Consider the following 72,089-nt stretch of genomic DNA (forward strand, 5'->3'; position numbering starts at 1 on the left):
TCAGAAAAACATTTTTCTAAATTTTGACATTGTACTTCAATCAATTTTTATATTTACATCATTCATGAAATTGATTGATTATGATAGTTAATTATAATCAATTACCGGTGATTTTGGCGTGAATATTTCCTCTATTTGTAATATCACCACATACATTTTCGCCGCTAGTAATTTCACTTTGTTATATACTTTGTTGCATGACATATTCGCCGCATTTTCATGTTTTTTGTTATAGATTAGAACTTTAATTTTTGTTTTTATTCTATCTTAGTGATTTTGAAAAAATTTGAAATAGTGAAAAATCAGAAGAATGTATGTTTTTAAGGACCAATAAGACCCAAAACTAGGATCATAAGTCTATTTTGAAATAAATTATTGACTTATTCATAGTTATGATCATATTTAATGCTTGAAGAAATGAAAAAAAGCTTAATGGATAGAAGGAATATAATGTTTGAACAACTAAGAACTACGAAGCTCCAATATAAAAACATTAAAAAAAGGTGACAAATATGTCGTTCAGCAAAATCTTGAAGAGGTTACATTAATAAAAACAAAAGGTATTAACTAAAATTAATGTTGGTGAAAATGAGTGCAGAAAAAACCACATTTCCACTATTTTAACCATTTCTACTCCTACAAATTTGGAATTACCTTGAACCATTATAATCCAATGACTCATTAATTAAAGACTATATGTAGGTATGATGTAATCCTTTATCTGGATTGGCAATATTTAAAGTCAAATAATAGAACTAAAAAATTTAAAATGTTATGAATCAGTTTCACTTTAATCCAGGTTATAGCTTTTTATACTACAAAATAACAATAGAATGTTTTCTTTAAAAATCTATAACTCAGGGTTTTTATTTTCAAGAAATTTGTAGATACAAAACTGTTTTTAGTTCATCAGGCCTAAAGTAAAGTTACAAATGGAAAGTAAATTTCTAAAAAAAAAAACCAATTTTCTCAAAATAGTCAATCAAATAGTGTATTTCTTATTAAATTTACCTATAACTATTATTTTACAAGAAAATAACAGGGTTATATAGCCAATTGTGTGAAAGATATAGTTTTAGAATTTTCCAAAAACTTTTGTCTGAATAATTTGAAATTGTATTTTTGTCCAAACATATAGGGATTTTAAAACTGTAAACTCTTAAGCAATCAAATATACTTATTATTCCTTAAAGGATTGAGATATACTTAGAATTTCCAAAAAGTGTGATATTTGAATGTTGTCTATTTTTAAAAATGTAATTTCAAACTTTTTTAAACTGATAAAGTTTCAAACCATGTATTGGCTATATAACCCTGTTATTTTCTTGTTGTAGCTTGTACAAATAAGGAGATAGTGCAATCCAAAAATAGGCATTGGGTGAATAAATAAGAAATGCACACTATGTGTGATGTGTAAATTTCCTTTAAGGGATTCCTTTTTAGCCAAAATTACTCTAAAGTTAACATAAATCAGCCGACATAAAATCATTACCATAATCTTCTTTTTTGAACTATGAGAAAGTTCAAAAAATTATGTAATCAGAGACATCAGTTGTTATTCAAACTGATTTTAACTTGAATATATCAAGAGCAAAGAGTTTTTATATTTTTTTATTGATGGTTTTTCTCTAATTTAAAAAAATAAGTAAAAAATGTGATCATTTGATGTGACTGAGACAATTCTCAACTCTCAAATTTTGCTTGAATATGCAACATTGTAAATCCCAGATGTTATGGATTCATTTTCACTTATTTCTGAGACGTTTAAATGGACTATTTAGTATTGGTATGCATGACCATATCCGTAACCATGTCCATAAGCATGGCCGTAGCCATATCCAGCATGAGGATAGTAGCCATAAGAAGGCTCAGCCTCAGCGGATCTCTTGCCGTAGTGATGACCATAACCATGTCCGTAAGCATGACCGTATCCGTGTCCGTAACCGTATCCAGCATAGGGGTAGTATCCGTAAGAAGGCTCAGCTTCAGCTGATCTCTTGCCGTAGTGGTGAGCATAACCGTAGCCATGTCCGTAGGCAGGAGCGTATCCGTGTCCGTAGGCAGGACCGTATCCGTAGGCAAGACCATAAGAAGGCTCAGCTTCAGGCTCAGCGGATCTCTTTCCATAATGGTGTCCAATGCCGTATCCGTGGTGAGCATACCCATGACCATAAGGAGCATAGCCGTATCTGTAGCTGGGTTCAGCAACAGCAGCTGCGGCGAAAAGAACTAGGGCAAGAGCCTAAGAGAGAATAAAAGATTATTGAGAATACATTATTTGTTTTGAAGAACAGACTTACAATGCACTTCATTTTGACTACTTTGCTTTGTATTTGAGCTAGAGATTGTAACAAAGTGAATGATACTTATTTTAAGAATCACTGGGGCTTTTATAGTCAAAAGGTAAGTTTGTCTATGGGTATGTAAGACTGGCGTCGCCCCTTTACAGATGTTGTCCCACCCTTCTGTCATAATGAATCTTACGTTCTTTAAAAATGAAGCGTACCTGATACTGTATTCTCATCAACTTTATGTGCAGTATATTAATTATTCATGTTTTAACAATTTTTATCATAAAAATAATGCTACAATTACATTTTAAAGTTACTTTAATTGACCTAGATATGTCATACTCTGACGTGAGGAAAAGTAATAAATAACAATCCAATTCAAATTGTTAAAATGGATTATCAAGGAAATTTATTTAGTGGATGCATTCCTAGAAATGAAAAATATATGAAAATGTTTGAGGTTCTTAAACTTAGTTGAGATACAATAAAAATCTTGAATGAACGGCCATTGAGCAACCTCTAAATATTCAAAATATGTCAAAATTATATAATGATGTTCAATGAATAGAAGAAACATTGTAGTCTTAAGCGATCAAAAACTTGATTAAATATCAACGGGTTCCACCGAATGACTTCAAAAATTGAAATTTTAAGTATTTCATTGATAAAAGAACAGACATTAATATGTTTTAAAATTAAACATTCATACAGTAGAAGATTAATATTTACAGAATATTGGCATTAGTATAAGAGCAAGTCCAGTCAAGATAACACTGCTCTTGTAAAACTAACACACACATAAATAAAATTAGAAACGTAACCTGAAATCCGAAGAGTATCTTAGAGTAGTGGAACCCAATAATTTTTTTTTGTTTAAATTTAATAATAAGGTTGTTGTATGTTTTCTGTTTATATAATTTCAACTGCCTATATCATGAGATCCTCTTTGTATTTCGCGCTAAAAATGGATTTGCTGTGATTGGCTAAAAAAATTCTTCCACATAAAATTTTGTTTAAAAAGAACGCCAAATTTATATAAGATCTTATTGCTGTCTCAGGCTTTTGAACTACTATAGTCACAATTAATTGGGAAAGTTCAAAAGTCAAACCCTGTAATCTGATTGAAGTCACATCAGTTGTGAAGTTCAAAAATCAGGCCGGAGTCATAGTTTTTTGATATGTGGCCAGCAATGATTACATCATGCCAACACATTTCCACGAGGCTGGACTTGAGACCAACACAGATGAGTATCTAAATATCCTGAAAAACTTATTGGTAATATCGATGGAGTAGATGTGTGGCGTGAAAAATGGTGTACAGGTACAGGAATCTGCTCCGTGCCATGCCTCCAAGGCAACTCAGTCATTTGTATCTAAGACGACTCTGTTTTCTGTGATAGCTGAAATCTAGTCTATCAATAGTCTAGAATTGAACATTCTCGATTTCATTCAATGGACATCTTTTAAGAACTGGTCAACAAGCGTTACTATAGCAGTTTTATCTCCTCTAATATTAGCATATCTTATCCTTGGACTGGACGATGAAATTTGATCATGTAATCAAGGGTACAGCATGGTTTAGCCCAAGGATAAGTAAGGTTATTGAAGCTAGAGGAGGTGACATCAAATAAATCAAAAAAACAAGATCACTGTCACCAACTTCACAAAACTTATAAAATTTTATCAATTAATAACCATTTTATAGATATTATAATTTACCAAGAATAAATTGTCAATTTATCAGCAAAACTCTTTAAACATATTTCGTCCAGCATCAGCACATTTGGCGACAGAGGGCTTAACCTTCAATCCCAAAAACTCTATTCAACAGTGAAGAATGGTCGTACAAGCATCATAATTTGGGCCTGTTTTACTGCCAATGGAACTGGAGAACTTCATAAAATTGATGGTACTATTCAATAGGAAGACTACATCGAGATTCTTTAAATGTGATTACATCAATCATCGAAGAAGGTATTGGTAGTTCCAGGAAAACAATGACCCGAACCCCACATCCAAAAAAGTTCAAGAATAGCTCAATAGGCATTAATTAAGGATCATAAGCTGGACAGCCCAAAATTCTGACCTTAACCATATTGAGAACCTATGGACTACATTGAAAAAAACATTGTGGAAAAGACATCCAACAAATATCGATGACTTTTGGAGATTCTGTCAAGTAGAGTGGGCCAAAATCGATCCCAGTGTTTTCCTCAATTTGGAAAAGACTTATCTCAAGGGTATTCAATGTTTGAACAAAGCCAGAGGCCAGTTCATAAAGTATTAAGTCATTTTGCTCTTTGGGTATGAAGCGCAAAAAAGGATATTTTGTTAACTTATCTTAAAAAACGAATAAATTATGACATTTTTTAAAGTTATTAGTAGTTTTTGATGGACTAGGGATATTGTAAATTAGTTTCAAGATCCACCATGAACAAGTAATGATGTTTTCTTGGCATTTTTGCAAGGGTACGAATGGTTTTGAGCTAAAACTTATATTCAGTACAAATTAAAAAATCGAATTAGAACGAGAATTAGCGACTTTCTCTTTTTATATTAAATATTAAAATTTCTAATAGAAAGGCACAAATTCGTCATTTGGAAGGGGGTACATCCCTTCCCCCTACGAAGCACCTAAATTAAAACAAACAATCATTTTTGATGCATTGTTTTGGAAACAACAAAATTAGCGTCGAACTCAGCTGAATAACTCACAAATTAAAGAACAGGCTGTCATAATATTTATATAGCTGTCTTTTGAAGGTTGGTACTAACTTAAAATGAGGTTAATATAAAATAATTGAACCATTTATCTGTGAAGCCTTGGACATTTCAACCCATTTGTTAATATGCACTTAAAGAGGAAATATCTTTTGTTATGAAGAATATCATACCTTCATTTTCTTTATCAACTTCTTCTGCATTCAATTTAACTTCAAATATATCATATAGCAAACTACACTGTGTCTTACTACTTTTCTTTTAAAAAGAAAAAAATGGTTGAAATTATTTGATGGTTAACATGTAATGAAGTATCTAATACATTGATCAGAATATGCAACAATCCATGCATCATATGTCAAACATCCCACTCGTTGTTATCCAATATAATTAATTGGGAAACGGTGTCTACAGTTTGATAATAAATTAAAGTTTACTTTACTATTATTTTTAAAGCAGAATGTTTTCCAACAATTATTTTTCCAGGAAAGTAGTAAAATACAATTTTGACCTTGGTTGCAGGGAAAATTATGAGAAATTGCATGTTTTTTCTGAGAGCATCAAAACTGAAAAATTGAAGAAATTAGTAATTAGAGGGAAAACATAGACGTTCCTTTTATGCAAATACAAACGAGAAGTAAAGCAAGGGTTAGAAAAAACCTACATTACCATTGAATAAAGCTGATATTATAAGTAATGTTTTACTTGATAATAATTTGATGGGAGAGTCCGTCAAATATGAATTGGGAATTTTTTTTTAAAGGACTCAACGTCCTTTTGAGAAAATGAAAAAATAGAAAATATTACAAATTCATTTTTTTTAAATTAAATTGTTCTCATTTTCTCATGATAATTTTTAAATATTTTTTTATTTTTTAGTCCCTATTTGTTATTTTCTTGTTTGTATAACAGTGGAGCTGTCGTTTTTCACTTATGTTATGGCTAAGTCTTGTCTTCATATACTTTTTGTCTTTAAATTAGTCAAATAGTCAATGGTAAAGAGACTAAAAATAAACAAGATTTAAACAAATCTGTATCAGAAAAACATTTTTCGAAATTTTGACATTGTACTTTAATCAATTTTTATATTTACATCATTCATTAAATTGATTGATTATGATAGTTAATTATGATCAATTACCGGTGATTTTGGCGTGAATATTTCCTCTATTTGTAATATCACCACATACATTTTCGCCGCTAGTAATTTCACTTTGTTATATACTTTGTTGCATGACATATTCGCCGCATTTTCATGTTTTTTGTTATAGATTAGAACTTTAATTTTTGTTTTTATTCTATCTTAGTGATAGATCTGAAGAAGAAAAAAATTTGAAATAGTGAAGAAATCAGAAGAATGTATGTTTTTAAGGACCAATAAGACCCAAAACTAGGATCATAAGTATATTTTGAAATAAATCATTGACTTATTCATAGTTATGATCATATTTAATGCTTGAAGAAATGAAAAAAAGCTTAATGGATAGAAGGAATATAATGTTTGAACAACTAAGAACTACGAAACTCCAATATAAAAACATTAAAAAGGTGACAAATATGTCGTTCAGCAAAATCTTGAAGAGGTTACATTAATAAAAACAAAAAGGTATTAACTAAAATTAATGTTGGTGAAAATGAGTGCAGTGGAATTACCTTGAACCATTATAATCCAATGACTCATTAATTAAAGACTATATGTAGGTATGATGTAATCCTTTATCTGGATTGGCAATATTTAAAGTCAAATAATAGAACTAAAAAATTTAAAATGTTATGAATCAGTTTCACTTTAATCCAGGTTATAGCTTTGTTATACTACAAAATAACACATAGAATGTTTTCTTTAAAAATCTATAACTCAAGTTTTTATTTTCAAGAAATTTGTAGATACAAAACTGTTTTTAGTTCATCAGGCCAAGAAAAACCACATTTTCCACTACTCCTACGAATAACAGGAAATGAATGTATTTCACAAAAAAAAAATAACTTAATTTTCATCAAAATAGTCAAAATTTACACATCACACATAGTGTGCATTTCTTATTTATTCACCCATTACCTATTTTTGGATTGCACTATCTCCTTATTTGTACAAGCTACAACAAGAAAATAACAGGGTTATATAGCCAAAACATGGTGTGAAATTCTTTAAAAAAGTTTGTAAAACTTTATCACCTTAAACTTTTGTCTAAGGAATAATAAATTGAAATTGTATTTTTATCCAAACATACACTTAGGGATGAAACACACATACAACCTAAAGTAAAGTTACTGGAGTAAACTCTAAAAACCACTAAGCAATCAAATATACTTATTAAATTTGCTATAATATTAATTTATAAAAAGGTTAGAGGATTGAGATATACTTAGAATATTCCAAAAAAGTGTGATATTTGAATGTTGTCTATTTTTAAAAATGTAATTTCAATTTATTATTCCTTAGACAAAGTTTAAACTGATAAAGTTCTACAAACTTTTTTAAAGAATTTCACACCATGTTTTGGCTATATAACCCTGTTATTTTCTTGTTGTAGCTTGTACAAATAAGGAGATAGTACAATCCAAAAATAGGCATTGGGTGAATAAATAAGAAATGCACACTATGTGTGAATGTAAATTTCCTTTAAGGGATTCCTTTTTAGCCAAAATTACTCTAAAGTTAACATAAATCAGCCGACATAAAATCATTACCATAATCTTCTTTTTTAAACTATGAGAAAGTTCAAAAATTATGTAATCAGAGACATCAGTTGTTATTCAAACTGATTTTAACTTGAATATATCAAGAGCAAAGAGTTTTTATATTTTTTTTATTGATGGTTTTTCTCTAATTTAAAAAATAAGTAAAAAATGTGATCATTTGATGTGACTGAGACAATTCTCAACTCTCAAATTTTGCTTGAATATGCAACATTGTAAATCCCAGATGTTATGGATTCATTTTCACTTATTTCTGAGACGGTTAAATGGACTATTTAGTAATGGTATGCATGACCATATCCGTAACCATGTCCATAAGCATGGCCGTAGCCATATCCAGCATGAGGATAGTAGCCATAAGAAGGCTCAGCCTCAGCGGATCTCTTGCCGTAGTGATGACCATAACCATGTCCGTAAGCATGACCGTATCCGTGTCCGTAACCGTATCCAGCATAGGGGTAGTATCCGTAAGAAGGCTCAGCTTCAGCTGATCTCTTGCCGTAGTGGTGAGCATAACCGTAGCCATGTCCGTAGGCAGGAGCGTATCCGTGTCCGTAGGCAGGACCGTATCCGTAGGCAAGACCATAAGAAGGCTCAGCTTCAGGCTCAGCGGATCTCTTTCCATAATGGTGTCCAATGCCGTATCCGTGGTGAGCATACCCATGACCATAAGGAGCATAGCCGTATCTGTAGCTGGGTTCAGCAACAGCAGCTGCGGCGAAAAGAACTAGGGCAAGAGCCTAAGAGAGAATAAAAGATTATTGAGAATACATTATTTGTTTTGAAGAACAGACTTACAATGCACTTCATTTTGACTACTTTGCTTTGTATTTGAGCTAGAGATTGTAACAAAGTGAATGATACTTATTTTAAGAATCACTGGGGCTTTTATAGTCAAAAGGTAAGTTTTCTATGGGTATGTAAGACTGGCGTCGCCCCTTTACAGATGTTGTCCCACCCTTCTGTCATAATGAATCTTACGTTCTTTAAAAATGAAGCGTACCTGATACTGTATTCTCATCAACTTTATGTGCAGTATATTAATTATTCATGTTTTAACAATTTTTATCATAAAAATAATGCTACAATTACATTTTAAAGTTACTTTAATTGACCTAGATATGTCATACTCTGACGTGAGGAAAAGTAATAAATAACAATCCAATTCAAATTGTTAAAATGGATTATCAAGGAAATTTATTTAGTGGATGCATTCCTAGAACTGAAAAATATATGAAAATGTTTGAGGTTCTTAAACTTAGTTGAGATACAATAAAAATCTTGAATGAACGGCCATTGAGCAACCTCTAAATATTCAAAATATGTCAAAATTATATAATGATGTTCAATGAATAGAAGAAACATTGTAGTCTTAAGCGATCAAAAACTTGATCAAATATCAACGGGTTCCACCGAATGACTTCAAAAATTGAAATTTTAAGTATTTCATTGATAAAAGAACAGACATTAATATGTTTTAAAATTAAACATTCATACAGTAGAAGATTAATATTTACAGAATATTGGCATTAGTATAAGAGCAAGTCCAGTCAAGATAACACTGGTCTTGTAAAACTAACACACACATAAATAAAATTAGAAACGTAACCTGAAATCCGAAGAGTATCTTAGAGTAGTGGAACCCAATAATTTTTTTTTTGTTTAAATTTAATAATAAGGTTGTTGTATGTTTTCTGTTTATATAATTTCAACTGCCTATATCATGAGATCCTCTTTGTATTTTGCGCTAAAAATGGATTTGCTGTGATTGGCTAAAAAATTCTTCCACATAAAATTTTGTTTAAAAGAAGCCAAATTTATATAAGATCTTATTGCTGTCTCAGGCTTTTGAACTACTATAATCACAATTAATTGGGAAAGTTCAAAAGTCAAACCCTGTAATCTGATTGAAGTCACATCAGTTGTGAAGTTCAAAAATCAGGCCGGAGTCATAGTTTTTTGATATGTGGCCAGCAATGATTACATCATGCCAACACATTTCCACGAGGCTGGACTTGAGACCAACACAGATGAGTATGTAAATATCCTGAAAAACTTATTGGTAATATCGATGGAGTAGATGTGTGGCGTGAAAAATGGTGTACAGGTACAGGAATCTGCTCCGTGCCATGCCTCCAAGGCAACCCAGTCATTTGTATCTAAGACGACTCTGTTTTCTGTGATAGCTGAAATCTAGTCTATCAATAGTCTAGAATTGAACATTCTCGATTTCATTCAATGGACATCTTTTAAGAACAGGTCAACAAGCGTTACTACAGCAGTTTTATCTCCTCTAATATTAGCATATCTTATCCTTGGACTGGATGATGAAATTTGATCATGTAATCAAGGGTACAGCATGGTTTAGACCAAGGATAAGTAAGGTTATTGAAGCTAGAGGAGGTGACATCAAATAAATCAAAAAAACAAGATCACTGTCACCAACTTCACAAAACTTATAAAATTTTATCAATTAATGATCATTCTATAGATATTATAATTTACCGAGAATAAATTGTCAATTTATCTGCATAATTTAATTTACAGATTTCGTCCAGATTTTTTGCAAAATTATCGTTATCGTTTTAGAATTTTTATAATTAAATAACAAAAAACTGTTTGACACTTAAGACATCAAAAAATAAAAGAAAAAAAAATCAGTTTAAATACAACTCCATTAACAAATATTCAATTCATGCGAAACTGGTATCCCCAGTGTGCAAAACAACTCAGGATATCATGTTTCCAACAATTTAAAAATACACTCCACCCTAATTGTTATGCATACACTCCTAGTTGGTAGGAGATGGGAGGTGTTAGTGAAATATGAGAGATATGATTCCTCAAATTCTTTTAAGGAATAATAAATCATAAAAAGTGAAATATGTTTGTTTATTCCACAAAGTTTTTCCTTCACATAATTTAACTCAAAGCTATTGATTGTTTTAATACATTTTGATTAAATAAGTTCAAAAATTTGGATTTTCTTGGAAGAATTTATTATCTATTATGTTATTATTTTGTTGGTAGTATTATGAATCCTTTAATAAACATAAGATAATCTGTTAAACCATTTAATTATACTCCCACTAGGAAATAATTATTGGTTAAACATATTTTAACACCATGGGAAAATAATTACTTTATAATTATAAAGACAATGCTATATTTTGTTCCTTGCAGCAATATATAGAAGACAATAAATCAATATATCTACTTAAAATTAATTTACTCAACTATCGTATACACTAAAATGATTATTTTCCTTTTTTTTTTAAAGATTATCAAACAAATCAAGTTAATAAAATTAAGCTTAAAACAATTGTGAACCAATTGTTTGTAATAAATGTAGAAATTAAAAGCTATTTTATATATTTACCAAACTTCTCTGTCAATACTTCGAAACCAATTAAGAAAGGTTTGTGGATTTCTTAGTGTCCTTTTTTTCTTTCTTTTTTAAATGGGTGATTTAATTTTCTATTTATTATTTAATTTCCCTTTGTGGTATGTTATTGTTCGTCGTTTCAAGCTTGATGTAGTGGCTGGATTATTTTTAAAATAAGTATTATCAAACAAATTAAAAAGATCATGTTTAGTATTTGCTATTTCTAATGAATAATATTGGTATATCTTTGTAATGAAATAAATATATAATGTTGAAAAAAAAAACAAATTGAATACCTTTATATTTATATATAAAAGTATTTTACGTCGAAAATTCAAGTATACTAAATTTTAATCCCTTAAATTTGTAGGGAGGAAAAATAAATCTAGTTTCAATGGGTTAATCCCTCCATTAATTTTCCTAAATATGAGGTGTATCTTAGAAATTTGAGCTTTATTAATATCTAAGAACTAGATAATATTTACAGTACAATCCGAAATGGAGTCCAAGAAAATCAAGTTAATTTATTTTGTTAGGATATAAAACTTTCAGGAAATAAAAAATAGACAATAAGTAGAAAAATATTAACTAATTTGACATTACAAGCTTCTTTCTTTATTCTCAACCTCGACTGTGTAAAGAAAAAGGAAAAATTTGAAGAAAAAAATAAAATCAAAACATTTGGTAGCTAGTAATGTATATTTTTCTTGTTGCCAACTTGTTGCAATTATTATTTAGAGAATAGTTATTAATTTTTATTTATATTGAGTTTATAAGTTTTTTCTATTTGTTTTAATAACAGAATATGAAATGACATAAATTTTAAAAGAATGGACGTGGTTGTTATAAATTAGCATAAAAATACAAATAATACGTTGAGTCAGCTGTTTATAATTATATTGGAGTGTAATTTATGAAAATTAATACAATAAACTGGAAGGAAAAAAATTATTGAATTATTTGTCTCCGATATATATGTTTTATTGCTTCTCTAAGGCTTACCTCATAAACAGTTTCCTTTATTATCCGTTGTCCAACTTTGTTGTTTTTGGCACTGCACACAGCTATAATTTCTACTACTTTAGCCACTTATAATAGAATTTATGAATGAACTCAGATAATTATTTAACTCGATTTCGAGGTCAGTAAAGTGGTTTTGATTGTTTGAGTATCCGAAAAACTTTGTTAGGCTACAATTTGTTTTTCTTGAAAATGAAAAATAAGGATAATAAATATCCTTATTTCTCACTTGAGAAGAGGATCTTTTGTGAAAATTTTGAAATTCAATACCGTAATTTTTGTTTTGCTTTCTAGAGTGCTGAAAATATTTTATTGCATCCGAAAAAAGGGTACTATTTAGTTTGTAAATTTTCATAAATTAACAACACCCCTACTTATACGCAGTATATGACAACTATGGATCAAAGAAAGGTTTATTTGTGGGATGAAATTTGTATAGCATATTACAAATTTATGGATATGACCTTTAGAAAAGTGTGTATTTTTTTTGTTTTTTTAATGTTCAAAAAATATGTTCCTTTAAGTCGATGTGTATCATTGGCTATTTTGAATCAGTTTGAGAAATAGTTAAATAATACATCACATATATTTTTTATCTCGTCGTTGCCATCGGCTTGAAAAGATCACATGGGTTACTTACTTTTTTTGTTTAAATGAGTTAGCATATGCGTACTTGCAAATTTTTTTATTTATCAGCTTAATTATTTAGCTGGGATACGCTACGGGCAGACAAATAGGTGATAGTAACAATTAATGCAATTACATTTATCCTTCCTATAAAACGTAGAGACGTAACTTCCATAAAATAGTGTTGATAAGGATATAAAAACAAGAATACATTTTTCCAAAAAAACTATAAAATATCAAAAATTTATGGATGTTGAGCTACCTCTAAATATTTTTCAAAATAATTAAAACTTAGATATTTATAGATTAATAGGAACATAGTGAGACCTTAAGAATATCATATTTCCAACATTTAAAAAATAAAATCCACGTATGAAAGTTGTTCCTTGTACGTATAAAAGTATATGTTGTATGGAATCAAAGTACACATTGTAAGTTTTTTTTTACACAACTTAAGAAATCAGACTAAAAAGGTGACATTTCCCATTCCCTATACACCAAACTTCGGTATTGTTCAAATAAGGAATTTTTTTTTCTATTTAAAAAACGTTTCATTTACAGGTTTTCGAAGGGGTCTTATTTTAAACAAAAAATACAAATTTTAATAAAAAGTATGTCTTATTTTAAAATGCAGATGTACAGACAAAAATTATTTTTGGGTGACAGGTCTAAAAAATCTAGGCTTCTACTAAATCAATTAAAATATAAATATTTGATTTGAACATAATGCACTCATTTATAATTTTTGTATGACACTGGATCAAATGGCAAAAATTATTATACTCTAAAATACATATTTTCGGTGTTATTTGATTGTTTTTTTTTGCAAATTCCAAATTATGAAAATAAATTTAAAAAATTGTTTTGTAAGTTCAAAATTGAAGTAGTTAATACATTTTGAACAATCGCAAATAATGAAAATTCAGGAGATAAGTTGTACTTATGAAAACTCAGGAGATGAATAGCACTAAGTTTAATTTACTAAATATTCCGTCAGCTTTTCTTTTAAAAAATCGACGGAATAAAGCACATTTTCCGCTAATCCTACGAATAACAGGAAATGAATGTATTTCTAAAAAAAAAATAACTTAATTTACATCAAAATAGTCAAAATTTACACATCACACATAGTGTGCATTTCTTATTTATTCACCCATTACCTATTTTTGGATTGCACTATCTCCTTATTTGTACAAGCTACAACAAGAAAATAACAGGGTTATATAGCCAAAACATGGTGTGAAATTCTTTAAAAAAGTTTGTACAACTTTATCAGCTTAAACTTTTGTCTAAGGAATAATAAATTGAAATTACATTTTTATCCAAACATACACTTAGGGATGAAACACACATACAACCTAAAGTAAAGTTACTGGAGTAAACTCTAAAAACCACTAAGCAATCAAATATACCTATTAAATTTGCTATAATATTAATTTTATAAAAAGGAAGAGGATTGAGATATACTTAGAATATTCCAAAAAAGTGTGATATTTGAATGTTGTCTATTTTTAAAAATGTAATTTCAATTTATTATTCCTTAGACGAAAGTTTAAACTGATAAAGTTCTACAAACTTTTTTTTTTTTTTTTTTTTTTAAAGAATTTCACACCATGTTTTGGCTATATAACCCTGTTATTTTCTTGTTGTAGCTTGTACAAATAAGGAGATAGTGCAATCCAAAAATAGGCATTGGGTGAATAAATAAGAAATGCACACTATGTGTGATGTGTAAATTTCCTTTAAGGGATTCCTTTTTAGCCAAAATTACTCTAAAGTTAACATAAATCAGCCGACATAAAATCATTACCATAATCTTCTTTTTTGAACTATGAGAAAGTTCAAAAAATTATGTAATCAGAGACATCAGTTGTTATTCAAACTGATTTTAACTTGAATATATCAAGAGCAAAGAGTTTTTATATTTTTTTTATTGATGGTTTTTCTCTAATTTAAAAAAATAAGTAAAAAATGTGATCATTTGATGTGACTGAGACAATTCTCAACTCTCAAATTTTGCTTGAATATGCAACATTGTAAATCCCAGATGTTATGGATTCATTTTCACTTATTTCTGAGACGGTTAAATGGACTATTTAGTAATGGTATGCATGACCATATCCGTAACCATGTCCATAAGCATGGCCGTAGCCATATCCAGCATGAGGATAGTAGCCATAAGAAGGCTCAGCCTCAGCGGATCTCTTGCCGTAGTGATGACCATAACCATGTCCGTAAGCATGACCGTATCCGTGTCCGTAACCGTATCCAGCATAGGGGTAGTATCCGTAAGAAGGCTCAGCTTCAGCTGATCTCTTGCCGTAGTGGTGAGCATAACCGTAGCCATGTCCGTAGGCAGGAGCGTATCCGTGTCCGTAGGCAGGACCGTATCCGTAGGCAAGACCATAAGAAGGCTCAGCTTCAGGCTCAGCGGATCTCTTTCCATAATGGTGTCCAATGCCGTATCCGTGGTGAGCATACCCATGACCATAAGGAGCATAGCCGTATCTGTAGCTGGGTTCAGCAACAGCAGCTGCGGCGAAAAGAACTAGGGCAAGAGCCTAAGAGAGAATAAAAGATTATTGAGAATACATTATTTGTTTTGAAGAACAGACTTACAATGCACTTCATTTTGACTACTTTGCTTTGTATTTGAGCTAGAGATTGTAACAAAGTGAATGATACTTATTTTAAGAATCACTGGGGCTTTTATAGTCAAAAGGTAAGTTTTTCTATGGGTATGTAAGACTGGCGTCGCCCCTTTACAGATGTTGTCCCACCCTTCTGTCATAATGAATCTTACGTTCTTTAAAAATGAAGCGTACCTGATACTGTATTCTCATCAACTTTATGTGAAGTATATTAATTATTCATGTTTTAACAATTTTTATCATAAAAATAATGCTACAATTACATTTTAAAGTTACTTTAATTGACCTAGATATGTCATACTCTGACGTGAGGAAAAGTAATAAATAACAATCCAATTCAAATTGTTAAAATGGATTATCAAGGAAATTTATTTAGTGGATGCATTCCTAGAACTGAAAAATATATGAAAATGTTTGAGGTTCTTAAACTTAGTTGAGATACAATAAAAATCTTGAATGAACAGCCATTGAGCAACCTCTAAATATTCAAAATATGTCAAAATTATATAATGATGTTCAATGAATAGAAGAAACATTGTAGTCTTAAGCGATCAAAAACTTGATCAAATATCAACGGGTTCCACCGAATGACTTCAAAAATTGAAATTTTAAGTATTTCATTGATAAAAGAACAGACATTAATATGTTTTAAAATTAAACATTCATACAGTAGAAGATTAATATTTACAGAATATTGGCATTAGTATAAGAGCAAGTCCAGTCAAGATAACACTGGTCTTGTAAAACTAACACACACATAAATAAAATTAGAAACGTAACCTGAAATCCGAAGAGTATCTTAGAGTAGTGGAACCCAATAATTTTTTTTTGTTTAAATTTAATAATAAGGTTGTTGTATGTTTTCTGTTTATATAATTTCAAATGCCTATATCATGAGATCCTCTTTGTATTTCGCGCTAAAAATGGATTTGCTGTGATTGGCTAAAAAATTATTCCACATAAAATTTTGCTTACAAAGAAAGCCAAATTTATATAAGATCTTATTGCTGTCTCAGGCTTTTGAACTACTATAATCACAATTAATTGGGAAAGTTCATAAGTCAACCCCTGTAATCTGATTGAAGTCACATCAGTTTTGAAGTTCAAAAATCAGGCCGGAGTCATAGTTTTTTGAGATGTGGCCAGCAATGATTACATCATGCCAACACATTTCCACGAGGCTGGACTTGAGACCAACACAGATGAGTATCTAAATATCCTGAAAAACTTATTGGTAATATCGATTCAACAGTGAAGAATGGTCGTAAAAGCATCATAATTTGGGCCTGTTTTTACTGCCAATGGAACTGGAGAACTTCATAAAATTGATGGTACTATTCAATAGGAAGACTACATCGAGATTCTTTAAATATCAATCATCGAAGAAGGTATTGGTAGTTCCAGGAAAACAATGACCCGAACCCCACATCCAAAAAAGTTCAAGAATAGCTCAATAGGCATTAGTTAAGGATCATAAACTGGACAGCCCAAAATTCTGACCTTAACCATATTGAGAACCTATGGACTACATTGAAAAAACATTGTGGAAAAGACATCCAACAAATATCGATGACTTTTGGAGATTCTGTCAAGTAGAGTGGGCCTAAATCGATCCCAGTGTTTTCCTCAATTTGGAAAGGACTTATCTCAAGGGTATTCAATATTTGAACAAAGCCAGAGGCCAGTTCATAAAGTATTAAGTCATTTTGCTCTTTGGGTATGAAGCGCAAAAAAGGATATTTTGTTAACTTATCTTAAAAAATGAATAAATTATGATATTTTTTAAAGTTATTAGTAGTTTTTGATGGACTAGGGATATTGTAAATTAGTTTCAAAATCCAACATGAACATGTAATGATGTTTTCTTGGCATTTTTGCAAGGGTACGAATGGTGTTGAGCTAAAATTTATATTCTGTACAAATTAAAAATTGAATTAGAACGAGAATTAGTGACTTTCTATTTTTATAGTAAATATTAAAATTTCTAATAGAAAGGCACAAATTCGTCATTTGGAAGGGGGTCCATCCCTTCCCCTAGAAGCATCTAAATTAAAACAAACAATCATTTTTGATGCATTGTTTTGGAAATAACAAAATTAGCGTCGAACTCAGCTGAATAACTCACAAATTAAAAACAGGGTGTCTTAATATTTATATAGCTGTCTTTTAAAGGTTGGTACTAACTTCAAATGAGGTTAATATAAAATAATTGAACCATTTATCTGTGAAGCCTTGGACATTTCAACCCATTTGTTAATATGCACTTAAAGAGGAAATATCTTTTATTATGAAGAATATCATACCTTGATTTTCTTTATCAACTTCTTCTGCATTCAATTTAACTTCAAATATATCATATAGCAAACTACACTGTGTCTTACTACTTTTCTTTTAAAAAAAAAAAAATGGTTGAAATTATTTGATGGTTAACTTGTAATGAAGTATCTAATACATTGATCAGAATATGCAACAATCCATGCATCATATGTCAAACATCCCACTCGTTGTTATCCAATATAATTAATTGGGAAACGGTGTCTACAGTTTGATAATAAATTAAAGTTTACTTTACTATTATTTTTTAAAGCAGAATGTTTTCCAACAATTATTTTTCTAGGAAAGTAGTAAAATACAATTTTGACCTTGGTTGCAGGGAAAATTATGAGAAATTGCATGTTTTTTTCTGAGAGCATCAAAACTGAAAAATTGAAGAAATTAGTAATTAGAGGGAAAACATAGACGTTCCTTTTATGCAAATACAAACGAGAAGTAAAGCAAAGGTTAGAAAAAACCTACATTACCATTGAAAAAAAGCTGATATTATAAGTAAGGACTTTACTCGATAATAATTTGATGGGAGAGTCCGTCAAATATGAATTGGGAATTTTTTTTTAAAGGACTCAACGTCCTTTTGAGAAAATGAAAAAATAGAAAATATTACAAATTCATTTTTTTAAATTAAATTGTTCTCATTTTCTCATGATAATTTTTAAATATTTTTTATTTTTTAGTCCCTATTTGTTATTTTCTTGTTTGTATAACAGTGGAGCTGTCGTTTTTCACTTATGTTATGGCTAAGTCTTGTCTTCATATACTTTTTGTCTTTGAGTTAGTCAAATTTTATCAGCTTAAACTTTTGTCTAAGGAATAATAAATTGAAATTGTATTTTTATCCAAACATACACTTAGGGATGAAACACACATACAACCTAAAGTAAAGTTACTGGAGTAAACTCTAAAAACCACTAAGCAATCAAATATACTTATTAAATTTGCTATAATATTAATTTATAAAAAGGTAAGAGGATTGAGATATACTTAGAATATTCCAAAAAGTGTGATATTTGAATGTTGTCTATTTTTAAAAATGTAATTTCAATTTATTATTCCTTAGACGAAAGTTTAAACTGATAAAGTTCTACAAACTTTTTTAAAGAATTTCACACCATGTTTTGGCTATATAACCCTGTTATTTTCTTGTTGTAGCTTGTACAAATAAGGAGATAGTGCAATCCAAAAATAGGCATTGGGTGAATAAATAAGAAATGCACACTATGTGTGATGTGTAAATTTCCTTTAAGGGATTCCTTTTTAGCCAAAATTACTCTAAAGTTAACATAAATCAGCCAACATAAAATCATTACCATAATCTTCTTTTTTTGAACTATGAGAAAGTTCAAAAAATTATGTAATCAGAGACATCAGTTGTTATTCAAACTGATTTTAACTTGACTATATCAAGAGCAAAGAGTTTTTATATTTTTTTTATTGATGGTTTTTCTCTAATTTAAAAAAATAAGTAAAAAATGTGATCATTTGATGTGACTGAGACAATTCTCAACTCTCAAATTTTGCTTGAATATGCAACATTGTAAATCCCAGATGTTATGGATTCATTTTCACTTATTTCTGAGACGGTTAAATGGACTATTTAGTAATGGTATGCATGACCATATCCGTAACCATGTCCATAAGCATGGCCGTAGCCATATCCAGCATGAGGATAGTAGCCATAAGAAGGCTCAGCCTCAGCGGATCTCTTGCCGTAGTGATGACCATAACCATGTCCGTAAGCATGACCGTATCCGTGTCCGTAACCGTATCCAGCATAGGGGTAGTATCCGTAAGAAGGCTCAGCTTCAGCTGATCTCTTGCCGTAGTGGTGAGCATAACCGTAGCCATGTCCGTAGGCAGGAGCGTATCCGTGTCCGTAGGCAGGACCGTATCCGTAGGCAAGACCATAAGAAGGCTCAGCTTCAGGCTCAGCGGATCTCTTTCCATAATGGTGTCCAATGCCGTATCCGTGGTGAGCATACCCATGACCATAGGAGCATAGCCGTATCTGTAGCTGGGTTCAGCAACAGCAGCTGCGGCGAAAAGAACTAGGGCAAGAGCCTAAGAGAGAATAAAAGATTATTGAGAATACATTATTTGTTTTGAAGAACAGACTTACAATGCACTTCATTTTGACTACTTTGCTTTGTATTTGAGCTAGAGATTGTAACAAAGTGAATGATACTTATTTTAAGAATCACTGGGGCTTTTATAGTCAAAAGGTAAGTTTTTCTATGGGTATGTAAGACTGGCGTCGCCCCTTTACAGATGTTGTCCCACCCTTCTGTCATAATGAATCTTACGTTCTTTAAAAATGAAGCGTACCTGATACTGTATTCTCATCAACTTTATGTGCAGTATATTAATTATTCATGTTTTAACAATTTTTATCATAAAAATAATGCTACAATTACATTTTAAAGTTACTTTAATTGACCTAGATATGTCATACTCTGACGTGAGGAAAAGTAATAAATAACAATCCAATTCAAATTGTTAAAATGGATTATCAAGGAAATTTATTTAGTGGATGCATTCCTAGAACTGAAAAATATATGAAAATGTTTGAGGTTCTTAAACTTAGTTGAGATACAATAAAAATCTTGAATGAACGGCCATTGAGCAACCTCTAAATATTCAAAATATGTCAAAATTATATAATGATGTTCAATGAATAGAAGAAACATTGTAGTCTTAAGCGATCAAAAACTTGATCAAATATCAACGGGTTCCACTGAATGACTTCAAAAATTGAAATTTTAAGTATTTCATTGATAAAAGAACAGACATTAATATGTTTTAAAATTAAACATTCATACAGTAGAAGATTAATATTTACAGAATATTGGCATTAGTATAAGAGCAAGTCCAGTCAAGATAACACTGGTCTTGTAAAACTAACACACACATAAATAAAATTAGAAACGTAACCTGAAATCCGAAGAGTATCTTAGAGTAGTGGAACCCAATAATTTTTTTTTGTTTAAATTTAATAATAAGGTTGTTGTATGTTTTCTGTTTATATAATTTCAAATGCCTTTATCATGAGATCCTCTTTGTATTTTGCGCTAAAAATGGATTTGCTGTGATTGGCTAAAAAATTCTTCCACATAAAATTTTGCTTACAAAGAAAGCCAAATTTATATAAGATCTTATTGCTGTCTCAGGCTTTTGAACTACTATAATCACAATTAATTGGGAAAGTTCAAAGTCAACCCCTGTAATCTGATTGAAGTCATATCAGTTTTGAAGTTCAAAAATCAGGCCAGGGTCATAGTTTTTTGAGATGTGGCCAGCAATGGTTACATCATGCCAACACATTTCAACGAGGCTGGACTTGGGACCAACACAGATGAGTATCTAAATATCCTGAAAAACTTATTGGTAATATCGATTCAACAGTGAAGAATGGTGTAAAAGCATCATAATTTGGGCCTGTTTTACTGCCAATGGAACTGGAGAACTTCATAAAATTGATGGTACTATTCAATAGGAAGACTACATCGAGATTCTTTAAATATCAATCATCGAAGAAGGTATTGTAGTTCCAGGAAAACAATGACCCGAACCCCACATCCAAAAAGTTCAAGAATAGCTCAATAGGCATTAGTTTAGGATCATAAGCTGGAACATTCTCGATTTCATTCAATGGACATCATTGAAAAAAACATTGTCCTCTAATATTAGCATATCTTATCCTTGGACTGGATGATGAAAAAAGCATCCAACAAATATCGATGACTTTTGGAGATTCTGTCAAGTAGAGTGGGCCAAAATCTGATCCCAGTGTTTTCCTCAATTTGGAAAGGACTTAATCAAGGGTATTCAATATTTGAACAAAGCCAAGGCCAGATAAAGTATTAAGTCATTTTGCTCTTTGGGTATCAAAAAAATCAAAAAAACAAGATATTTTGTTAACTTATCAAAAAATGAATAAATTTTATCATTTTTAAAGTTATTATAGTTTTTGATGGACTAGGGAATAAATTGTTTCAAATCCAACATGAACATGTAATGATGTTTTCTTGGCATTTTTGCAAGGGCTACGAATGGTTTTGAGCTAAAATTTATATTCAGTACAAAGTAAAAAAAGAATGAACGAGAATTAGCGACTTTCTATTTTTATAGTAAATATTAAAATTTCTAATAGAAAGGCACAAATTCGTCATTTAAAATTGTGGTACATCCCTTCCCCCTACGAAGCATCTACATTAAAACAAACAATCATTTTTGATGCATTGTTTGGAAATAACAAAATTAGCGTCGAACTCAGCTGAATAACTCACAAATTAAAGAACAGGCTGTCATAATATTTATATAGCTGTCTTTTGAAGGATCTAATAAAATGAGGTTAATATAAAATAATTGAACCATTTATCTGTGAAGCCTTGGACATTTCAACCCATTTGTTAATATGCATTAAAGAGGAAATATCTTTTATTATGAAGAATATCATACCTTGATTTTCTTTTCAACTTCTTCTGCATTCAATTTAACTTCAAATATATCATATAGCAAACTACACTGTGTCTTACTACTTTTCTTTTAAAAAGAAAAAAAAAATGGTTGAAATTATTTGATGGTTAACTTGTAATGAAGTATCTAATACATTGATCAGAATATGCAACAATCCATGCATCATATGTCAAACATCACTCGTTGTTATCAATATAATTAATTGGGAAACGGTGTCTACAGTTTGATAATAAATTAAAGTTTACTTTACTATTATTTTTTAAAGCAGAATGTTTTCCAACAATTATTTTTCTAGGAAAGTAGTAAAATACAATTTTGACCTTCCAACAGGGAAAATTATGAGAAATTGCATGTTTTTTCTGAGAGCATCAAAACTGAAAAATTGAAGAAATTAGTAATTAGAGGAAAACATAGACGTTCCTTTTATGCAAATACAAACGAGAAGTAAAGCAAAGGTTAGAAAAAACCTACATTACCATTGAAAAAGCTGATATTATAAGTAAGGCCTTTACTCGATAATAATTTGATGGGAGAGTCCGTCAAATATGAATTGGGAATTTTTTTTTAAAGGACTCAACGTCCTTTTGAGAAAATGAAAAAACAGAAAATATTACAAATTCATTTTTTAAATTAAATTGTTCTCATTTTCTCATGATAACTTTTTTAAATATTTTTTTATTTTTTAGTCCCTATTTATTTATTTTCTTGTTTGTATAACAGTGGAGCTGTCGTTTTTCACTTATGTTATGGCTAAGTCTTGTCTTCATATACTTTTTGTCTTTGAGTTAGTCAAATTTTATCAGCTTAAACTTTTGTCTAAGGAATAATAAATTGAAATTGTATTTTTATCCAAACATACACTTAGGGATGAAACACACATACAACCTAAAGTAAAGTTACTGAAGTAAACTCTAAAAACCACTAAGCAATCAAATATACTTATTAAATTTGCTATAATATTAATTTATAAAAAGGTAAGAGGATTGAGATATACTTAGAATATTCCAAAAAAGTGTGATATTTGAATGTTGTCTATTTTTAAAAATGTAATTTCAATTTATTATTCCTTAGACGAAAGTTTAAACTGATAAAGTTCTACAAACTTTTTAAAGAATTTCACACCATGTTTTGGCTATATAACCCTGTTATTTTCTTGTTGTAGCTTGTAGAAAAAAGGAGATAGTGCAATCCAAAAATAGGCATTGGGTGAATAAATAAGAAATGCACACTATGTGTGATGTGTAAATTTCCTTTAAGGGATTCCTTTTTAGCCAAAATTACTCTAAAGTTAACATAAATCAGCCAACATAAAATCATTACCATAATCTTCTTTTTTGAACTATGAGAAAGTTCAAAAAATTATGTAATCAGAGACATCAGTTGTTATTCAAACTGATTTTAACTTGTATTTATCAAGAGCAAAGAGTTTTTATATTTTTTTTATTGATGGTTTTTCTCTAATTTAAAAAATAAGTAAAAAATGTGATCATTTGATGTGACTGAGACAATTCTCAACTCTCAAATTTTGCTTGAATATGCAACATTGTAAATCCCAGATGTTATGGATTCATTTTCACTTATTTCTGAGACGGTTAAATGGACTATTTAGTAATGGTATGCATGACCATATCCGTAACCATGTCCATAAGCATGGCCGTAGCCATATCCAGCATGAGGATAGTAGCCATAAGAAGGCTCAGCCTCAGCGGATCTCTTGCCGTAGTGATGACCATAACCATGTCCGTAAGCATGACCGTATCCGTGTCCGTAACCGTATCCAGCAGAGGGGTAGTATCCGTAAGAAGGCTCAGCTTCAGCTGATCTCTTGCCGTAGTGGTGAGCATAACCGTAGCCATGTCCGTAGGCAGGAGCGTATCCGTGTCCGTAGGCAGGACCGTATCCGTAGGCAAGACCATAAGAAGGCTCAGCTTCAGGCTCAGCGGATCTCTTTCCATAATGGTGTCCAATGCCGTATCCGTGGTGAGCATACCCATGACCATAAGGAGCATAGCCGTATCTGTAGCTGGGTTCAGCAACAGCAGCTGCGGCGAAAAGAACTAGGGCAAGAGCCTAAGAGAGAATAAAAGATTATTGAGAATACATTATTTGTTTTGAAGAACAGACTTACAATGCACTTCATTTTGACTACTTTGCTTTGTATTTGAGCTAGAGATTGTAACAAAGTGAATGATACTTATTTTAAGAATCACTGGGGCTTTTATAGTCAAAAGGTAAGTTTTTCTATGGGTATGTAAGACTGGCGTCGCCCCTTTACAGATGTTGTCCCACCCTTCTGTCATAATGAATCTTACGTTCTTTAAAAATGAAGCGTACCTGATACTGTATTCTCATCAACTTTATGTGCAGTATATTAATTATTCATGTTTTAACAATTTTTATCATAAAAATAATGCTACAATTACATTTTAAAGTTACTTTAATTGACCTAGATATGTCATACTCTGACGTGAGGAAAAGTAATAAATAACAATCCAATTCAAATTGTTAAAATGGATTATCAAGGAAATTTATTTAGTGGATGCATTCCTAGAACTGAAAAATATATAAAAATGTTTGAGGTTCTTAATCTTAGTCGAGATGCAATAAAGAGCTTGAATGAATATAAAAGCGTATCAGGTTTATCACAAATACAACAAAAATATGGTCAACATAATTATGAAATTTAAGTAAAAAATAAATGAAAAAGTTGGTTATACAATTATATGCTGAAAAGCAGTAAAAATACTTCAAACACCCGCAAAATTTAGTGCAAATAATGGTTAAGATACTAATGTAGTTATACTTAAAGACACTATAGACAGATTTGGAGGTTTTATCGAATAAATAGATAGTATTAACCACGAAAAGGAATTGTAAGATGTGAAAGCACAGGAGTTAATTAAAATTTTTAGCAAATTAATGTTAGAATAACTGAAAAATACAATTAAATTGAATTAAAAATTATTAGCTATAATTCCCAAGAATCAAAAAGTGGAATTAGCTTAAAAAAATGCTACAAATCCAGTGTTTTGAAGGTTTTAATTATGGAAAACTTAAAAGATATTTGCACCACTATTCATAAATTTCCATATAAGTAGTTTGAAATAATTTTGAGAGGACAATTAGGTCTTCCTATAACAATAAAAGATCTTATGATTCATAAGAGCCAGTAGTAACTGTGTTTGAGTATGTAAAAGCTCCTGAAGCATTATATATTATTTATTATATTACTTATTTGTATTTCCCATGGATGGAGAGGGAGTTGAGGATTATAATTACTTGAGATAGTAATCATGGAGCCACAAAGGCAGTTCTTGTTTTCTGTGCTTAACTACGTATATTATAGCTAGGAGATAGGCAACTCAATCATCTACCACTCCTTATACCGTGAAGAAGTTACCATGAGCCAATCCGTAAGACATAGTATTACTCAGTTTGTCCACATCTCTTCCTCCACCATCCTAAGGACCCTGGTAATTTTACACTTTTTGTAGAAGAAATAAAAGAGGTTTCCAATTCTTCATGGCGAAAATAACAATTTCCCTCTTTAGGATCTGCCGGGACTATTTTATAAAAATATAAGATATTCCTTGTCTGTACTTCAACCATTTTTGACGTATATCATTGAATTGATTATTCAAAATTACATTTGGATCCGCATGTTCCATGTTATTGTTACATCCAAGTCTGTCAATCCTTTACCTCGCCTTAGACAATGGGACCTTCTTTTCACGAGCAATACTTTTACTGGAAGTTTGCTTAATCATTTTGTTTTGAATTACTTCGAAGGCAATGAATGCCAGGATTGGAGGACCGAAATATATATTCTATGTTCTACCGGAAAGAAAGAAATTATTCAACACGAGGCTCCTGTCTCATAAAAAAAGACCTGCAAAAGTAATCTACTGTAATTATTGTTCAACAGTGGAATTATTATGTTTTTTACCCCTGAAATAAGATACAAATCTAGTTCCTACAAATTCCGTCCGAATCTAAGTAAATGCGGATAAAACCTACTACGAATGTTTTAGATTATTGGTTTTATCACAACCACGGAGGAAAAGGATAACGAGTTTTATACAAAGATAGTTAGAAATTACTCGACAAATTAAAATATTTTCGGTTTTCCACTTTTCTTTAATGTTTTAACCCTTTTGCATCGACGGTACATTGGTGTCCCGTATTTTTATTCATTCCTCCATGTATTATTTTTCATTATATTTAAGATATTTTCAAATTATTTCAAAGTGTAATAGTAAATCTCTAAAATTTATAAAAAAATATACCATTTATCATCGGAGTTAATATTCATACTATATAAGTCTTCAAACTATGTCATTTTTTTGGAATTCCATAAAATAACATTCTAATTATCATACGCTTTTCATGTATGGATAATTTAATTTTTTTATTGATTGTTTAATATTTGTATAGTAAAAGGAGTAATAGTCAAAAATTTTGCTACGCTATGGCAGTTTAAAATTGTTGGGACACTGGGGATTTTAAGAGTTCGATAGTTAACTTTTTTTTTTATCAGCTTATTTATTTCCGAATATATCAGATCATGAAGTTTTACTCCTGTTGATGTCTTGAGATAACACATTTAAAAAAACAAACGATGATGGTACCCAGTGCTTTAAAATATGAAATCTGAACTTTGTACTTTTTTTAATTGCTACCTCAAAAAATTTCATATTTTCCAAAGATGTCACCATTACTATTTTATCCTTGAAAGGAGAAGAATAAGTGTAAAGTAATCACTAGTGTAATACTGAAAACTTCTACTGGAGTTATAAATTTAAGTCCTTGTTGGACTCAAAGTCAAATTCAGGATCATCATAGCTGTAATTCTTGCCTATATCATTACTAGATACAAAGTAGGGTTTCTATATATATTCTTCATCTCATAGCTGATTACAGCATATTTAATGAAACTTTATGACAGTTAAGCTTTTCTTCAAAATATCAAGGCAACCCGTTTATTTTCAAGGTTTCTTAGATTATATTACTAACTTTATATTATTTGAATCTCTAATGATACCAGGCGTTTGAAAATTGAATTGCTTATCAAAGACATTTTCTTTTAAATTAAGGATAAGGATAATAAAATCTCTGCCACATGCTTTAAAATTAATTCTAGACTGCGTAAAAAGAGAGTTAATCAAATTAGATGTTAGACTGAGGGAGTAAAGGAAAATAAGGCATGATAACTAATTCAATTTAGAGCAAGATAAATATGCAGAGAAGATACAATTATAAATAAAGAATTAAAAAAGTGCCACTTATTTATTTTCATGGGATGTCTCATAAGAACAGATATCTATCGATAGAGTAAAAAAATTGAATGGCAAGAAAGAATTTGAGGGAAATACTGGATGCTAATGTCTGAATGGAGAAAACCCCAAGGAAGGCGATAAAATTCTTATTAAATACTATCAAAGATGGCATACGTGGATGGGTTGCTCCGTTATATACATAATGTAACTAAAATGGAAGAGCCTATTAAAAAGTAATCGGAGAAGGTAGTTGGTGGTAAATAAATTTGAGAATTCATTATATGATAAAAAATTAAATCCAATAGACGTGATGGAATATTTTGAGAAATATACAAAACTTTTTCTTTTTTCTATACAACAGCTTTTATTTGAGAGCCACAATTCAATAGGGAAACTAATGATTATACCTAAGACAAACAAGGATCTGAGACCTGTAGAAAAACTATGACAATACTCAACAAGTTGTATAAGATATATACAGGTATCTTAGCAATGTAAGTGATGACGAGTTAGCTTTTTATTCTAAAAAAAATTTTAAACAAGGTTTTGTTCGAATTAGAGTTAAGGAAGATGCAGTCTGAGGAATTAAGGATTCGATTGCATAGGCAAAAATTCCGAGGTGGCCATTGATTTTATGGAGGTATTCGACGGTTCATCACACAAATGGATAGTAAAAAGTTTAACTTAGCACGGGATGGGAGATAAATCTATAAGAATAATGACAGTAAGTCTCAGTGACATTATGTCCTTTTAGAGAAGTGAGGGTATCACTCAATGTGAATAGAAAATGCTGATAGGGGAATATTATCTTCAGAGCTCTCATTATTACCTTAAAGCCGTTATTAGAGAAAGTAAGTGCATCCCTTCAAGTCTTAAGGTGGCCTATTATTATTTAGATTCGGGAATGTACTCGTACATCTCTTGTGATCTGAGATTTAAGAAGCATTGCAAGGAAGGCCAATAGAAGCATGGAAATCAATAAAAAAAAAATTAAAAACACTTCGTTTAGATTGAAATTATAAAAAACTTTACCTCCTTACGGTCAGAGATCTAGAATCCTTCTGGAAACAATCGATTAAGTCCATGGAAAAGGTACAAGCTAGGTCTGTGTCGTTGTTTCCTTCAATGAGAGATAACAACAACTATCCACGCAAAATAAAAAGTATGGATGTCATCAAACAAAGACTACCTCTTACACGAAACGAAACTCTCGGATTTCAACACACACACCCCCCAAAAAAAAAAAAAAAAAAAAAAAATGTAGACCATTTCAAGTAAAGTTTTTAAAATAAATTGACTAGTTTTTGGAATTATTATCCATGATTTTGTCAGAGAAGTCAGACAATTTTTGTTGAATTACTATTTTTATTATTTTTTTGACATATTTTTTAATATACTTTTTATATTTTGCGTTACTTTATTCTACACTTTTACCTCAGTTTTTAACTTAAATATTCGTATCTCAAATTTTTTACTTTTACTAACAATCACAATTTTATTTTCTATAAATACTAAAAATAAGTTGACCTTTCCAGGATTTGATTTATGCCGAGATCCAAAAATTAATAAAATCAGAGAGATGGAAATTAAAATGAAAGCTTTCACAGACAACATTTCTTGGATTTACTTAAAATCCAAGAAGATACTCAGGCTATTTTAAACGGGATATTGCATATTTTAGAACTCAATAAAAAATAACTTGGACTAATTATTTAACAAATGCAGATAATGACATAACTTAATTTATAATATGTTTTCTAATTTTAATTGTATATCTGTTACTCCTTAGATGACATTTATTGAAATATTTATATTTTTTGGAAAGAGGTGATGTCTTTGAAATAATTAAAGTTATTGGGAAAAATATCATAAAGAATAAGTTTTATATATGTATAATTTGTAAAGAAGAATATAGTAATAAGAATTTGAATATGGAATTCCCTGATTTGATCTAAAACAACCAATTTACGTATTGACAAAATAAGTCAGATTTTTTTTAGTAACGGAAGGATGAAAAAAAGGGTAACATCCTTTTAAATATTAATTATAACAAGAAGTTGGATGGCCTTGGTTAATAAATATAAAATATTTGTGAAAACTATGCTTTTATTGTGGTTCCAACAAAATTTTTATTATTATTCCATAGTAAATAAAATCCTGGAACAAACATTTATTTAAGTAATGAAACTTACACCAGAAGGAGACAATTGGCAACAGAATACTTCTACTTCTACGAATTACTAAAAATAATAAGCACATACTGAAAATTCCTTGAAGTAGTTGATCTGAAAATAATAAAAAAAGAATGAAGTGTCGGAGGAACCAGTTGTAGAAAATAGACATACACATATATATCGGATACGTCAACCAAAATAAATATTTCGTGCATAGGAGAATTGCTTGATAAAAACAATGAGTTTATTGTAAATAAGATTTTGGAATGGGAAAAATCTTTTGAAACATTTGCTTTTCAGAGGACAGAAATTGGCATTTAGTATTTTTTTTCTTAAGATAGGAAACAATAGGCTGATCATTCTTTTACTGAGTGAAATGAAAAAAAAATTATATATAGATCATTTAGGGAGGAGAAAAAATTGAGTTGACCTTGGATCTATTTCTTTTTTTCATTTAAATACAGAGAATGGTTACTAACTTACAATCCTTAGGTAGTATTTATGGTAGAAAATCGGAAAGAGAGCATGTTTCTTCTGTTCGAGTGTATTCACATTATTACTATAATTAACTCATTAATATTAAGATTTTTTTCTGAGTTTAAATTGAGAACTTTTGATTATTTTTACATCAGGTCACAAGAAGAGGAAAATAATTATATTGCAGCGAAATGCAATCCCTTATATATAAGTTTAGAAGAACATCACTGCCTCAACATTTTACAAAAATGGTTTTGTAAAGAAAAATAATAGAAATATAGTTGTGCTGCGATGTTTAGAAAGAACTTGCTCCCGTATTAGTAATCAATATGTGGAAGTGACATAATTTAGGTAATATCATTCACATCAGTAGTTGTTCAAACTCTTTTTAACTTCAATATATCAAAAAGTACAATTTTTATGATATTTTTATTGATGGTTTTTCTCTAATTTAAAAAAATAAGTAAAAAATGTGATCATTTGAGACAATTCTCAACTCTCAAATTTTGCTTGAATATGCAACATTGTAAATCCCAGATGTTATGGATTAACTTTCACTTATTACTGAGACGGTTGAATAATTGGTTTAGTAGTGGTATCCATAAGGATATCCGTGACCATATCCATAAGCATGACCGTAGCCATAACCAGCATGAGGATAGTATCCGTAAGAAGGCTCAGCCTCAGCGGATCTCTTGCCGTAGTGATGACCATAACCATGTCCGTAAGCATGACCGTATCCGTGTCCGTAACCATATCCAGCATAGGGGTAGTATCCGTAAGAAGGCTCAGCTTCAGCAGATCTCTTGCCGTAGTGGTGAGCATAACCGTAGCCATGTCCGTAGGCAGGAGCGTATCCGTGTCCGTAGGCAGGACCGTATCCGTAGGCAAGACCATAAGAAGGCTCAGCTTCAGGCTCAGCGGATCTCTTTCCATAATGGTGTCCAATGCCGTATCCGTGGTGAGCATACCCATGACCATAAGGAGCATAGCCGTAACCGTAGCTGGGTTCAGCAACAGCAGCTGCGGCGAAAAGAACAAGGGCAAGAGCCTAAGAGAGAATAAGACATGATTGAGAATTCATTATTTGTTTTGAGGAGCAAACTTACAATGCACTTCATTTTGACTACTTTGCTTTGTATTTGAGCTGGAGAATGTAACAAAGTGAATGATACTTATTTTATGAATCACTGGGGCTTTTATAGTCAAAAGGTAATTTCTTCTATGGGTATGTATAACAGGCATCGCCCCTTTGCAGATGATATCCCGCCCTTCTACAATATTGAATCTAACGTTCTTTAAAAATGAAGCATGCCTGTAACAATACACTCATCATGTTCATGTGTAGTAAATTTATTCTACATGTATTTACAATATTATTCATAAAAATAATGCCACCATTAGATTTTAAAGTTTCTTTTATTGATCCTGATTCATATTATCATAAGTTTAATAATTTTTTATTTAAATCACATATTATTTCACTGTTTCGACCATGTGTTTGATATTTATTTTTTGTTACCAAGATATAGGTACATGAAGGGGCCCTTGTTTAGAAGCATTTCATCATCTACAAATACAATTTTTTTATTTTCTTTGAGATATTTTCTCTATCAAATTTGCTAAGTAAAAGGGTGTGTCAATTTTTAAGTATGGCTCCCTTTTTGCAATCAAAACAACAAATACTAATTATTTGTCCATTGGAAAAGCGTTCATAATAATAAATTGATCAATTTAGTTTGTCTAAATATTAGTAAATAGATTCATGTATCATGCTTCATGTTTTCTAATAATTGACACACCTAAAAAAGATAATAAAATTAATTTTTCTCTTGAAGGTTCAAGTATAACTTTTTGAGTAGACAACCGTTAAGTCTTCTTATAGGTTACTAATAATATATTTCGTTATTGTTTTGTGTACATTTTGATTCTATGATACGTGGGAACTCCAAAATGATACATCCCATGATCCCTCATTTATACTTAAGTGATCTTTTTTTTAACTTTTCTGTAATTTCAGTCATTCTTGCTATTATGCATAGCCTTTTGTACAATATTGACACATATTTATACTTTTTTACAATGATAACTCCAAATAACATAAGTTATAAATAAGTTCAATCTGTCAAAAACAAATACTGATGTCTATTTTTAAGAATAATATAAATATTTTGAAAAGTTGCAAAATACTTGTTCTTTATGGTTCCAACATCTCTTTTAATATGTTATTATGTGGACAATAGCATTAAAAAATTGCAAAGCTTATGTTATTTTAAACTTCTGAATAAAAACTTACATGATAAATAATTCATGTAATCAATATTTGTTTTAAAACTCTGAAATTGTAACCTATTTTATTTCGGCTTTACTAAATCTTACTTTTGTAAATTTATAAATTAATTAGTAGTATAAAAAGAGGATCTTTCTGTTGAATAAGAAATTTTATTTTACCTATATTATGGAATTTTAAGACCTTATGTTAGTCCTATGAGGATATCAATATTTCTGAGAAAAACATAAAATTGAATAAATATACTATAATGATGTTATCTTTGTTAAATCTCTATACCTTTTCATTAATTTTTTTTTTTTTTTAATTAAGCTCAAAATCAGTTTGTAGTTGGTCGACTCTTCTAAAATGTCTAACTACTTTTCGCTTAATAGTAGGGAATCATAACAAGTTATTTTAAGTTCAATCAATCTATATTTAGAGTATTATTGTTAAAAAAGTAGAAAAATCAATAGCTGACAAACAAAAAGACTATGCAATTTTTACGAACGTGGAGTAACATTGTGCAGAATAGTATCTATGAAAATATTTTTTACGGGCCTGTTATTAAATTTTTTTTTTTTTTGTTGTTTAATTGTCTTAATTTGCTCTCTAACTACTTTTTTAAATTTCAACGTTCACATCGTACTGAATAGTTAACCAATTAACTATTAAATCAATAACTAAATAATTATAATTTTACAAAGTAAAAATGGCTTAACAATTTATTAATACAAGCCAATATCTGGGTTTCAGAAGAAAATTTATGAACATGAAAAAAATTACTTTGTTTTTTAAATTCAAAAACATTAGTTACAGCTCCGAATTGAGTTAACTTACTACCACATAGAGCCGTAGTTAATGCAATAATTATACAGGATTGCTCTTATCTAGTGATACATTTTTTCATTTTTTTTTTTCAAGAGTAAAAATTTTTCCAAGAGGTTTTGTAAAAACATTTATTTAAAAAATCATCTGAAAAAAGTCTTTGCCAAAACTTTTATTTTATATGTGAGACCTCAGCTCTAATTATTACCTCAATATGGGGCTTAAATCCCTTGTAGACATTGACAATGTAGTCAGACTCTAGCTTGGCCTACTACTTCTTGATCGAAGCTTCTACAGACAGGGCACTCCTGGTGAGAAGTAGGACATACCCTTCTCTCCAGAAGCGCCTAGAATGAGTAGTCCAAGGTTTTGTGTCGGGAGAGAAAGGCGGTCCCATATTGAGGTTCAAAAAGTCCGGAAAGTCGTCTCTCAGGAAGCCCTTTGTCTTACCGGTGTGATAACACGAAGCTCCGTCTTGAGTGAAAACAAAGTTGTCTCCAAACTTTTCTCTGGTCTGAGGTAGCACTTTGTTATCTAGAATTTCGATGTAAGTATCTTAATTGAGCGCTCCTTTCTTTCCACAGTAAAGTGAGGAAATTGTCCACATTTTGATTACTTGTATCTTAATAGTTTTTATTCTAACGCACCTTTGTATGAATTCTACGTGTCAAATAGTTCAAACTTGAACAATTTTTCTATCGACATTTCTTTTTAAGATGTACTCCAAAAGGCATTGCATGTCAGATGATCTCAACGCAAAACTCTCACGTGAGTATATTTGCAATAAAGCTTGTAAATACTCCCAAGAAAATTAAGGTGGATTTAACAAAAATAGACACTGATGATTTCTTAGCCGGTTTATATAAGTGAAAATTGAGAAAAAGGATAAAATCAACAAATAATCCCACCTGAGTGTCATTAAAAGAGCAATTGAGCCCTGTGGTACAAAACCTACCCAGAGGGCAATTACGTTTGATAACAAGATTCAGCTCCATCACACATAAGCTCATTGGTCCAAAATTGTTTGTGCAAGAAAAATATAAAGGCATGATTTTGGAAAATGGTAATGTGGCTACCTTTTCATTTGCCTCTAGACTATGCCTTGTGAGGCAAAGTTGATAAGAAGCCAAGTAAAAAACCTCACACAAATGTGGCAAATATCAATGCTACAGTTGAGATGCCATGTCGAAAAAATTCGTTATTTCATCGTGCAAAGGGTTCAGGGGCCGTGTATAGGCAATGTAGATTGTAGGGGTAATCCATAGTTAATCTCTTTAAAAAATAATTATTAACCTAACTTTTGTAGTTAATAGGAATCAGCGTTTTAAAGTTAATAGGGATAAATATTTTCAAGTTGATTTCCTACACAACAAAAATAAGTTGTGGTACATTTGGTATCCTTCAGTAAGACTCAATAATTTTTTCATTATTTTGATGATATTTTATTATAAACGAACAGTTATGATTATTTTTAGATTGTTTTAGTTTATAACGATATGGATATATATGAATATGAATCTATAAATACACTTATTATATTTCTTGAAGAATCTAACTCTGGCTCTTTTAAGATAGTACTATCATCATCTTATCTTTCTAACAGTAACATTCTTTATAGATATACACATATATCAGATAATTAGTATTTGTAAATTCAATCAATGCTATCATCCACTCCTTTTCTATGTCATTTGCCTCGGAAATATATTAAATTATTGTTCTAATTAGGCTCGTACTGTTATATGTAAATGATATTGCAATATTTACAATAAGAACTTTATTTGAGACATAAAATAGTCGTCTATGCACATAGAATGGTCTCGTTGTCGAAGTTGTACAGGTTAACAAAAAAATAATGGAAATATAAATGATTTTCGTATTTTCCTCAAGAATACTCAACAATTGTATAGGTATTTTCAAATCAACATCAGATATAATAAATATATAAAACAGTTAGTTTTTGTCTATAATCTTTTTTAAACATTGATCATTATTGAGTTGTGTTGATCAATTTTGACTTCTTAAATGGAATTTGTGGCACATCAATAAAAATTGACGATAGTTCAATAAGTTAAGATATCCAAGAAACTTAGATATAGCATACAACTTTTATTAAATTTGAAAAACTTATATTGGGTCCAATATGATCTTTATTATGATATGGCCTTTCAAATAAAATTTATCAATTAATCAGTGTTTTATTGTAATGATCACTATTTGTCACTTTCAAGGCAATGTTTGTCACATACAAACAAACGTTTGATAAGAATAGTTTGTTGTTAGAAATTTACGATAATTTTTATTTGAATACAAATGTAATCCATAGTCAATTTTTGTGAAAAATACTTTTAATTTGTTTTGTATTGACGGGTTACATATATGGAACAAATATTGTTCATAGTCATTAAATTGATTGTGTCATTTCTATTTTTTGTATATAGGTGCATATATAAAAGCTCTATAGGTAATCTAAAAAACATTTTAAATTACGTGATGGTTAAAACTGAGCAAAAACCAACCGACAATTACCGTAAGGCCAAACTAAACTCTGGTCATATCCATACAAATACTTTTTTTTTTCTTCTAAGTATTAATTTAAAATTATGATAATAATGAATTATTATCATAATTATGATATATACAAAAATATATTTTTTGTTTTTATGCCTACCCCTAATCGATGAAAAGTTTAAAATAAAATTAAAGAATTTACATTTTGTTTACGTAATTCCATTACACATAATGAGGAATAGGAATATTCTATAAAGATGATATGGGAATCTGAATCAACTGAATCTTTGGTATCGGTTCATCTCTACGGAAAAGCTATCAAAAATCTAAACAAAAAATAAAACTGAACTAAATACATTTGTGTTTCGCGCCTTTTGTTGATATATAGCCAAAACACAAAGCTATAGCTGTAATAAGTTGTAATCAGAGGGTCCATAGTCCTTAATTATCTAACTTTGACTAGTAAGTTCCATAGATGTCAAATTATTTTTGACACCACCCAAGAAGTAAGTCCCTTAAAAAACAAAAGACAAAAGTATTTAATTATTGTATTAGTCATATTTGATTTGATGGATGATATTAAATAAATAACAAACATTTTTCTATAAAAAACAGTAAGTTTCAAAGCTAAAATTTAATATTTATAACTATAAAAAAACAAACAAAGTAAACCATTAGCTGCTTAGTTGTTTACCTTAAAATTCAAGTTTTTTAGTCTTTTTTTTTTTTTTTTTTTGAAATTTTAACCACCCTAAGATAAAACACTTGAAATTAAAAAAAAAAAGGACTAAAAAACTTGAATTTTAAGTAATTTGAGAGTTACTTTTTACCAAAACTATACTTTTAAATGTAAAGTATAATGAATTTACAAGAATTATTATTAAATGAAGTTAATCACAGTCTTATATTAGTTTAAGTTCTCAACCAAAAATGTTGGTATACTCTTTTTTTTTTCATTATAAAGATATAAGAACACCGACATAAGTTTTGTGTAGCTCCCTTCATTTTGCAATGAAGGGAGCTACACTAATGACCATCTCTTCTAGAACTGAAAGTTTTTAAGATAAACTTATGAGAAGATCTTATTTGATTTGTTCAAGAAAAGTTTGGATCAACAACTCATGGAAATTAATTTTAGGACACTATTTTGAGTATGAGGAAGACAAGGTTAACACCATTATTACCAAAAGTCAAAAAATAATATATGCAAAAGGGATAAAGTTTAATTTTCCAGACATCTTCCCCAAAATTAGTTTATAAGTCAAAGTTTTTGAAGAAATGGTTTAATTCTTCCGTTAACAAAATACTTTTTTCTTAGTAACATTATTTCATTATCAATTGATCTTCGTTTGCTTTAACTTTTTCTCATTTATACAATTGTTTTTAACCTGAAACTCTTTATAATAGCTTGAGAATAAAGAAAAATTCGTAATTTTTAGATAATTTCAATTTCAAGGAATGTTTTAAGCATCACACTTCAGCCTAGTATGCCCCGTTCTGTTTGATAACTTGTTGCCAACGTAAATCCAACTTCGAAATTTTTTGAAATTTCTGATGTAATAACCACCAGATAATTTTCTATATTGATACATAGTAATGTATTGAATTCAGCAAATTAGAAAAGAATGAACTTATTTAGTATATCTCAAGTGTTCCTCGAAAGATGAATTAGTTTGCACTATATAATTTCCTCCCGATTTTTGGACTATTCTTTATTTACTAATAAGGAATGAAGCACAAGTTAATTAATTTCAACCATCAACGTTAGAAACTCTATAAGGAGTGTGAATAGGGAAAAAATCAACAACTGGCAGTACATGTAATGTACATACGTTCTTATGCCAGTAGTTGATTTTTACCTTATAGTATAGGGTTTTTAACGTTGATAGTCGAAATTAATTAACTCTTAATAGGTATACCGTAAAATATAATATTATATTAAAATTAGCAAAAGTGAAAAATTATTTCAAATTCAAAATATAAAATGAAACTAAACATCTTATATATGAATTTGATATTTTTTAGGGTTAAATTTTAACCCTTTCAATAAGAAAAAAATAACTTTCAGTTAATGTGGACTATGAGTGTGTTTGTCATAGTAACAACTTATTATTTATTTATTGTTAATAATTATTAAAATGGAATTGTGGAATTATATTTTAATAATGATTATTTTTCCCATAATAAATTCTATTGATACTTGTATTTAGACCAATCGAAATTGCTTTCAGTTGTTTCGTCTAAGAAATAAAGGATTATTTGCACAACTTACATAAATACACATATAGTGATATAATCGTGTGTATTTTGGGTATTTTATAAAAATAAACTGAAAATCAACATGATAACCCCCCCCGACAATTTCAATAATGTATTTAAAGAGAGAAGGTTAGCTGTCATTTGAATAGATCAGCTAGAATTAGGAATGATAAAGGAGGAGGAGAAAATAGAAATACACCAGGATAGTGGAAATAATTAATCTAATGTCGATCCTCAATTCTTCTCTGAGCCCAACAAAAACTTACAATTATAACTCTGCAACCAATCCTTAAGGTTACTCTCCATCTTTTATGAGCCCACCCGAATGTTAAATCAGGTTTGAATATAATTGAATCTAGTAGGGAAGGAAGTTCTATACTCAGGATTTAAATAACAGCAGAGGAAATGGAAATTCTTTCTTCAGATGACTATTTCCAAAAAAGACGAATGATCTATAAAATACACCGGAGTTTCATCACCATACCTTTACCATCATAAGTAATTGGGCGTGAGATGTAAACAATGTGATCTAAAATCATCCATGAGGTGGCATTGTATATTATGTTCTATATAAAATTTTAATACTGAATATATATATGATAAATACAGTATATTCATCAAGAAAGAGTCAATACTATTTAATTAATATATGCGATACAGTAGAATGGTTAGATTTTTTTTTTACTTATCAAAACTTATTCCTAGCTATAAAAAGAAAATATGCCTCCGAGTGTCAGTCCCATTGAAAATCATGACCTCATGAACTTTCATAATTATGTTCTTTTTAAAATTAAATTTATTAGAATGAAAATTCAAATACTACCATCCACTTATCATAAAACTCAAAGTAAATACAAATGATTTAATTTAGCTATGTTGTTTTAAATCATATGAAAGACAAATTTTAAATGTCCTTTCTATTAAGCGGAAACGTATGATTTTTGGAAAAGTGGACCCTCTCAAAATAAATTTTTTACCTATGAAGCATGATTTAAATAATTTCCTTCCGGATAAAAATCAGTACAACATTCTTTACTTTGATCTTTTGAATGTTGAAAATTTCCAAACCATTTTTAAAATGACCTCTTTATGATTAAAATTTGAGTATCTTTAGTTAAAGTTAAATATGGGTTTTAACGAAGCCTCTCATCTAGATTTTTTATAACTTTATGAAATAGATTTCTATATATTGTACAGATGATATTTATTAAAATGTAAATATAGTTGCAGATATGTTTTATTATTATTTGAATTCATTTTTAATGAGTTGCAACGATTGATTAATTATTCCATTCAAATATTAATTTTATCAATTTTATGGAGTTAGAATTATTTTATGTCCAAAGATTTTACAAAACTTTCTATTGAGTCCATCATCCCCATTATTAATATATACTTGAGAGTTTTTTTATTATCTCCATCCACATGCCTCTCATATATATTGTATTTTCTTTATATATTCTATATAGGAAAAAAAGCATACAAACCGAGACCGTTAAACAATGTATTGCAGTTTAGGTTCGACTTTTTCAGTTCCTTTTCTAGCGGTTCAAGAACTGGAACCGATTAGACCTCTAGAACCGATCAACCGATAAGGGTAAAACCTTGGCAAATGCACATCCCATCTTCCTTCGTGGCGTATTCCATTATCATTAAATCTCGATGAAATCTTTCCCCTTTTTTATCTCCTACATCATCAAGATTATTAAGAAAGCTTGCAAGATGGTTATGAATGAAATTAATTTTCATACTGATCCTATGGTTGGAACTTTAGCCTGGACTCAAAGTGGGACTCGCTAATTGTTGGGTAACTTGTGAGCCCGATTCGGGAAAAACGGTATAGTCCTCAGACTCAAAGAAAACAACAACACAATCATGGCTGTTGCGGCAAATCTATTATTTTAGTTTAATTTTACCTCATATACCTTCGTTAATAAAACAACAAGTTTTTTCTTGTTCATTTTGGTTCTTGCACTAAATAAAGGAAAACTATAAAGTATTGTTCATAATCCAGTGCACACCTATATTAATATATTCTCTGTGAATAGTGATTAACTAAATGCCTCATTTCCTGTTGAAGAGTCACACAGCAAGAATGTCAACTGTGCAAATCAACCCTTCTGAACAAAAGAATGATCCAGTTTGTTTATTTGATACCTTGAAAATCTGGTAAAGTCTGCATATCCCAGTGCAAATACTGCCAGCTGGAGATGCAAGGTCTTGTGGCAAGATTAGAGTCCCACAGATAGAAGTGTGAGAAGAAACAACAATAATCACCAGCCACAGAGGAGGAGCTTGATGATAAGATAAGGAAGTTAGTATCTGATGAACAAGTACTGTACTGTGCGTACTAGATTTGTTTTTAAGCTTTTAAAGACATCAAAGGCAAAAAAAAAAATAATATTGATATTTCAGTATTTTCTAAGCAGAAGTACTGGCTTGGTATAGAGAAAGCAGAATGACTTGTTTTTCTTTCCAAGTCCATGAATGAACACAGTTCTAGCAACGAGGATGATACCTAACTGAAAATATATTGTAACTATTAATTACAGATAAAGTCATGTTATTTTCTATGTAATCCATGTCTCCACGAATAAACTCATCATAAGCATATTTCATAAAAAAAATTAAACTTAAAAGGGCAATATATTTGATTTAGAATTAAGGAATAATAATTTTTTTTGTTTAAGAAATAAAATATATTAAACTCATAATAAGGGACAAATTATTTCAGTTCTATATGTAAACTCAGAAGGAATTTAGATAATATGGACGAAATATACTTAATTCATAATGAAGAAATCATTATTTCTGTTGTATAAATAGACAAGGTGATTTTTCTTTAATTATGTTGTATAAAAAAAAATATTATTGTGCATCAAAATGCCTGCTTATTATTTAAATTTTTCCTTATTTTTTATTTACATATTATAGAAGTATGACATAAATCATTATTTTTATATAATTTTTACTCTAAAATAGTTATGCACTTTGTGAGGTGCCCGCAGTTTATTTATAATGCCGATTGATAAGTAAGCCATCTTAGTTAACCCATAGAATTATTCCTCTGACCCATAAATGTGTAACAGCCACATATATAATAAAATAAGTATGAATCATACTGAGCATATCTTATGAAACAGAGGATAACATCAGGACATAGTATAACACAGATCATCAAGAAATTTATTGATATAAGAAGATTTAATTTACCAAAAGAGATTACATATTTCTAGATCATTTTCAAGTCTGTTTGTAATTTTAAATGATCTGAACTTTCAATACTTAAAATAGTAGGATCAAAATCTTATATATGTATATATATATCTTCCCGTGGAAAAAAGTAGTACATACTATAATATATCTAAGATATCCTTATCATGAAATGATTAATCAATTCCAACTAATAACGAAAAAATTTGCTTGAAGGATTTATATAATTTCTATTAAATATGAAATAGAGTTTTATTAATTCATAATAAATATCATCAAATAATAAGACAAGTATGAATTATTTTCATGTCTCCATATTCTAGCAAATTATGTCAATAGCAATTGAATTAAGAGCCTTGTACAAATCATGCATTTTTCATTCAAAAAAGAAATATTGACATATTGTTACAACGGTTATGTAAGTGAATTTACAAAATGATTGATGTTAAATCTTAAACTATATATTTTGATTTAATCAATGTAAAGCAAAGTTTTCCAGAAATTAGAATTATTTTTGAATAAAATAAGGGACTTGATGTGAGATAGAAATGGTCATAAGGCTGGACAGAACTGGACCAAATAAATAAGTTCCGACAAACTACTAGTCTTAACACATATATTATCATTTTCCTCATTTTTATCAGTATCGCCAAAAGTGAGCGGCTCGAATCCTCAGCCATGTTTTCTTTTTCCGCATTATAACTTTATATCTTTCGATTCTTCCATGTTTATTTAACTTTTAATTTAATGAATTATATATAAATATATGGAATGAACAAACTCAATTAACAACGAGCTTGCAAGTAATAATTATCGGGAGATCAATGAGCGTTGGTTCGTGCCCCGGTCGTTCCTAAAGTAAGAAATACACTTTATGTTTATGGACTTCAAAGATAATTCCTAGATCCGATGAAGTAAATGTAATACTACAATGCTTAATTATACTTAATAAGTGTAAATCCATCTAACCGATTAAAGAAACATTAAAAAAAACTTTGTGATTCTTCAATATTCATTTTATGTTTCATTTAATGAATTATTTATGTGGAAAGGAAGCTTTTTTATGAAATAACTAAAAATGGCATTTCCTGTAGCTGTGAACCCCTGATAAATCTCGAGAAAAGGGATTCCTTAGAGGTTAATCCAAATCTACATATCAATTTTGAGTTTTGGGATGCAAGTCTCGTTATTGGGATGGGCACGGTTCTGTTGTACTCCCACCGCGCATTAGCATTAATTATAAAACCATATTTTGTTACTTCTCATATCTTCATATATGCGTTACATTTTGTGCCTTTTCTTTTAGAAAGAGGCATATAAGTTATAATTATAAACAGAATTAATAAAGTTTTGATGTTGTTAATATAATTTTAAGAATACTGCAGCTCCTGTAAAGGTAAAATTAATAATTTAATTTACATAATTAAAATACTTTTTTAAAAAAAAATACTTATGTTAAAAACTCTTTCCGTTTGAATTCTTCTTCATTACTTATTCAATTTTTTCACTAACATAATATTAAAAAATGAATATTCATACATTTATTTTATGCATAGTTAATTTATCAAAAAGTCTTGTAGGTATAGTTTTTTTTATTGTTAAATAATTTAGAGTATGAGTATCTTTAATTAAATCAGTTTATTTTTATAAATCATTAAAATCAATTACTTTATAAAAAAATAATCATTTTAAGATATTGAGCGGAATAACTACTAACGACCTTTTTTGGGTATTTGAAACAGATAAAGTATGTAAAAGTTGTAATGGGAGTCACACCCAAAAAAAAAAAAAAGAAGTAAAACAATTGTTGGGCTTCTCTTAACAAGGATTTACGCCACTTGTTATTCATTTTATAGGCAAAAGGGTTATGTCCAAAATTAAGAATATTTAATTTACTAACCATTTCTTTTAGACAAATAAATGTTATACTAATTAATTCGTACTTTCAACACTACCTAAATAGTTATTCTTCAAGTAGTGTTTTATCTACTTCTAAAAAAATCAAGGGAGGGTTTTGCAGCCCTAAATTTATTATTTGTTAGATTTTTGCATTGAAAGTTGGTAAATTGAGAGTTATTTACAAGAAATTTCAGATATTCAAATTATTTTTCCTCAGCTGTAATAAATAAAAATATCCCAATCATGAATAACAAACGGAAACGATCTTTTCCATGGATGGGACCTACCATTAACTCCTGCCGGCTAACCTGAAGGAGTCAACGCTGTTGTGTTAAGTACTATTGGGCTTTCTCTTCAAGGTGTTACACCAATAATCATCCAGAAGGTTGATACTGGAAATATATCAAGTCAGGAACTCCGAACCCAATAAACTTTTAAATTTGGAGTAAACAAAGGGAAAGTTCTTATTTACTATTTGTTAGGAGCTCCATCTTGCTGGCACAAATAATCATCCTTGATATTCCACAAGAAAATGTGCATGATAACTAACATACACTAATGGTTTTAAGAGACTTTAGGCTCTAACCTAAGGCATAAGACATCATTTTGAGTAAATTCTTCCACAAAGAAAACACATCTTATTAGACACACGTTTTCGTAACACATATTTCAGAGTAGTATGAGTCAACTTAACTTAAAAGCACTCTTTATATATATATATAATTATGTTAGTTCAAATCCTCATTCTTAAGGATTTACGTCATACGCCTTGAATTAGTTAGTCAAAGTTATATATACCGCATTTTCTTAAGATTGATATTTTTTTAGTTAACTTGATTCATGTTTTATTTAAAATTATAAGTTATACTCGTAATATATAAATGTGCCTTTAGGGTAAAACACTTTTAATAAGATGTTTAAAAGGAATCAGCGAAACTACAAAGTGTGATGTTAAATAATTTGCTAGGAATTACATATCTAATTAAGTACTCAACTTGTTTTTGTTATTTAAAAAATAAACAAACCCGAAAAGATTCATTGTTACGTGATAATACTAATTATAGCTTTATACATAAATAACTCCTAATAGTTGAGTTATAACCATATTTGTCATAAGACAAGTATTTTGAATAATTAATTAATTATATAATTTATACATTTACTTAATATGTCTTATGTAACGTGTGTAATACATATTTATCAGGGAGAAAAATGAATACATAAAAAGGTGTGTCAGTCATTAAATTGTTAAAGGAGTAAAATTGAATGCTTTATTTGGTTGGCTTTACTTCGAACGTGTTCAGTGCTAAGTATGCATACCCATTTTGCGTGAAAATAATACATCATTGCATTAAGTGAGGTTTTTATTTTTTACTCTTACTCTTTTGAGGAGTCCAATATAGGACGGACGAATTATTTATGAAATCCATTTAAATTGTATCGACGTTTTTTCTTCAAAAATAAACAATCGCTATATATTTCAAACTTTCCTACAAAAAGAGTAAGAAAATCATTTCTAAAAATAAGACCTGCGGATTGTGAGTCAAGGCAAGCTTAACTCTCATGAACTTTTATTTGATTATGTAGACTTGCATGTCTTTTACTGCTAAAGTGTAAAGGTTCTATATTAAAAATAATCTACATTGCTTTTGTTGGTGCACATCAAGACACAGGGTAGTCTATTGACCCTTCGAAACTTAGTGACTTTTCCCCTGTTTTTCTATGATTCGAGGTGCCTATATTGTTACTTCATAACATACCACTGATTCCATGCATGCTTCTCGAATCCCTTTGACCTATATAGGACGGAGGCATTATTGGAAACCAACTAAGTTTCTTCTAGCAAACAATACCTCTTTGTTTTGTTTTTGACGATATGATCAACATGGGGACCCCATCCCAGTCGTCAGTCAATTATAACACCAAGGTATTTGTATGGATCCATCCACTTTATCGCTGTATAATTTATTTTGAAATACTCACTTTACGTGCCCAGGTACATAACATCCCCTTAGTCTTTCACTAACTAAACTTGAGACCTATTTGAGATATTCATAAGTTCATCTCGCTTATTCATTTTTGAATTATATCAGCCATTGAAGTCTAATCAATCACAGCTATCACTAAGGCTATGGCATCTGCAAAACCAATAGTTATTAATGGGTCCGGCTTTGTACGAATAATGTGTTGAATGGCGCAGTTCCATATGAATAACGATAGAATTCCCATTTGAAGACATTTTTTTGTTGTATTGAAGAAGAAACTTTTCTTTGATTTCTCTGTTTAGCAAGTAATGTGTGTACCCTTGAATTGTGCATGGGCTTACATATATTAGGATAAATCTTAGACTTAGTTTGAAATTTGTTCTAAGGGACCAAATTGTAAATATTTTCTTATAGTATACAAAATATACAATAGAACTTAGGAACTACGGGGGACTTCGACTCTCCTGCAACCTTCACCAATGGTGATGTATAATTTGGAGATGTACCGATATCAAAATTTCCATTGATTCTGATACAATCTTTATGAACAATTTTGATAAAAGTACCATTTTTTATGAAGTATTATTTTTTAACTTTCTTGGACTAGATAAAAAAATGCATAAAAATATTAATCGTAGTAATAATCAACATTGTTAGTAAATAGTTTAAATTTAAAAATGTAATACCTCTCCGCACTCGGTAGTCAAATTATTCCTTATTGGTTTAAATATATTGGTCTCACTAAATTGATAGTATTTCATTTTCAATGGATTAAAGTGGGCATTAACCAGCAATTTTATGGCATCTCTTTGGTTTTTGTTAAATATTTGTTATTTAATTTAATATCATCAACTCAAAGTTTATTGAATAATAAATACTTATTTGTATCAAACTAAATAAAATTACATTTTATGAATAATCTCTAGACTTGACTTACCCTTCACTCTTCTAAAAATATTATAGGATATGTTTTTATCTCTATGGATATTACTATACATTTTTTAAATACTGTACTGTTACTGATAAATCGTTAGTAACTTTGATTGTTTCTTCAATGTAGAATATCACTCTGAATTGTAAAAATATTCTAAAAACGTGAAGACTCTAAACGACAAACTTGATTCTGATGAAAGTTTTAAAGGTATTTTTTGTATTTTTACGACTTACAATACCAATTATCAAGGTGATTTCAGTCCAAAAATATGTAATCACCTGAATTTTAATATACAAGTCTATTATAATTGTACTTAATATATTTTCAAATAAAAGGTTAAAAAAATCATTTTTATCTAAAATATAAAAAAAAATCATTTTATTCAAAAAATAAGAATAAATAATACTATATGAAACATTTGAAAAAATAATATTCTCTAAAAAGTTTAGAAAATATTTTTTTGGATTAAAAATATATATAAATAAGGATCAATGAAATTGGCAATAATAAGCCAATTCCGAAACTGATTAATAACTTCCAAAAAGTCAGACTATTAATGACTCCAATACATTGATTCACCCCTAAATTAACGTAAATAGAAATAATACGTTAAAACATTTTTGAGGTCATACTATGTTGAGTCAGCTGCTTTAAATCATACAAGAGCAATGCTTTACATTAACTTTTTTTTTAACGTCTGGAAAGGGCAAACTGTTCTGTCGGGCAGTTTAATACAGTGTATATGCTGTCTGAATGAACAAATTGTCCCAGTAACTCGTTTTTTATTTTATTACGTTCTTACCCTTAAATACCTAAGCAGTTACAAAAAATATATTCATAAATAAACATTTTAGTTTTAAATTAAAGCTTCAGGGTAAGATTTTTCAATGTTAATAAAATTTACAAAAAACACACGTATAAAACTAATAAAGGTAATATTATTAAAATACTACAAACAAGACTCAAATTTAAATTTTAGATTGTCTTAAAATCCTTTTTAATGCCTTTAAATGGTGTCTTGAAGTTGACAAAATATACTTAATTTATTCTCCAGCCAAAGTTTACGAAGTATTCCCCAGAAACGAGACGGAAATTAAGTAAAAAAGAGTAACATATCTTGCTGGTGCAGAAATAACACTTGATTTCAGCTCCTGAAGATGTATTTCATCATTATTTGTTAATATGTTTAGGATTTAGAGTTTAGTATAGCAAAATCTAAAGCCTGGTTTCAGATGGCACTCCTCTGTTCCTTTTAGAAATCCCAAACAAAACCAAGACTTTGGTAATGTTAGTATTAACATGTTGTAATCCTTTTATATGTAAATTTACCAGGGATTTTAAAATACCCACAGCAGGACAATCCACGAAAGCACCTACACTGTCATTAAAAAGTTTATCACAATCCTTGCAGGGCATAAAAAAACTTAATTATTCCTTGCAGAGATTTGGAATTAGGCAGTAAGCCTTTTGCAATCTTTTATTCCTCTCACAGAATTTAGTATTTTTTTTATCCAGTTTTCCGAGAGTCCTAACAGATTGATATGATCATCACAAATTCCCCCTACATCTGATGATTTTGGTATTTTCATTTTTAGATGCCAAGGTAAAGGTATAATGTAGGCATTTTCTGCTCTCGTGAAGGAAACTAGAATACTTTCGTTCCCAAATGGTACAAAATTATCAATATCATGATATCGATAAGTTCGTTTTAACATGTGACACAGTTGTATTATCGATTAATCGATGGATTTATTTTAGCTAATTTACATCTACAAACTTATTTTTTACTTATAGATTGAAATCATAATTTAACAACACATAAATCAGGTAATTACACAATGGCAATTGTCACAACAACATTTTTATGGATTTAATCTCCCTCTGAAGCACTATTTACATCCCAATTTTTCAAACTTTAGCACAGGTTAGAAAAAAAAAGTATAAAACCATAAAAGGTAACTAATGAACACATCTGAAGGAATAATATCTTTGGTTTATTTTAAAACACAATTTAGGAAGATGTTGATATTTTGGAGATATCATTGTGAACACCACAAATTATCTATAAAGACAGTAAATATCAGTTTTGCAGCTCGTTAGTTTGATAAATATACGGGGAATCATAATATTTATTTTTCACAGCATGATCTTATACTAGAATCCAAGCAAAAAAAGGCATTGCATATAAATGAAATGAATATTATAGTCTGAAAAACAACAAGAGGGTAGAGGATATAAAACCGTAATCTTATGTCAAACCTCGTAATATTCCTTAATTAATTAATGCATCACTTTTAACCTTTGGGTATATGTAAATATATATATATACCTCAAAAATATGGCATTGTAACATAGGTAAAATACCTATGCATCAAGTTAAGCGTTGAATGCATGTATATCTACAAATATCTAAGTACACCACGTTAATCAAATCTATTTTTGCTGTCTTCTAAATGAAAAAAAAAATTAACATCTTGATGAGGATTTCTCAAAAAGTCATATTTTTGACATTATATTTGTTTTATGCATCCAATAACAAAATTTAATAATTAAAACCTCCCTTGTGTTGTTAATGCATAATCATATTCATAAAAAACCGTGGTGCAAAAAAGTTTTTGATCCCTAGCCGATTTTGTTAGTTTAACTACTTCAAAGAAAAGATAACGTTTAGTTTGAATGATTGGTTTATTTTTACAGTGAGAGACGCTGTATGAACAAAAAGTCTTTCGACTAAGAAAAATGAAAGTATTCCTCAAGAATACCATCCCCTCTGTTTGGCATCTGGGCAGAGACATTATGTTTTTGGGGAGTGTTCCTCTGCCGAGGGGAAAGGACGACTTCACTACATCAAAGAGAGGATGGACAAGGATTGATCTTAGCATTTTCTCTCCAATAGACAATACACGTTTCAACGTTTCAAGAGCATAGTGATATGATTAGTCAATTTTTGAAGTTATTGGTAGCGCCTTGATCTCGATCACTCAAATTATGTCCACACGACCATGGTAACAAAGGAGTGGCTCAAAAGAAGCGCAATAAATGACATAGCAAGTATTTGTACTTTAACCCCCTAGAAAATCTTAATCATTGGGGAAACTTCAATTTTCAAAATCATATTTTGATAAAAATCAGCAAGGGATGTTTCCTACACTGTACTTTATACATAGGTTTATAATTATACTATTATTGGAGCCGTAGTACTCGAATCTTGACATTATTCATTTTTTATGAACTCAGTACCATGAGTATTTAGACTTGACTTGGAACCATGAGGACTCAAACTTGAATCGAACTTGGAACAAAGTAAAATCGGACTCGAAGCTGTATATATGAGCAAGCTGTCCCAGAATGCATTGCATGTATCAATGTGGGCCAAATTATATAAATGTGACGTCAAAGTAGGGCAACCATACAATTTTGTTATGGAAATAGTAAACTTAGTCTAAAAAGGTATGATTCAATTACACCTTGGCCCTTAAGATTCCGGCGGCAATCATACAAACTCAGAATTTTAGTCATTTGACATTTGGGCTCAAAGGTGTTTTGAATTCCTTTCATTTTAACACACATATTTTTCGACAATCTTATATTTGGCAGCATTCAAGCAGTTTTTCACATAGTTAAGTAAAAAGTCCAACTTATCTATTCAAAGGATATAATTACTTTTTATACAGTTTTTAAGCTGATTTGCCAAGTAGCTCATAGGTTATATAAATTCTCCCTCAAATCAAAATAATATTCGCCTATTTTTGCTCTCAATTGATAAAAAATATATATTTAAATAGATTATAAATGTATGTAAATATAATTATACAATTTTCCATGTACTAAAGCTATTTTTAATGTAGAAGGGTTAGAAGAGTAATTCATTTCTTCCACCCAAAATAATTTAACAGGCAGCTAATATAAATAATGTTTGTTAATTCAGTGACACCTTATGTCTTTCTCCTCTTGTTTTCCTCGCGGTCTTACAGAAATCCAATATAATTTACATCTGTGAATACTATTTATTAATAATGGTTTAGCTATATTCACTAAAGGCTCAACTAAGCGAAGTGAATTAAAATGAGGGATCCTACCAATTGAGGGATGTACAATGTATTATGTATGAGTTGAAGTTTACCCTGCTACTCGGGTAAGGCTAAAAATTGGGCATCTTTTATCACTTAGTAGTGCTTATAACCTTTTGAATGTCATAATTCTTACTAAACATGTGTTCTTATTCCAGGCCTCTCAAACCCAAACAATAAGCTAAAAACTCTAGCTAAAACATCCTTTTTTATGTTTCTTTTTAAGCATAGAATTTGATGTAAGTAAAAAACAACAGATTCTAGATAAAAGTGACTAAGTATTATTGACAAGTGCTGCCATCTTCAAGTTTAGGCCGTAAACTTTTCAAACCCCTTTTGTATTTAGGGACATTTATTGATAAGTTAAATTATTGATAAAATAATTTTTTTTTGTTGAAAAGCAAAAAATGCAATGAAATTAAACTTGAGAATAATTTGATTATATATTTTTATTGATGGTTTTTTAAAAATTTTAAAAAGTTAAAAAAAAATACGATCACTTGATGTGACTGAGACAGATCTCAACTCTCAAATTTTGTTTGCATATGCAACACAGTAAATCCTAGATGTTATGGATTCACTTTCACTTATTACTGAGACGGTTGAATAATTGGTTTAGTAGTGGTATCCATAAGGATATCCGTGACCATATCCATAAGCATGACCGTAGCCATAACCAGCATGAGGATAGTATCCGTAAGAAGGCTCAGCCTCAGCGGATCTCTTGCCGTAGTGATGACCATAACCATGTCCGTAGGCATGACCGTATCCGTGTCCGTAACCATATCCAGCAGAGGGGTAGTATCCGTAAGAAGGCTCAGCTTCAGCAGATCTCTTGCCGTAGTGGTGAGCATAACCGTAGCCATGTCCGTAGGCAGGAGCGTATCCGTGTCCGTAGGCAGGACCGTATCCGTAGGCAAGACCATAAGAAGGCTCAGCTTCAGCTTTTGGCTCAGCGGATCTCTTTCCATAATGGTGTCCAATGCCGTATCCGTGGTGAGCATACCCATGACCATAAGGAGCATAGCCATATCCGTAAGAGGGTTCAGCTTCAGCGGATCTCTTTCCGTAGTGGTATCCATGACCATATCCATGGTGAGCATACCCATGACCATAAGGAGCATAGCCGTAACCGTAGCTGGGTTCAGCAACGGCAGCTGCGGCGAAGAGAACAAGAGCGAGAGCCTAAGAGAGAGTAAAAGATTATTGAGAATCCATGATGTGTTTTGAGGAGCAAACTTACAATGCACTTCATTTTGACTACTTTGCTTTGTATTTGAGCTAGAGATTGTAACAATAGCGAATGATACTTATTTGAAGAATCACTGGCGCTTTTATAGTCAAAAGGTGAGTTTTTCTATGGGTACGTACGACACACACCTCTTTTTTTTTACTTTAGTTTACCCGATACATACGTAAAAAAGACATCGCCCTTTTTGTTTCCAATCCGCCCTTTCATGAGTAGGAAGGATCCTCCATGGAGCGCACCTTTAGTTCTTATCTTCTTCTTTTTTCATTTAATATTTAATTGTTTATTATCTTTATCTTGACGTTCAATAATAATTTGGATACAATTCAAAATAGATTTAATATTGATCAAATTTAATATGATAAATATACTTTCTCCATTATAAACAATTTAATGAACGAGTACCTTGGATTCGTATCCTTGTTCTTAGTTTTTATTTTGAATTAAAATCAATATCATTTATTACTTCATTTATACCTTAATATACCAATTCTTTTTTGTTTCATAGTTTTAATTAATAATGAGTCCCTTTGCAAAATATCCCGCCAGGAATATCATATTTCAATATATCTTTAATTCCACATGCTCCTCTTAAAATTTTGAACACTTCAACGACTGTCTTTTTTATTATGTTTCTACATGAAACCACCTACCTTAAGATGTTATCATCTTTCAAATTCTTCTTTATCTGTTTATACACCTTGAAATAATTTACGCATATAATATGTAGATTAATATTTTACATGTTAAAATTATTTCATTTACAGTTAAATTGTTTATTATATTCGGAAATGGTATGCCTCCGTTCAAGAAAAAAGTACAGTTCAATCGAAACGAAATTGCCTTTTTGTTAAGTATTGAAACAATTATATAATTAAGATGTCTGAGGCCTTTATCTACGTTCTGTTTTTATGCATAATGACAGAATATATCTTCCATTACATAATGTTTCCAACTTATGTTAAAAATTAGTTAGATTTATCTACAAAAAAAGAAGTTAAAATAAAGGAAAAACAAAGGTTTATAAAATAAATTGCATTTTACAAACAAAGTATCATAGTTATTCAGTCCTAAAAGTAGTAACAGATTCAATTTTAAGCGTCATATTAAATTAAACGAACCATACAACAGTTTTAAAAATTGTATTTAGTGATATTATACGTAAAGTACATTTCATCATTTTTTTACATAGAGTTGTTGAAGAAAATTATAGATATATTTGATTTGCTAGAAAAAGAAACATTAGTAAAACCTATCCATATCTGTCATAATAGTTTATTATCAGAATTCTATTAAATATGTGCTGGAAGAAAGGAACGGCATTTTCTATTCAGAAATGTGAACATGAAATTTATTTCCTTTAATGGTATCGTAATTATTTAATTCTTGAAGGCATAATATTGAAGTATAAAGTAATAACTAGTGGAGGGACTCAAGAAACATTGAGTATTTGTTGGGCAAGCTATAAATGTAAGTCCTTGTTGGACTTGGAGTAGAATTGAGGATCAACATTTAAGTAATTATATCCTATATGGTCTTGCGATATACAGAGTTGAATTGCTGTTTATTTACTTCCACTCACGGCTGCTTGCATTTGATCTATTAAAACGTCATGATAACTAAGGTCATCTCCTTCCAAACATTCTTCAAATTGTCAGAATTAACATATTTATTTTTGGTGTCTTCAAAACATATTTTATGTATCACTGCATATTTTAATGCAAACGGAATTTAACTAAAAGACATTGAGATGTGCGTAGTTAATAATATATAAACGGTTCTGTATCGTTATAAACATTCCATATTTTGGATATTACATGTGTTTATGAAGCAATATGAGTTGCGACATTTCAGATGTCTCATATTTTTATTCAAAGAGTTACGGTGTTTTTAGTGACGTGAGAGTTGATTTTAGCCTGTTGGTGGGGTATATATTTTGCAGGTCCATGAAAAATTAGCTTGCTTATTAATTACTATTGAATTACTTTTTTTGGAGGTTTCTTCAGATTACAGGACTTTTCGACTTTTAAAAAAAAATCCCACTATTAGTAATAGTCATAAATATGAAGAACACTCCAATCGAGAGAATATGACCGGATATAACTACGCTTAAATTGATTACTTCTTCTAAAAATAAAAAAATAAATACTCAAATTTCACAGTATTTATTATTTTCTAACAGTATCCTGTAATTTAAAAATTAGTCGTCCAAAGAAAAAAACTTGTCAAGCTCATAAAATACAAGTAAGGTTGTCCAAAATGAATATATTTAAACCAATAATCAAATATGAGGTTTTTTAGAGAAGCTTATTAAGCTAAAAACCAGTATTTATAAAGTATTGGGCTTTTTTAAATTATTATAATTATAATGTTTTATTTTTTTTATAATCGCTTTATAGAGCAAAGCTCTCATAACACATTTCAAACTATTTCTTAGCTTTATTTCCAACAAGAAACTGTGTTTTAAAATTAAAACAAGTTTTTTTATCCATTGTCACAATAAGCAAAATAATTTACTTATTTATTTATTTGGTTGGTTGGTTTCGATTAATGGCTAAAAAAAGCTCAATATTGTCGACTCATGATAAAACTGTTTCTGTACATTTTCAATAGCTCTGATTTCCTTTCTATACATTGAATTTCATCAACTGAGAAGTGCAGTTTAAAATAGGAATAACATATGCTTTATGTAGCTTGTTCATCAGTTTCATATTTCAGGTTTTAAAAATCCTTTTAATAAACCCACGCGTTATGTTTGCTATTCTAACAATATTGTAAATGTGAGTGCTGAATTTCATATTATAAGTAATGTAAGGTCATGTTTGGCCTCCTCTTCTGAGTGGCAAACAAGCTTTGTGTCGTCAGCCTACATATATATTTTGGATCTGAAGTTGTAAGACAGGTCATGAACATAGACAGAGAAAAAGGGTAGGCCCTAGTACACTACCCTGAGGTACAGAGGATGGAACAACTATTGACGCTGATCCGATGCCGTTTATCAGAACTCGCTGTTCTTGATTTCTGAGCCAAGATGAAATCCAATGCAATAGTTCCCCCCAATCCCAATGCAATATAGTTTGGGTTCGAGCCCACCATGCAGCACCTTGTCGAACACCTTGCTGAAGTCAAAGTATAAGACATATGTATCCAGTGAGGAGTCCCTACTTCGAGTAACATCATCCCAGAATGATAACAGGTAGGTAACACAGGACCTTCCACTTCGGAATCCATGTTGTCTGGGAGGTATTAAATTGTGTTTGACAAAAAAGTTTCTCCCTTCAGAATTGATTAGCTTCTCCATCAGTCGAGAGATCTGGGGTGTGATGGAAATTGGTAGGTAATTACGAACATCCTTATGGCTTCCTTTTTTGTGTATTGGGATAATATAAGTGCATTTTCAGTCAAACGGCACCACTCCCTCCTGCATCGACTTCTTGAATATCATTGTAAGAGGGAAGTAAATAATGTTATTAAGCTTCATCAAGAAGAAAGCACAAACACCATTAAGACCCGACGAGAAATAATTATTGAGGGAAGAAATGGCTTTTAGGACAACTTAATCTGCTAATAAAATTTTGGATAGGCGAGGACGGTTATCTGGGTGTGGTTGATCAATATATGAAGTATGAGAATCTGTTGAGTAAAATAAGTGAAAGAAGTCGTTCATAAGATTGTCAATGCTATGGTCATGAGTCATTGGAGTACCGTCATCAAATTCAAATTTGTTAAAAATCATATTGAGCGGCCCAATTTGTGTTTCATATAAGAGAAACCAGGCTTGAGGTTATTTTATCAAAGTTAGCTTACAATTTATTTTCGAATTTACGTCTACTCGAAGATACCAGAAGTTTAACATCATTTTGGAGAGACTTATACTTTTCTAAGTTTTGAGGACAACAGGCTTTTCTGTTCTTCTTTGCAGATAAGATGATGCTCCAATTAGTCCATGTCTCGAGAGCCTTTATTATTAATAAATTTTTTGTTGGGAATTTATAAATTAAAGAACAAATTGTTTTGACATTTTGACAGATGTGTTTTGAAGGTTGGTACTAACGGAAAATGAGGTGAATTAAAAAAAGTATAGCAGCATTTATGCTTTTATTCCATATGATATTTAAGAGAACACTGTAAATTACCTTACCAGTTCAAAAAAAAAAAAAAAATATATATATATACCAAACTAAAATAATACATATAGTTTTCAAGATCTAGATTAAGTGAAGATGAAATTTTTAATTAAGTTACTTTACTTTTGATCATGGCAACCAGATTAAGATCTATAATTGGAGTGATTGTGATCTAGACGATACCAAAATCTTCCAAAATTGGTTTCAAGACTACTCACGAGAATCATAATACCAGATTCTGTGACTTGAAACGTATATTGTTTATTGGAAGTAAAATCCCAGGATAGATTTGTAATTTTTGCAATGTAATTTTTCAAATTTCATTGTAAAAATAATAGTAATTTTTTTTTTCGAGGCGTTTTATGCATTTAAAAATATTTATTTTAGTCACATAATCTTTTCATTTTGAAAGAATAATTTCTGAAACTTAAAAGTCTAATTAAAATATCTTAAAATAAACTGTCGATTGACTTTCATACAAAATTGTTTTATGTGGGCCTTGTGAAACCTTTACCAAGGGATTTCAAAACGGGGCATTTATTTAGTTAATATGGTTTATATGTATGAATACAATTAACTATTTTGATTACGACATTTTGAAAATTTAAAATTTGCAAACATTGTTAAATATAACACGAGAAATAATTTGTTCACACATATATATATATTTTTTTTTTTTGCATTCAACAAGATATAGGACAAATGCATCACGAAGTGTTGATTCACTATTGTGTTGCTTTATTACTAACATGTAAGTGGTTTTATTGTAATACAAATTTAGTATCTATGGGGATTTAAAAACCATTTTTGTTTTGACTATTTTAATTAAATGACTAAATATAATTATTATGTAGCACATTATGAAGTACAAATGCCCAAAATTATATCACTCACAAATACATCATAACCATGTAATTTTAATATATCAAAATGAAATGATAATTTCAATTCATTGTGAGTAATTAAAATGACCAATGTTGTAATTAAATTATGGATTATAAGACTAAATAATCTCAACTTGTACAGTCTGCTTTTACAAGTTGAAATTTGTACAGACATCGCAAATTTTACACAACAAAGATATTAAAATCATTTTTTATGACTAATAAAAATTAAAAGCAATGACATATCCAAATGGTGAATTTTGACATCAAATCGAATCAGTATATTCACTCTTGACTGTTTGGAACTATTTTTTTCGTTTTAATCGAAATATTCAAAGTATGTCATTTTTTATCTACTTATCTTATGCTTTTCATGTATGCATAATCTAAAGTTTGCATACATGGTGGTTTAATATTTTTTTGTAGTATAAAGAGTAATTGTTGAAAATTTTGCTATGTTTTGATGAAAAATGCAAATGTTATGGTAGCTTAAAAGTTTTGGGACACTGGTATCCTTCTGGGTTTGAAAAATATGTTTTTTTTCTCTTTTTGTTAGAATTTAAACTTGTTCAGGAGGAGACTTGTAAGATTACCAAGAAATACATGTACTTAAAAATATTTTTATAATTCTTTATTATTGAATGTAGAGTAATTCATAAAATGAAAGAAAACAAATAACAAAATATTTTTTTATCCTTTTGGTGCAGCAGTATTAGTGAACAAATTTATTGTATTTTAGAGAAAGCAGACTGTGCTCATTAAGAGGACATTGACACATTATTTGATTCTGATACTTAAGTTACAGCTGATAAAGAGGTTACTACAGAAACAAATGCATAATATACTTGATTGATTCCTAAAACCAACATTCACAGTGTTCTTTTGATACTTCAAAATTTTCACTTTGATGATAATCTTTCATAAAGCTTATAAAGTAAAACCCCTCAAAATTTATCTACACAAAAGGTTCACAAATTTTTTGTTCTACAATTTTAAAGCTCTACAGGAAAGGCATGGTGGAGTCGATCTCATGGATCAAAGAACTGTTCATACCACTAAGATTCAGTCATCAACATGATTTTATCTAACAATCTTCTAGATATAGTATGTGTAAATAGCAAACATTGAATATCTAAATGAATTATCGCTTCTTGACTTCAAAGTTGTAATTGACAAGAGTCTGATTAAATATTATAAAGGGCGTAAGAGGACAACCCAATCCTCTAGACCAAATAAAATAAAAAATCTATCTTTTATAATTTACAATCTAGTGGACATATTCCGGAGTGTGAACAAAAAGAAAAAAATGTGCTTTCTGTGCAAGCAAAGATATAGAAAATAGAACTTTGGTCATTTGTATGGCTTGTAATCTTGCTTTATGCTTGGTAAGAGATAGAAATTGCTTCGTTATTTTTCACATGTAAAGCTGTTATTATATTAATTTTAATCCATTTTTCATTATAGAATTATTGCTTGTTTCGATTAAAAATAAAAGTTATATCAAATAATTAATAAATGTTAAGAATTTAACTCCAAATCGTAACTTTAGCAGTTTGTTAATACATAATCAAAAAAAAACCCCAAAGGGACACCAGTGTCCCATCAAACCTATTAAAGTTATTAAAACAATTAATTATAATTAGTTGTAATATGATCGAAGAAATCAAGAATTGACGATAATTATCTTTGAGCTTGTTTTTAATTCCTTGATATATGTCTATAGAGGGAAGTGAATTCAGAAAAAATCCCTGTTTGTCCACTACTACTGAAACAAATTTACCTGTAATTCGTAACATATTTGCATCAGCAGTTTTCCTGGATTTTAGAAATGTTATTATATATAGCGGGAAATTGGAAAAGTCAAATCCACATAGAATTATCATCTAGTCTTCTTTATAGAAAAAAGTTATCAAAAAATGATGTTGTGGTTGATTTTTGAGTAAAAGTGTCTAGACTTAATTACTTATGTAGGTATATTACATGAAATAATATTGGAAATGTTTGGAGTCATTTTTGAACATTTCCATCCTATCTACGTAGTGTTATAGATTTACGTAAGATATATTCTTTAATACATAGCTTGGGAAACGTTTAATCATTATAATTGTCTTTATATACTTTTTTCGTACCAAATATCCTATAATGTTCTCTGTTTACATCTGCTCCTTTATTTTGGAGCACACCCTTCATTTATTTTTAGGCACACACATATATAGATACAAAACAAATTATTACCTTTATACATAAACGATTCACAACATTTATTATTTACATAATAAGTTATTTATATGTTGTTTTGGTTTAAACTTTATTTAAAATACTTTTGATTGAGAAAAATGTCTATATTTCCTCCAAAAACATGCTTTGTATTATTGTAAATTGGTCTTCATAATACTGTGATAATTTCAATTTATTCCTGTCTAGCGGTATTAAAGTCCAAATCCAAATTACGACCCGTATCAAAAAAGAAATCTGAATTGGAACCGACAAAATATGTGGGCATTCTTAATAAAAACACAACTTTCTTATATTGAGAATAGCTACTATTGTAAAAAATATGGCCTAATATTGAAATGGTAAACCTGGAATTTTGATGAAATATTGCGAGGAAAACAGCTTAGCCGTTATGACGTTTCTCCTTATTTAGCAAGGACATATGCAAGAATTACTCCGATATTTATTTTTAATTCTACCTTGAGTCCAACAAGTACTCACAATCATAACTATAGATGAAAATACTACTGTAATGGAACAGAGCCTGGATTTTTCCAGTTAGTACACGAATAAATGTTTCTCATTTTCTAAAGCTGTTCTGATTATTATTTCATTCTTCAGGAGATAACATATTTTATTTATAAACTATTAAGTATACCCACTAATGAGTTTGCTTACGAACGACAGAGAGTAACCCTGAGAGGAGTTATATATGTAAGTCCTTATTGGACATGGATTTGAATAAGGATCGACATAGCTATAATTATTACTTATATCATTGCTAGTTACAAAAGTTCTTCATCTCATAGCTGCTACAGCTTATTAAATGATACGTCATGACAGCTGATCTGCTCTTCTACAAAATATTCTTCAAATTGTCAAGGTGACCACGTTAATTATTGTTTTCTTTTTTTAACATACACATGGGCAGAATTATTTTCCTTCATGCTCATAACTAGTGATGAAAAATGTGTGTATTTTGGGTAATTAAAAATCAACCTGGTAGCCCTGACAATTTGACAAATATTTAGAATTGGGTAGCTATGCTCCCAAAATGTTTCATTAAATCAGCTGTGACAAAGGAAGAGGGGAGAAGGAAATAAACAACTAGGACATTGGCAAGAATTACTCAATTCAATCATCAATTGTAATCGGAACCCTAAAAAGACTTACAAATAAAACTCCGCGACTAGTCCTTAAGATTACTCTCCGTCTTTTATGAAAATAAATGTTAAATAATATTGATAATAGATCAGCAAAAGAAAATTCTTTCTTCCGATTATCAAGTACCAAAATGAAGGGTAGCAAAAAAATACACACGATTTACATCACTACTCATAACTCTTCAACAAATACCAGTGCTATTATATACATATTTTATGAGCACATGTACTAGTGATTACTTTATACTTAGATATTCTTACTGAAAGTACTAACGAATAGGACAACAGTTTTGCAAAATAAAAAAAAATAAACGCAAGTTGGATTTACAAGTACAAAAAAATCACTCAAGAGTACGAAAATATTTGTATAACTCAAAGAATAGATAAAAAAAAGGATATTACTTCTAATATTTGTAAGGTAAAGAAAACCCATTGCAGGAATTTTTGTGCTGAGGTTTATAATACTAGCCAATGGATATGGATACATCAATGGATTGGATAAAGTTATTATTGTAGCTACTTATAAATAAACAACTTGTCAATAATAATTTGTCTTCTGCTAACAAAAAGACGTATTGCATTGTATAAACTCACCACCTTTACCCAAATGAGTGACGATTGAGCCATATTAGAACGATTTCTATCATTTCATAGCCTTGAAAAATAGTTCAATCATTTCATAAATAGATGAAGAACAATATTATTAAGCATATATATTTATATTTTCACTTCTTAAATTTTTTGAAGGACATGTGAAGTAAGAATGTTCAAGGGATCCCTTCTTTCCTACTGAGGGTGGTACAAACTAGGCATGGTATGTATTTCATCTCTATCTTAAAATTAAATGTATATCTAAAATTCGTTTTATGAACAGTTATTTCTAAAGCAAAGTGTATTCTATATTTGTACTATGTTTCCACAATAATAATGTATTGAGTCTTTTACAAATTATCAGAAATATAATTTTGTATGTATATTTATGTCAAGTGGAGAGAAAGAAGTGAAACTGGGCACATTTTAAATCCCTCAAGGATACCATTGTAGAACTTTCTTATTACAAAACTACAATAATTGAAACTGTAAAAGATTCGAGTTTATTTAATAAGAAACACACTATGATAATAAAAGAAGGAATATATAAAACACTAATTTATAAACAGATAAATATACTATGACTTAACTATCTAAATAAAAAAAAATAATAACTGCTGTTAGATTTTTGGTAGAAAAGTGCGCTAACTTTAATAGTTAAACATAGGTAAATATTTTAGCAATAAAATATGTAACATTTTTACTTTACTATTGGAGCAGTTCCTGTTTTAAGTTTCGATTGCACAATTGTATCCTTACACATGTAATAAAAACGTGCATTTTCAATTCCCTAAACTCATACATAGTTTAAAACCTGATTTTTTTTATTTTGCAATCTAATTAATATTTTTAGATAATCTAAAGATTTGATAATTATTCTTTAATTATTGAAGAGAAAACATCTAACTATACAGTTATAATAATGGTAAGTCCTTGTTGGGATCGGTGTAGAACTGAGGATCTACATTGGAGTCTTTCTTGTTATATGTCTTTCTATATACGGAGTGTGATTGGTGATTATTTCCTTCCTCTCACAGCTGCTTGCAGCTGATAAAATTCAACGTCATGATAACTGAGCTCTTCTATTCCCAAACATTCTTCAAATTGTCAGGATTACCACATTGTTTTTCAGATACTTTTATGTTTACTTACTTACAATAATGGATTGGATACTTAAATAACACCTATGCATAGAGTTGTTTAAAATATGACCTGCCGCCATATAAAAATTAAGAAACCGAATATTGACATTGACCATATGAATACTCTTTTATATAAGGGCAGATTAGCTTCCTTGACTCTTCATTAAATTTGATTGTGAGCGTCTAAGTGATGCATGAAATAAACACAAATCCCACTCAGTATATAGCAATGATATAGAAAGGAATTACTCCTATGTTTTCCTTAATTCACCCCGAATCTATAATAATAGTATAGGAAGATTGTATGATCACTATATCCTTGTTGGAGAATGTGTGGAATTTGAGATCAAAATCTGAGCAATTCCTGTTCTTATCCTTGGAAGAAAAGATATAAAGTGATATTTATGTTAACTTTCTGCCTCTCAGAGCCTTTTTTTTCGTTAATTTAATTGTTACATACCGGCAAGCCATATTTTATGCAACTCTACTCATATTATATAGTACATAAAAATCATGGATTTAATCACAGGGGATGGGGAAACGTTGATCTTGGTTCTAAAAATATTTTCAGCTATAATAGTTATTGGTTTATATGAGGTGAGTAATCCCCCGTTAATACGAGAATGACAATTATATATACGTATTACGTTAACATAAAAATAATCTTTGACAAGAATCAAGAAAATGAAAAAATACTATTCACTTTTTTACTTGATGCAACGCACACAAAGGACATATCAAAATAGTTTATTTAAAGAAATGGACAATACCGAGTGGACCATTAAAATTTGAACAATTTTAATTTCAAACTTCAATTCCATATACTTCATTATGCAATAATATAATTCAAAAAATTGATACTAAAAATATATTTTTAGATGCAATTATTTCTTCCAAGTCGAGGCAAACAGGTGAACGGCCTGGCACCCCCCTGTATATGACTTTTTCTGTCATGACATCCCAGTGCTGGCTGACAGTGGATTTGAGGGCCTCCATGTTTGGATGAAGGATATTAGAAGTCTTTACTTGACACACACCCATAAGGTGCTGTGAAAGAGTTTGGCATCAGGGCTGTGGGAGGCCAAAAAAACCTTCAAAATAACTTAGAAGACTTATTTTAAAGTAACTCAGAAAAGTCTCGCAACAGATAAAATGGGTGACTTGCATTATTGGTGCCAAAAGTTACCTCTCCAAACTCACAAGCCTCTTTTCATGGGGCCTCCAGGACTTGAAGAAGATTGGCCAGGTCAGTTTTCTTGAACTCCTCCAGGTCCAGATTGGCCTATTTGACAGAGCCCTTATTCTTTTCCAACGTTTTGGACTTACAACAGCGAAGGTGGTGGTCCTGAAGACACCCAACTGCTAGGAGTGCGTAAATGAAAATTCTTCAATCACGTCCAAGTTCCATTTTCTCGACTTGTACATAAGCCAAGAGCTCGAGTTGTTCTGTTTTGTAATTAATTATTTACCCTTTAATATATTGTAATATGATTTAATTTTAATCACTCATATTTAATTAATTATACAATTAGTAGCATTCAGATTTCAATGGACCAACTTATAATTTGCCAAAGAATAAATATGTAATCCACACTCAATTTTAAAGAAAAATAAAATCAAGCTTGTTCTGTTGTTGTTTTTTTACATGACGGGTGAAGGATTTCTTTATTTAATCTAGTTTGAGTTATTTTATAATTGTATTTTTATGTGTTTGTTGCTCAAATATGTATTCGCTTCCTTATGGCTTATTGACAAACTATTCCATTCGCTTTAGAAGCAAGCAAAGTAACAATAGATCCCTCTTATTTACATATATATATATATGTATGTATGTATCTATGTTCGTACACTAGAAATACCCACATTATACATATAACTTCCTAATGAATCCTACGTATTCAAAGAACACGATCCCATTATGGAACGTCTATACATTGTAACCTTCCAACCTCTACCTATGAAAATGATTTTTTTTAAAACTACTTTTAGATAGATTAACGAAGAATACCTAAATATTCATAGACGTACATTATAATTTTTTTTTAATATTATGAAATTGATTAGATATATATCAGGAACCGAAGTTTCATTTCAAGGACAGAATTAAACTAACAATTGTTTTAAATTCGATATGTGATATGAATACAAACTTAAAATCAATTTATAAATTTGAAGAACAATATGTAATTGTTTTTTTTTGACATCAAATATATTGACTAAGTATTACATCATTGTTGATATTGGTACATATCTAGTAATATTGTCCATAAGTCTTTTGAAAATATAGTATAGGTAAACATATATCAAATCGAAATGACGAATACATTTTAATGATACATTTGCGACAAATGTTTAATCTTAAGATGTTGATAGCTTCATATACAAAAACTTTTTTATATTATTCTATAGATTTTCTGGAGCATGTATATTTTCAACATTCATGCAACTAATACAGATTTAGAGGGGAGGAAATATTTGGGTATTTTGTCCTAGGCCTCAGACATGAATGTAAAAATAGGGTTATACAGTTGCAGTAGCATTTAAGTCCGAATAAACCCCCCATATTATTGATTGGAGGTTTTATTACGTAACAAAATAACAATCTGATCTAAAGATGAACTAATTTTGTGTTTATCTCATATCTCTAAGTGTAAAAATGTTCAGGCTACTACAAAAAGACAACATGTGTGCGATATTCTCCACGCCGGTGTCTATGCAAAGAAGACTGCAAAGACTGTTGACACCTCAATCAGGATTATCCACGACATAAAGAAGACCATTAAAACCTCATTCAGTCAAGAAAAATAACAAATTTTGGATCAACATTATGGCTGACTTCTGGCCAGTAATCAATTCTCCATACTCATGACTTGACCTCTACCCACTCGACTTTGCAGTTTGAGTGTCATGAAGAGGAACGTCTGCCACTCCTATAATCCAAATTTGAATTTTTTACGAGTTCCCATCATGACAGCCTGGTACGCCATTGGAAACGGCCCTTAATCGTTAATATCTCCGAATCTTTTTACCGGCCTGTCAAGGCTGTTATTGTATGTGACAGAGAGTATATATCTATCTTTAAAAAAATAACTAAATATAGTATTTAGACATATCTCAAATTAGTTTTGAGTTGTATTTTCCTGATTCCATAAAAATCGTAATTTAGCCATGCTTTGCAAGTTTCGAGCCCCCACTCTGTCATGGCAGTGTTTGTTCTCAAAGTTTTAATAAATTTGTCACAAAATATAAAATTTTGCAAAAAAGGGGATTTAAAGTTGTCAGTTCATTTTCCTTGACATACAAAAAGGATGTTAAAATTATGACTTATTAAAACATAATCAAAAAAAAGAATGTCAAAAATTTCTCCCAAAATAAATAAAAGCTATTGAAATTTCACTTTTATTACTGTATATGTTACGTTAAAATAAATTTAAAAAAACTTAAACAAAAATCAAATAAAGGAAAAAATCTTTATTTATTTCTAATTTGAAAACTTAACAATAACATTTTTTGCTTTAAAATAACTAAATAATTTTTGTTTTTGGACACCATGGCTTACATAAGAGATGGGAAAATCCATACAAATTTGAAGCAGACGAAAACTGACCAAATTCATTTCTTCACAGCAATTGCAGCAATGAAAATGAGCGAGAAAATCGTTTTCAAGAACTTTAAGAAATGTTGATAGCACTGTTCATTTGTTCATCAGGTTCTGTTATTAAATTGGCGGCATTGAGTGTTACTCAAGAATTGTATCATATGATTTCATGTAATTCATCAAATTTGGTTTATGTGATCGATTGTACGAAATGCTCAAAGCAATGTATCAGGCAAACCAAAAGAAGATTAAAAGATTGGATAATTGATTACATGAGATATGTCTATAAATGTTAGGAAGCCACTTGAGAATATTTCAATTGGAGAGGAAATAAGAAATCTGATATGAAAGTATAGCTGCATGAACAAGGACGCCTATAACATCCGATATTGAAATGATAAAAATGCTTTTGGTTCGAGAAAATGATGGATCAATCGATTTCAGTCAAAAACAGACACCGGAATGAATAGACATTGAATTGGACGTTCGTTAGATTAATTCTAAAACAGCTTCGTTTAAAAATAAAAATAAAGCTTATTTGGTAATATTAATATGAATTTAAGTAAGGTTACGATCCTGTACATGAAAAATATTTCAATAGTTTAATATAAATATATTATTGTAATCGTATATATTAAGAAATAATCTTTTAAATATTCCTATTTTGATATTATGTGAAAGGTTGGGAATTTAAGAATTTTGATTTATTAATATTTGAGTTGAGGTATCCAATGGAGACAAAACGATTAAATGTTACTGATCCTCTAAACCTCTTCGTTTTATTGTGTTGGTTGAGTCATATCCGTCTTCTTCAAAGATCAAATGTTACTGATCCTCTAAACCTCTTCGTTTTATTGTGTTGGTTGAGTCATATCCGTCTTCTTCAAAGATCAAATGTCACCTCAATAAAAAGCTAGTCAACCATCTACCGTAAAAGAAAAGAAAAAAACTCGTAATACCTTAAAAAGGCTCACAATTCTATCATACAAAAATAAATAAATATTTTGAATTAATTATTCGGAACTTAAGAGAACAATAACTGTTGAGAAGTGTTCACAAATTAACATGAAATAATTATAATTCAACCAATTAATTTTCAGAACACTGATAAGGACAAAAGAAGCAGACATATCGACAGCGGATAACAATGTCAACTTTATATTTTTGTGTTAGTGAGGTAACACTGTGTCATTTTCCTCACTCAGGGTAAAACTGGCCTATTTAAGAACCATAAAAACCGAAGTGTACAACTATGGTGAGTCATATCTTTAATATATTTTAAAATGTTGGTTTGGAACACTATTATTCTCGTGAAGTCCAGATTATTATTATTCAATAATGGTTCTGAAATTACTCTTTTCTACAATTGGTCTTTAGAAATTCCTTTAGAAATTTGCATAAGGCTTCCGAAAAACCTTAGTTTTTGACAACAAACAAAGAAGGATTCAAAGCAAGCCCTAGCATTATGAAATGAGGGAAAGAGGGCCCAACTAATTAAATACCTCTTTCAAAGAGGACCAATGTTCCTCAAATGCCTGCTGGGGACAATAAAGAATATAAAAAAGAAACTAAGCCCAAAAAAATAATCTTTACACCGACATTACTATGGAGGCAAACGAAATTGTCATGACCATATTTCCATTAGTGAACAAAGTTATCAAAATGCTTGATACAGACTACGTACATCGTCTGTCTGCACCAATCAGAGACCTAACTCCTAATAAGAAGGGCGTCGCTACTGTGAGGCAGTAGAGAAACTGACATACGAAGAAAGTATCTGGAAAACATGATTGATGAAAACAATCTGACTGTTATAAGCAAGGGGAACTAGCCTACTTTCATCCCCCAACAAGCCAGTTCAACCATCGACATCAAAATTGTGAATCATCATGCCTTCAACAAGCCAACAACTTCGGGACAGTATCGTCGTCTATATCTCAAAACTTTATGAATTCATCTTCATAACTGGTTATTTACCAAGATACTGGAGAGAAATTAAAGTAAGTTTTCTGCCAAAAGCAGGTAAAAATATTTCAGCCTGCCAAATCCTTCAGACCGATAACTCTTTTCAACTTTATCCTTAAAGGACTTGAGCGGATTTTACACTGGAAAGTTGAAGAAGTTATTTCAATACTCCATTCACAACATGCTTATACAAGTGGTTTATCAAATGAGACGGCTCTTTTACGAGTGACTGATACCATAGAAAAATCCAATTATCCATAACAATGCACACTTGTTGTCAGTTTTGAATGCATAGGTGCATTTGATTATATACAATTTTATTCAGCTGATGCAGTAATGGAAAAACTTGTTATTACAGAGTATATTAGATCCTGTTACACCGTACAGTCACAGCCAAGCTTAATGGGGGCATCTAATGATAAGATGGTCAGTTCTTCCATTTAGACATTATAAGTTGAGCTTATATCTTTCCACATGCTTAGGTGGACTAGAAAAGGTCCATGCCCAGTGTAGGATTGTACAATAGTCTCAATTTTTCTCTTGCGAGCTTGTTACACTTCAACTTCGGCTTATTAAGCATAGTATGCGTATATTTCATACTTTGATCTTTTTTTCCAAGGAAATAATAGAAAAAAGAGGTCTCATAGATTCTGCAGCAAGACTTAGGAAGGATCCAGAGCATACATTTTTTATTAACAATAGGAATGGAGTAGTGAAAAGCTCAAGACTCGACAACGTATTTTTATCACGACATTTCGCCTCGAATATAAATCAGTGTAAGATAATACCAAGGAATCAATCGGATCAAAAGCCCGTTATGGCTACCATTAGTTATCCCCCAAATCACGTGAAAAAGACATAAGAAGCTGAATGTCTCCCTATTAGAAGACGACCAAACAGATACAAAACTTCGCGAAATCATTATGGACATATCATCAAAACTACAATTTAAAATAGTCAAAACGACTTCTCATGCCCTTAAATTAATCTTAAACTGCACCAGGAGAGAGGACATTAAACTAGGAGTTAGTAAAAGTGAAGAAAGGAAGAGGCAGGAACTAGAACTAGAGGAGCTGAATAGTGGGGAATATAATATTACTATAAGCGAAAACCTGAGCAATTTAGGTAATACGTCCAGTAGAGGCTGTCTGATCCGAACTGCCCTTAATAATATTGCAAAAGAGCATGTAAAATTTGAGCATATAAGGAAACTGGGAAAAAATCAGATGTCAAAGAAGGGTATTAACTTGTTTATCGATGAAAATGGTAAAAAAATTGAAAATCAGATTGATATTAACCAGGCAAAACTAATTACTACCGAGAATTATTTTCATGTAAAAAATGTTAAACGTTAAACGATATTTGTGATCAATGTAGAAATGTTAGAGTAGATTATCCCTGTGAAAATAATACCTTCAAATACAATACCCAAAGCCTTCCCCAATTTTTGCAACCAATGAGGAAAACTTTAGAAACACAGATAAATGAAAGGCAAAAATAGAAGATTATATAAAGCTGTACAACAAAAATAATAAATCTCCAGTACCAGATGGTTTCCCAATGGAAATTTATAAGATATATTGTTCTTTATTAAGTCTGTTGTTATAAAAAGGGTATAGTGAAGCACTCTAACGAGGTTTTTTCGATCAGCATATCATATTAGGAAAGCTTACATTACTTCCCAAAAATGGAAAAGACCCCAGATATGTCCAAAATCTAAGGCCACTAACAATTTTAAATCCCTCCTATAAAATATACAGCGGTGTACTAAAAATTAGGTCATCCTCATATCATTCACTTTGTTCAAAAAGGATTTATTGGAGGGAGATTCATGGAGGATGTAAATAGGGGAATAATGGACTCAATAGAAGTGGGAAAAGAAATAGAGCATAATATGAAGTTGATGCCCATTTATTTTATGAAAGCTCTTGACAACATTTATCACAATTTCAGATTGAAAAACTTAAATTATGTATGGTTTTGGTAGTAACTAGACAAAGATGGCTTCGCTTTGCCTACGTAACATCTACACAAAAATACTCAAATGATGCGAACAGCTTCGAAATTAAACGAGGTTGTCGCCAGGGAGATCCCTTTTATTCCACACTATTTATCTTAGCAATGGACAAACTAATCCGGAAAATTGACTCAGCAGATTTGATAAGGGCATCAATTCTTGGGTTTCTGGACGCGGGGTTGAAGTTTTTGCGGACGATTGTTTTGTATTCTGAGAGATTAGAGGTCGTCCAGAAATCTGTAGGTTGTACACTAGAAATTCTTAAAACTTTTGGAGAAAGGTCCAGACTGAGAATTAATTGCGCTAAGTTAACATAGAAAATATCTTACCTGGTCTGGAAATACATATAGTACCTAAGATAAAAATCCTTGGAGCTATAATATCTATCACGGGGGATTCTTTTACGGAAAACTTGAGATAAATCGAGGATAAAAACTCAAAAATTTCTGCTAGATGTACATATCTTGTTGGGAGGAACCTCCCAAGGAGAATTCATATTTGGAACTCTCTTATCCTGCCTAAAATAACGCATCTGTTAAGAATTACACCTTATAATGAGAAATGTGCAAGCTTGATAGAAGAGTTGTGAGCAGATTTTCTGCTTTATTACGACCAGAGAAGGATAACTTGGAAGCGAATTATCTGTCCTAAAAAGTATGGAGGATTGGGTCTAATCTCAATTAAAATGTTTTGGATAACACTATTATATACGTGATTCAGAAGATTGATGAATGAAGAATGCACATGGGCTAAACAATTTAAAAAAAACATACAGGTTGAAAGTCACCTTCATTTTTACACATTTGGAGGTAAGGGACCAAAAGAAATAAGCCGGTTTTTAAAATAACAAGGGGCTTTTTGGAACGAAGTTGCAAAAATAAGCAATGACATATATACAAAAATCCTTCCCTTAATGGCGTGGCAAGAACTTATATTAAATAATCAACGTTTTAATTTTTTATCTGGCATGTCCATCAAAAAAAAAGCATGACTTCGTTGGATAAATTTTTAATAACAAACTCAATATGTTCTTTGCTGAGAAAATGGAACAGAAAATAATTTTAAAATTAATTACGGAGCGTAAAAGACAAATTGGCCCAGGGGATTATTAGAAGAATAACCAAGAAGTCGATTGAACTTATACAAATTGATGATAACGTCAAAATTCAATACGTAAGACAAATAAATAGAAAGAAGTATTTATTGAGAGAGAAGGCTCATATTTACGAGATTTTTGGGACTATGTCTAACAATTTGTTCGAGTTTTCAACATATTGGTTCCGATACAGGGTAATAACAAACACACTTACTTAAGGGAATATACATAGAAGTACTCCTGAAGATAGGATTTGCTTTTTTTTGTATTTCTGCAAGGGAAACTGCAAATAATTTCTTGTCTGAATGCTCTGCCACAGAAAAATAAGGAGATAGAATAGTGCCAATAGTATACGACAAATGTAAAATAATTTACCAAAACAAAATCAACTATTTTGTTTCAAAAGTTTTTATGGTTTTTTATAAATGTAAATGTACGAAAATCCTCTTACTGCTTGACATGGTAAAATATGACGAAAACATTGTTTTGATTTGTTAACATTGGAGCTGTTTTAACTTGTTTGCTTTTTTGTATCAATGTTTATATTGTATTTACAGAAATTTAGTTAATTAAAATAAAGTTGTTTTACTTTTGTACAAAAAAAAAGAAAAGAAGCCAATATTTACGCCGAAAAGAACAAAACACAAGAGGCAAGTTAATATAAGAGATCCCCATATAAACAACACGGAATGTTATCTTACAATCAATCAAAAAAATATCTACATTGAAAATTCACCTAACTCAAAAATATGTTTCCCAAAACATTCAATATTATTTCTACCACAAATTATTATATTTTACTGTCCATAGTAACCATATTCACAAATTTAGGCCCCATAACTTTAACATTGTTGCTAAAGGAAAATAAATATACATTCAACTTAAACAGTAAGAACAACCGAAAATATCTCTTAATTACCCTATGTTAATGAACTTGGATAATATTCACCTCAAAGTTTATTTAAAATATTTCTTATTTTTTCAATCTATATTTTCTCAAAATACTTTTCTGTATGCTATTAAATCATAAAATCTGTTTATATGTAGTCTTTTATTCATCTTGAAAATGTCCTGTTAAGAATTTATTAGGATATTTAGTAATTTTTAATTTAGGCTTACTGAATTTCATTAACTGCTTTCTTAAAATACGTTCCTTTGATTTTTCCTTTTTACTACTTGGATTCTTCTTTTTTAAAATGAATTAGTGTTTATTTATTTCCTCTTACTGCTGCTTATGCTGATATAATGTATCATTATGAAACTTTCCTCCCAAACATTCCTCTAATTTTCAAGATTATCATATTATTTTTATGTTTTCTTTTGTGTTGCAAAATGGAAGGGCATATATTACGCATCCCCAGGGGCGTCTGCAGGGCGTTGTCTGGAGGAGCTCTAAGCACCCCCTCCCAATTAAGGAATATTTCTGTTTACAAGAACATTTAATATTTGATTTTTTTTTGTAAATTTAATTTTTTAAGAAATTTAATTTTTCAAATTTTTTTTCCAAAAATTAAATTTTCTGTGAATACCTATAGATTTTTGAAATTTTTTGTTAATAGCTTTGGGTGTATGAAATTTTAGTCCACAAAATTGAACATTTGAAATTTAATTTTTCAAAAGTCTATCGAAAAAAATTCAAAAATCCAGACTCCAGACTAAAAAAGTTATATATATATATTATCCTGCAGACACCCCTGATCACTAAGCATACCTTATTATCCTTTTAGTCACAGCCCTTATTTCATTTCCTGAAATTATATTATGGGTACACTTTGAATAAGAGCAACAGTTATTGGGATTTGACAGTATATACGTATGTTGAATCTTCTCTGCATATAAATTTATTTTATCAATCAATCAATCCCATTTGTCAGAAGATGCATTTATGTGTAGGTATGTAGATTTACTGAAGAATCAATATCCTATTGATTATCAAAAAAATT

General features: G+C 30.1%; 4 protein-coding genes across 4 annotated transcripts in view; all 4 read right to left on the bottom strand.

The window, feature by feature from the left end:
* Positions 1 to 2,385, bottom strand: part of LOC121127739 (uncharacterized) — a 6,846-nt gene extending 4,461 nt beyond the window's left edge. Inside the window, 2 exon segments of the mRNA XM_040723218.2 lie at positions 1,798 to 2,242; positions 2,301 to 2,385. Coding sequence (XP_040579152.2) covers positions 1,798 to 2,242; positions 2,301 to 2,312 — 457 coding nt within the window. The 5' untranslated portion in view covers positions 2,313 to 2,385.
* Positions 2,386 to 7,900: 5,515 nt separating this feature from the next.
* LOC121128014 (uncharacterized) lies at positions 7,901 to 15,502 on the bottom strand. Its single transcript, XM_040723592.2, has 3 exons — positions 15,364 to 15,502; positions 14,861 to 15,305; positions 7,901 to 8,424 (listed from the first exon to the last, which is right to left on the bottom strand). The coding sequence occupies exons 1-3, from the start codon at positions 15,373 to 15,375 to the stop codon at positions 7,988 to 7,990; spliced, it is 894 nt and encodes a 297-aa protein (XP_040579526.2). The 5' UTR covers positions 15,376 to 15,502; the 3' UTR covers positions 7,901 to 7,987.
* Positions 15,503 to 19,143: 3,641 nt separating this feature from the next.
* On the bottom strand, positions 19,144 to 24,480 carry LOC121128182 (uncharacterized). Its single transcript, XM_040723758.2, is given in 4 exon segments — positions 19,144 to 19,718; positions 19,721 to 19,762; positions 23,831 to 24,275; positions 24,334 to 24,480. Coding segments are annotated over 4 exon segments (891 nt in total). The 5' UTR covers positions 24,346 to 24,480; the 3' UTR covers positions 19,144 to 19,326.
* A 6,064-nt stretch (positions 24,481 to 30,544) lies between these two features.
* On the bottom strand, positions 30,545 to 51,483 carry LOC121127816 (uncharacterized). Its single transcript, XM_040723339.2, has 3 exons — positions 51,344 to 51,483; positions 50,812 to 51,285; positions 30,545 to 31,147 (listed from the first exon to the last, which is right to left on the bottom strand). The coding sequence occupies exons 1-3, from the start codon at positions 51,353 to 51,355 to the stop codon at positions 30,719 to 30,721; spliced, it is 915 nt and encodes a 304-aa protein (XP_040579273.2). The 5' UTR covers positions 51,356 to 51,483; the 3' UTR covers positions 30,545 to 30,718.
* Positions 51,484 to 72,089: the final 20,606 nt, after the last annotated feature.

This window comes from Lepeophtheirus salmonis, chromosome 13, assembly GCF_016086655.4.
Source record: "Lepeophtheirus salmonis chromosome 13, UVic_Lsal_1.4, whole genome shotgun sequence".
Lineage (NCBI taxonomy): Eukaryota > Metazoa > Arthropoda > Copepoda > Siphonostomatoida > Caligidae > Lepeophtheirus > Lepeophtheirus salmonis.

Coding starts and splice junctions, on each gene's coding strand:
- LOC121128014 (XM_040723592.2), bottom strand. Junction 8,425..14,860: donor TGGACATGGTTACGGATATG/GTCATGCATACC, acceptor TTTTCGCCGCAG/CTGCTGTTGCTGAACCCAGC.
- LOC121127816 (XM_040723339.2), bottom strand. Junction 31,148..50,811: donor ACGGCAAGAGATCCGCTGAG/GCTGAGCCTTCT, acceptor GCAGCTGCTGTT/GCTGAACCCAGCTACGGTTA.